The sequence below is a fragment of the Trachemys scripta genome, chromosome 11, assembly GCF_013100865.1.
Source record: "Trachemys scripta elegans isolate TJP31775 chromosome 11, CAS_Tse_1.0, whole genome shotgun sequence".
NCBI lineage: Eukaryota > Metazoa > Chordata > Testudines > Emydidae > Trachemys > Trachemys scripta.
The window spans coordinates 68,479,294-68,551,382 of record NC_048308.1 but is presented as its reverse complement, the minus strand read 5'-3'; the positions used below and the strand labels follow the sequence as shown (position 1 = coordinate 68,551,382).

The 72,089-nt window shown below is 44.4% G+C and overlaps 1 protein-coding gene across 2 annotated transcripts; it reads left to right on the top strand.

The window, feature by feature from the left end:
- Positions 1-55,517: 55,517 nt before the first annotated feature.
- ACKR3 (atypical chemokine receptor 3) lies at positions 55,518-67,216 on the top strand. Of its 2 annotated transcripts, none has more exons than XM_034786228.1 (2): positions 55,518-55,632; positions 65,335-67,216. In XM_034786228.1, exon 2 carries the CDS (start codon positions 65,362-65,364, stop codon positions 66,454-66,456), a length of 1,095 nt encoding a protein of 364 aa, XP_034642119.1. In that variant the 5' UTR covers positions 55,518-55,632; positions 65,335-65,361; the 3' UTR covers positions 66,457-67,216. The 2 variants fall into 2 exon arrangements, with proteins under 2 accessions (XP_034642119.1, XP_034642120.1); XM_034786229.1 differs by having other exon boundaries at positions 55,570-55,628.
- The last annotated feature ends 4,873 nt before the right edge of the window (positions 67,217-72,089 follow it).

The window sequence follows — 72,089 nt, the reverse complement described above, 5'->3', positions numbered from 1 at the left end:
GGGACACAAAGCAAACCATTACTGTGGAATGCTCCTGCTGCAGAGGCAGGCATTTGTGCATATGTATGTATGTGTGTGTGAGAGAGAGAAAGAGAGAGAGAGAGAGAAGCAGGACGTGGGGGCTGATGTTGGGTTTTCCCCTTCCCCCTGCGGCTGTCTGAACTTACAAGATAGCATGCTGACACACTCTACCCCCCATGCTTTGCAAACCCTTTCCAAAGCACGCTGCAGCCACTTGCACACTGGGATAGCTACCACAATGCACTGCTCTCTGTGGCGTTGCAAGAGCTGCTAACGTGGACATGCTCCACAGTCACAAGGAGCACAGTGTGAACACACAGCAGCGCTTTCCCTGCTGCTGTCTCCGAGGGCTGGTTTAACTCCCGGCACTCTACATCTGCAAGTGTAGCCATGCCCTCAGGAGTGTGGATTTTCCACTACATAAGTTTGTAGTGTAGGCCAAGCCTAAAACAGCTATAAGCTATCTTTCCACACCCCTACTATTGTGCTATTCCAAGAGACGCTCTTGGCATAATTAATAGTCTTGGTGCGGGAGAAGGGGAGCTGTCTAACAGCAGGGCTGCTCAGAATTTCAGTAGTGATATCTGCTGTGGTCCCACCCCAACATGTCCCTTCCTCCCCAGCTCTGCTGCCTGGTCTGGGACTTCCAGGCAGGGCCGGCTCTGGCTTTTTTGCCGCCCCAAGCAAAAAAGCCGCCGGCCGCCCCCCCCCCCCCATGGGGGGGGGGGGGGGGGGCCGGGCGCTCTGGGGGGAGGGCGGCGAGCCCTGGCGGGGCCCCCGGCGGCCGGGGGGAGGGCGCGGGGGGGAGGGCGGCCGGAGCCCTGGGAGGAGGGCGGCGGCTTCCCCCGGCAGCCGGAGGGAGAGCGCCGGCGGGGAGGGCGGCCGAAGCCCTGGGAGGAGGGTGGCGAGCCCCGGCCGGGGCTCTGCTCTCCCCCCGGCGGCCGGGGGGAGGGCACCGGGGGGGAGGGCAGCCAGAGCGCCGGGGGGAGGGCGGTGAGCCTGGCCGTGGCCCCGCTCTCCCTGGGGGCCTGAGCGCCGCCCCCCTCCAGGTGCCGCCTCAAGCACAAGCTTGGTGGGCTGGTGCCTGGAGCCGGCCCTGCTTCCAAGGGTGTCCTCAGAGGGCATCCTCACAGCTATCACTGCAGTGCTTGCAGCAGAGGAATCCGTCCCCAGCTGGGTATGGGCTTTTTGGGCCCCTTTATGCCATTTCGGTTCTTTTACCTGCTGTAAAGGAGCTGGAAGGAAGGGAACGATCTCACCCGTTGACTCTGCCGAAGCCTGTAAGATACTGAGTGCCTTCAGGGGCCAGTGAAGCAAATGAAATGTGAGGATGCACAGCACCTTGCTGGATCTGGCTCTCGCTGTGTGCTCTCGAGAGAATCGCAACCACGGTGTGCCATAGTTTGCCCCTTTGTACAATGGCTCTTCCCAACCTAAGTTATGGGATTTAGAACCAGATTTGTCACTTAGAGTACGTAACCCCTAGTATGTACCCAAGCTAGCTAGATTACGGCTAGTTCAGGTATGTCTACCCGAGCTGCGATCACGCTCTGGGATTGCGATGTCGACATACCATTAGACTATATCTATACTACAGACTACTGCTGGCATAGCTATGTGTGTCAGGGGTATGAAGAGGGGTGATCCCTGAGTGCTTTTACTGGTATTGCTTGCTTCTTTTGTGGGGGGTGGTCATACTATCAACTGGTGCAAAGTGAATCTTTGCTAGTGTAGCCGAATCCACACTAGGAGCACTTGCCGTTACAGTATGCTGGTATTTCTATACTGGTAAAGCAGTCCTAGTGTAGACATAGCCACTACAGAAGCGCTCTTCTGTTGGCATAGTTGTGTTTACACTGGGGGTTTTGCTACATACCTTTGTCAGCTAGGAGGAGTGTATAGTAAACCAGGCCTCAGTAGTACCTTATTCCATGAATAGTCCCATGGATTTCAATGGGATAAACCACAGAGTAAGCAATTCTTCAAGGTAAGGAAAAGTGGCAGAATCTAGCCTTTAACAAATGTTTGTGAAGGGCTCTGAGGGCCTCACGTGAAAGACACTACAGCAAGCATTATTCGATTCTGTTTTCACTGTTTACATTTTTGTTTTTTCTCCTTTCTATTTCTATTACTCTTCTCCACCTTTTTTTTTTTTTTAGTGGCCAAAAGAGAAAAAAACAACAGGAGACGTGGGTTGGGAACACCCAAACCCCAAAACAAACAAAAATATTTTCCGTTTGGTTTTTGATTTAAAAAAATAGAACATTTTGGGATGGGGGGGTTCATTTTTTCATAGAAAAATTAGAAACCTTCAAATGTTTCATAGACAATTTGAAAAATTCTCATGCATGTTTTTTTTTAAAGAAAAAAATCACATTAAATATTTTTACTGTTTTTTTCAATCACCTCTAATTATTACTATTGGGAATTTTATTAAAGCTAAGAGTTGACTGTCATATGAACGGTGCATCACAAATGAATATCAGCTATTGCTGGGGACTTGGCAATACGCTTTTTTCCCATTTATTATTAGAATCAGAAATGGGCCTGAGTAAAGAAATCTGGATCAGGAATGGGGGAGCATTCAGAGCTTTCCCAAAGCTTTGTTTGGGATCAGAGGGAGGATGGATCCACAGTTCCAATTTGGGGTGCATCTTAAATTAGAACATATTATTTCAAAATAGTAATTTCTAAACTCTACATTGATAAATATTTTCTTGACGCTATTACAACAGAATAAGACATGCGAAAAAGGTAGAAAATCAACCAGGTCATTGCATCACAGAATAATTCATTTAAAAGCAGTGAATTACTATTGGAGGAGGGATAGCTCAGTGGTTTGAGCATTAGCCTGCAAACCCAGGGTTGTGAGCTCAATCCTCGAGGGGGCTATTTAGGGATCTGGGGCAAAAATCTGCCTGGGGCTTGGTCCTGCTCTGAGCAGCAGGTTGGACTAGATGACCTCCTGAGGTCCCTTCCAACCCTCATATTCTATGTTTCTACTGCCCCAGTGATACTGAAACTTGAATGGTGTGTCTTTGTTGTGCTTATCTATTAATAGAATGCCCAACCTCTAGGTTTCTAGGTGCAAGCAATGATAGATGCAGCAACTCCTTCTTGGTCTTGTTGAGAGTATTGTAATCTGAGTTACAGGCAGTGAGATTCATTTGGATAGTGGTGATGAAAAAAACCCCGTGCCTGACTTGTTAAACATTTAAAATAACAAGTGAAAGGGTTAACAACTTAACTAGAGTTGGAAGAACAATACAAACTAACCACACGATGAAGTGCCCCTCTTTACGTTGCACGTGCGTCACTTCCACGTGGAAGTGAGAATGAATTTCTTTCTTCCTTCTGGTTCAACTGTATGTTCTATAAATACACCTGTCCAGTGTGAGAAAAAAAGAATAATAACAAGGAACTGCAGCTTCTATGTGCCAGTGGCAGGATGTTTTTTGATTATCCTGTTTCTTGTAAACACTGAGACAGCTTTTGTAGCACAGATGCAAAGGAGGCTGCTGTTCATTGTTTTAACACCTGCTATCCTTTAAAATGGATCTGATTTCCATAAGCCATTGATAAAATTCAGACTCAAAAACCTGCAATGCAGACTGACCTATCATGGATAATTTGATAAAACCCCTGAGAATCTAACATCCGCCCAATTTTCTTTATATTTGATTTAGGGTGCTGGGAGGGGAAGGGAAACCTATTTTTTTTCTTCCCTTGTTCTCACAATAGTTATACAAACAATACTTTCAGGCTTCAAGGTGGTAAACTGTGAGAAATAAAAGCAATAGCTATATTTACTATGCAAGGCTTCAGCCAACTTTATGCATGAAGCCACCAGTTGCATTTTTTTCCAGGACTGCTGAGACAAAATGGAAAATTGTATTTCCAAATGGTGTGATAAATGAGTATGGACACAATTTACAACATTCTCCCCTCTAGTGACACCCTTGCAACCCCCACTGGTGTAAACGAGCGTAAACAAGGGCAAATATTTCACTTCATTGCAACCGCACCAGGGATGTTCTTGGCTTTGTATTCATTCATCTTGTCCATCCCCTTGCCAATACAGGATTGTTCCTTATAGTATAATTTACTGAGTCCAAACTAATTCTAAAAAACTCAAGCAATGGAACTTCCATTATATCCCTTATGGATCTATTTTGCAATATCAGGAAATAAATAACAGCAATAATTTACATTTATATAGGTGGTTTTGTATGGAAACATCCCAAATCACTTTGAGAACTACATACTCTCAGAGGTGCTGGATCAATTTTTATAGTTGGGGTGCTGAGAGCCATTGAACCAAACCGTAAGCCCTGCATATAATGGAATCCACTTCAAGCCCGGGGATGTGGCAACACCCCTAAGAATATAAAGAATGGCCATACTGGGTCAGACCAAAGGTCCATCTAGCCCAGTATCCTGTCTTCTGACAGTGGCTAGTGCCAGATGCTTCAGAGGGAATGAACAGCACAGGTAATTGTCAAGTGATCCATGCCTCTGTAGCCATCCCTACCCATCCTGGCTAATAGCCATTGATGGACCTATCCTCCATTAACTTATCTAGTTCCTTTTTGAACCCTGTTGGCCTTCACAACATCCTCTGGCAGAGTTCCACAGGTTGACCCCTAATTCCAGCACCTATGCACACTATACATAGAATGCCATAAAAATCAATTCACCTCTGCGATGTACCATGACAACCCAATGGCACATAAGTGTTGTGGGAAGGAGCCTCCTTCAAGGAGGTGAAAGTTACATCAAAGACACCAGTCAAATTTCCATTGTGATGTGGGATTTTTATAGTTATACATCTTAATCACACATTTGTGTTTAGTTAGGACCTTAAGAATAAAATCAGTGATACTGTCAGTATCTGTTTATTTTAGGATTGTGTTTCTTAAGGTTTGTCCACACGCAGATGTTGCACTGGTTTAATTTAAGTTGGTTTAGTTACGCTAGTGCTTTTTTAATGTGTAGACTCTCTTAAATCAGCTTCAAACTGGTTATATTGGTATAACTTGTGCCTATAAATTTACTGAGGCATGTTAAGCAGATATAAATCAGGTTTAAACTGATCACCGCCCACCCACAAAGTTACACCAGTTTAACTAAATTGGTTTTAAAATCACTTCTTTTAGGCTAGGTCTACACTACGGGGGGTTGGAGGGGGGTGTCGACCTAAGATATGCAACTAAGTTGCGTATTTTAGGTTGACTTACCTGACTGTGAGGACGGCGGTGAGTCGACCGCTGCCACTCCCCTGTCGACTCCGCTTCCGCCTCTCGCTGTGGTGGAGTTCCGGAGTAGACAGCAGAGCGATCGGGGATCGATTTTATCGTGTCTACACTAGACGCAATAAATCGATCCCTGATAGATCGATTGCTACCTGCCGATCTGGCGGGTAGTGAAGACATGCCCTTAGTAAAACCAGGATAACTATGTGTGCAAACCAGGCCTTAGTTCACACAGCTCCTGCATTCAAGTCTGGTGGAAGGTGGGAACTGGGCTGTGGGATCTGATGGGTAATAACAGGAGAGGACTCCATGATACTTCGTAAAGAGGCAGTTTATTTTTGGAGAACTACTTATAACGGTGCTGAAGTTCCCCCCACTGACTGGCATTTGGGAACCAAATCCCAGGGGGGTAAGACAGAGGTGAAATAGTAGAACAGGGCAGTGAGAGTCCTGCAATAGGGAACCCTTTCCACAGCTCCACTGAGAGCAGGAGAAGGCTGAGGTTTTCCCAATCTGTGACGGCTTCCAGGAACAAGCTCCTTCGCTCTAATGCACGCTGCTCCACCACCCACCAATGTCTCTGGCTGGAAGGAGATGGGCACACTAGGAAGCCTACACCTCTGCCAAAAGAAGAGGAAGTCAGATGGTTGCTGTGATTCCATCCCAGGGTCACTTCAAAGGTTTTCTTCCCTGGAAGTGAAGACTGGGGTTGTAATCAATTAAATCCAATCCTGTAATAATCACTTTGCTCTACATTTGTGATGAGGTAGAGACTTAGACCTCCATGCAAGGAGGGTTACATTCTCCCCCGTGCACAGCTCATGCAGTAGGCCACCTGGCAGTAGAACCTGTGTGCAAAGCGGGTAGTAGGACCTGAAGGAATGCACAGGGTAGTTCAGCTGTGCAGGAGTTACCTTCCTGACCTCAAAGCTCTAACCATTTCCCCTGCTTCCATAGCTCACTGAAAGTGCGGGAAAGGCTCCCATTGACTTCACTGAGCTTTGGCTGCTAAGCTTACATTTTATTTTACTCCCATTCATCCCATTCCTTCTAGATATACCCCCTGGGGTTGTGTTGAACAGTCCCTTTTTCTCACTGGTGTTGGTACCCTTCAGATGTTTGTAGGCATTTGTCACAGGCAAAATCTTGATCTATGCATGGAGAGGGGCAGATAGGTACCAGATGACATGATCATGTGACAAACAAATACTTACACAATTAAAATGAAAATAAAAATAAAATTACAGCTAGGATTATGAGTCTCAGGAAGTTAAGCCCCTAAGTCCCATTGGGTTTGGGTAGGGTGACCAGATGTCCCGATTTTATAGGGACAGTCCTGATATTTGGGGCTTTGTCTTATATAGGCTCCTATTACTCCCCACCTCCTGTCCCGATTTTTTACACTTGATACCTGGTCACCCTAGATTTGGGGACCCTGATACCTTTAGACCCCTCTAAAACTATTGTCTTACATTGTCATTGGGAAGTCTTAGACCTGCTTATATTTTTTTAGTGAGTGTCTTGCAGTTTCTTTAAACTTTCTTTCCCTGGCCTCATTTACAAACAAGACCGAGAAATTGGATAGAATATCATCCTTAATTTTCCGTATTACATGTAGTTCAAGAAAAATGTCCTTTGCCCATATCCTCTTTTATGGTAAAATGTCAGTGCTTTGCTATGATATTTACCAAGAAACCTTCTAAGGAAAGCTAACCACATGAAATGGTTGGTGCATTAATTTGTCTTGCCTCGTTAGATGTCCCTGATGACCTTTCATGGTAATTACACTATGTCTGAGATATTTGTCTCAGACAGGAAGCAAATGCCCTCTGCAGATCTTTTTAGCCAGGTGCAATTTATACTGTTTTCTACATGGATCATCGGGTGAGCGCTCTGGCTGTATGCTGTCTGTTTATTCCTTAAAATCTACAGATTAATTCTGGGTGGTGGATTAGGTGGCTGAGTATTTTCACAGAGAATCTGATATGATATTGAGGAATCATCAGCAGTGCCTTTTATACTGTCCATCCAGGCCCTGATTCCAGAAATTTTCTATTTTCCAGGAAAACAACTAAGTGCATGTTAAAATCCCATTGAAGTTGGACTGTTGTATTTCAAGAATTGTTTAAAAAAAAAAAATAAACACCAGAAAAAGGAAAGTTTCCTTTCAGGGGATTCTTAGCAGAACTGACATCTTGTTCAAGCAGCTTGCTATAAATTACAACCTGTTTTACTTCCTGTTCCTGCTCTCTGCAGCTCACTTCTTGGGCACACCTAATTTTCTGTGTGGTTACATGCAGGGAAATCAGCAGGCAAACAAGACATGAAAAGTTTTTAAAATAGTCTTTATTTAGCACACCGCTAATTAAGTTAATTTCTGCTTAAATGTATGCAATTGTAGTTCAAATACAAATTGCTTTTTTTTATTTACTGTAAGAAATTAAAATAACCAAAAATAAACACTGAAAATGACTACAAATAGAAATTGAAATTGACCATCCCTATTTAATTATGGTCCACTTTATGTGCAAGCATATAAGGGTTTGTCTGTTCTTGGGCGTCAGCAATTGGCAGTGAATAACTAGTGTAACTGTCCCAATGCAAACCCCAAATACTCACATGGGAGTTGCTGTGATTTCTTCTGCAGGAGTCAGTTCAACCAGGGTAAATCACAGTTTTCCTTGTCTATGCTTGGCGTTTGCACCTGTGCATCTGCAATAGAAACGAGGCCTAAGTGAGGAAAGGTTCTAAGCAGCCTTTTGCTCTTGTGCAGGGGAGCCAGGCACAATTGCAGTTGTTGCACTCCTGTAAGGACTCCGCGGCACTGTGCTAACTCTCCACACAAACTGGGAGGAGATGTGTGCTGAAATCAGCAGAGCTATGCCAGTTTATATCCGCTGAGGATCTGAACCTATTTCACTTGATTTATGGACAGTTAGGGCAATCTGAACCCTTTTTGCATAACTGTAATGTGATTTGCCTGGGGAGGATTCTGAGTCTGAATACATCAAATGAAAGAACGACATTACACGGCCTTCTTTTTTTAAAATATGTGAAATTCAGTATTTTGCTGCACTCACCTGGAGACTGAAAGAGCACTGGTCTTAAAATGTATTATTGGGCTGAAATTGTTCCGGCCTTAAAATTTTTATTCCATTTTTGGCTGTCCGTGAAAGAGAGCAAAAGCAGAGGATGCTAGCTAGGAATTAAATTAATTTTCAAAACAGCTAGCAGACAAACAAGGTTGTTTACATTTGCAGAAGATAATGCTGACTGCTACTTGTTTACAATGTTACCTGAAAGTGAGAACAGGTGTTCGCATGGCACAGTTGTAGCCGGTGTCGCAAGATATTTACGTGCCAGATGCGCTAAAGATTCATATGTCCCTTGATGCTTCAACCACCATTCCAGAGGACAGGCGTCCATGATGATGACGGGTTCTGCTCGATAACAATCTAAAGCAGTGCAGACTAACGCATGTTCATTTTCATCATCTGAGTCCGATGCTACCAGCAGAAGGTTGATTTTCTTTTTTGGTGGTGTGGGTTCTGTAGTTTCTGCATCAGAGTGATGCCCTTTTAAGACTTCTGAAAGCATACTCCACACCTCATCCCTCTCAGATTTTGGAAGGCACTTCAGATTCTTAAATCTTGGGTCGAGTGCTGTAGCTATCTTTAGAAATCTCACATTGGTACCTTCTTTGCATTTTGTCAAATTTGCAGTGAAAGTGTTCTCAAAACGAACAACATGTGCTGGGTCACCATCAGAGACTGCTATAACATGAAATATATGGCAGAATGCAGGTAAAACAGAGCAGGAGACATATAATTCTCATCCCAAGGAGTTCAGTCACAAATTTAATTAACACATTTTTTTTAAACGCGCGTCATCAGTATGGAAGCATGTCCTCTGGAACGATGGCTGAAGCATGAAGAGGCATATGAATCTTTGGTGCATCTGACACATAACTATCTTGTGACACCAGCTACAACAGTGCCGTGCGAATGTCTGTTCTCACTTTCAAGTGACATTGTAATTAAGAAGTGGGCAGCATTATCTCCCGTAAATATAAACAAACTTGTTTCTCTTAGAGATTGGCTGAACAAGAAATAGGACTGAGTGGACTTGTAGGCTCTAAAGTTTTACATTGTTTTGTTTTGAGTGCAGTTATGTAACAAAAAAACAGCATTTGTAAGTTGCACTTTCATGATCAAGAGATTGCACTACAATACTTGTATGAGGTGAATTGAAAAATACTATTTCTTTTGTTTATCATTTTTACAGTGCAAATATTTGTCATCACAAATAATATAAAGTAAGCACTGTACACTTTGTATTCTATGTTGTAATTGAAATCGATATATTTGAAAATGTAGAAAACCTCCAAAAATATTTAATAAATTTCAAGTGGTATTCTATTGTTTAACCGTGCAATTAATCACGATTAATTTTTTAAATTGCGATTAATTTTTTTGAGTTAATCATGTTAGTTAACTGCAATTAATCAACAGCCCTATAAAATACCTGTGGCATGGACTCTGCTGGCCCATGGTGGTTGAATTGGGGTTGCAGGGCTCAGGCTGTAGGGTAAAAATTAGTTACATTCAGATTTGGGCTAGAACCCGGGCTCTGAAACTCTGCGAGGGTGGAAGGTCTGAGAGCCTAGGCTCCAGATGAACCCTGAACTGCTGCAATTTTTAGCCCCACAGCCAGAGCCCTGCAAGTCCAAGTGAGTTCACCTGGACTCTGAGACTTAGTGAGACTTTATTGCAGTGTAATAATACATATGTACAACTGCTCTGGTTGTTTCTGGTGGCTTCTAAAAACTGGAACACAGTAAGTGCCACTAGAGGGCTCACAAACTATTTAAAGAGATAGTTTATATAGTATGCTGAGTTCTTTTAAAAATCTAGACATAGGTGTCACAGTGAGAGAGTCTGGGTGCTAAATTCGTTTCAAAATTTGACCGGGGTCTAAATAAGATTTGAGATCTTTTGAAAATCTGGTCCCCAGGTGCGTAAAAATCTGACACTGCACCCTTTTGAAAATGTATCTCAATGGAAACTGGCTGCAACCTAAACTATACAGAGACACCCTTGCCTCTCTGCAATACAGTACAATGCATACAATAAAATGTATGTACTGGTAATTAGAGAGACAAGCTGGGTGAGGTAATATTTTTTTTGGACCGACTTCTGTTGGTGAAAGAGACAAACTTGTGAGCTACGCAGAGGTCTTCTTCAGGTCTGGTACTGGTAACAGTGTTCATACATTGAGTGATTCACAGCACTTCAAGATAAAATAGAACAGAGTAGCTGTTTTGGATTATAAATTAGAAGAGAGATTAATTTGGATCTCATAATTTTCTGATTGTAGCATTTTAAGATGTTACTGCCTTGCTGAAATATTTGTCTTGTGAACAAAGGGCTGTTTTCAATTAAAGCGCAGCTCTTCGTGTGTCTGTCAACATGGCAAAAAGAAAATCCACAAATCTAATGCTGAGGGTTCAATATGGAAAGGAACCAACAAAAAACAGGGCTATTAAAAAAAAAACATTTTGGTGTTTATTAACCTCAAAACATCCTCGTTTTTCCGAGCCAAATTTTGCAAGTAATTAACCTTTCCCCCAAAAGGGTGATGCTGCTGCAATGGACTCCTGTCTTTCATGAAGCTGCGAAGAGAGGAACTGAGAACAGGTCCCTTTATAACAACGGAGGATTCATTTTTCTATACAAATGATTCAGAAATAGGCCTGGGACTTCAATGAAAACATTTGGAGCGTGGTTCTTGGTTAGGCATGACTCATCCCGGAGCTACGGTAGTACAGGGGGAGTAATTACTTAATATACAACAGTGCTAAGAGGGAGACCTCTCACACCTGCTTCTATGCAAGCTGCTGTCTGGGAACTGGCTACATACTTTCAGGGGAAATAGTAGAGTGTTGCTGAGGGACTTCCTTGGAGCTGTACAGAGACAGCCCGATGCTGCACCAGTGTTTTTTGGGATGCTTATTAGGGTCTTCTAGCTGTATAGTCTCCTGGCACCTTCACTAGAATAATTAGAGCTGGGATTTATTTAACATTCAGTTGTTTAAAATGAACTGATTGTGAAAAAATAATCTCCCTATCCCACTGCCCACTTTTTTGTTGAATTCAAAAAGTAAAAAGAGTTGAGTTGCTCTCTGGTTGGTTGAAAAATGGGAGGGTGAATTGCAAATATTTTGTCAATTCCTGGACTCTCCAGCCCTTGTCTTTTCATGGTCATATTTCAAAATTTCAGCTCTCCTTTTCATGAACCTTTTTAAGTGGGAGAAGTGTCACCAGCTCTACACAATGCTCTTTGTGGGCCAGAATGTAACCCCCCCAATTCCACTGGTGAGCACTGACTCATGTCACTTCAGTGGGGCTACTCACATGAGAAAATGCTCACCTGTGTGTATAAGGGCACCACAATTGAATTGCATATAATTAAATTCCCAGCTGTGTCACTGTACTATATATTAAGGCCTGGTCTATACTTAAAACTTACACCTAGGTAGCTATGTTGGTCGGGGAGTGAAAAAAACATACCCACTAGTGTGTGGACAAAACTCCCAGTGCTGAGTGCTTCTGTCGGCTTAGGTAATGTCGTTTGGGGAGGTGGTGTTCCTACACTGGCAGAAAAACTTCTTTTACACTAGGGGGCTACGCCGGTATGAACTCTGTAGTTTAGACATAGCCTTAGACACGCTGGTGGGTGGTTGGGGAGAGGAATGCAACCTTAACTGCACTAGCAACATTTTATTTATTAGGGTCTTGATTCAGGAAAGCATGGGACTTAAGCACATGCTGAAGTGCTTTCCTGAATCGGTGCCAAACCGATTTTACGTTATTTCTCTTCTCCTTTCTCTCTGCTGCTGCCAGGCCCCAAAGGTCTTGAAAACGGGTACATGGGGGTCCTGCAAATCATCACATTCCAATCCTTCACCCAGCAACTCACAGGGAGCAACTGGGACTGGGGTCCATGAAGCCCAGCTCAGGCACAAGCCCTGCCCCTACGCTCTGATTGGGAGAGCTCCAAGGCCCCTGATTGGGCTGCAGCCCCTATTTAAGCCACAGTAGGAAACAGAATGTTGTCTGTACAACTGGGCTTCACCTTGCCATGGATGGCTGATCTGTTGTTTACCTGGTCCTGCCTTCTGATCTTGACCTGGTAGTATCCTGACTTGGACTGGCTCTTGGTAATTCCATCCTGGTTCCTGCCCTCTGGTTTGTCTCTTGATTCTGATCTCCTGGCATTCCAATGCAGCCTGGTTCCTGGTAATTGGCTCCTGAACACTGGACCATCTGCGCGCCCTCAATGCAATCCCCTAGACCAGGCCACTCATGCCCTGGTCCTAACAGCTGCATATTTATTCACTGTAGCGTCTCGACTATTTATTGCAAGAAAGAATCACTTTATTTAGTTATATGTTGCTGAGGAATTAAGAGTAGAATGCGCAGAACGATCCTGTATGGGCAAACGGGGAGACACATGACCTAGTCTTTTCTGTCTCTTGCTTCTACAGTCCTAATTATATTCTAAATGGATTCTTTTTGTTTAGCATCCCTCCTCTCCCCCGCTCTTCCTGAGCTCTTGTCTGTACTTTTAGATCTGTCAGAATGGAATGTTACCAATGGTTGTTGATTGATATTATTGAACGTTAACGTGCTTGGCTGCATTGCACTAATGAGGGGGCCTTGGGGATATGTAAATCAATTAATTGAGTGCAACTGATGTAGTAGCTGTTTGGAGGAGGCTATTGAGGTGCACCTGCGAGGGCAGACAAAGAGGCAGACATTTGGAAGCAGTCAGGGAAGGGGATATTGGAGAGCTGATGGAAATCATGGGGTAGAGTTGTTCATTTGTAAAGGATTTGTATTCTACTCTCATAGGAATGTTGGGCCTGATTCATTACATGGAGATATACCTATCCCATAGAACTGGAAGGGACCTTGAAGGTCATCGAGTCCAGTCCCCTGCCTTCACTAGCAGGACCAAGTACCATCCCTGACAGATTTTTGCCCCAGATCCCTAAATGGCCCCCTCAAGGATTGAACTCACAACCCTGGGTTTAGCAGGCCAATCCTCAAGCCACTGAGCTCAGCATTGGTCTGCTAAACCCAGGGTTGTGAGTTCAATCCTTGAGGGGACCATTTAGGGAACTGGGGTAAAAATCTGTCTGGGGATTGGTCCTGCTTTGAGCAGGGGGTTGGACTAGATGACCTCCTGAGGTCCCTTCTAACCCTGATATTCTATGATTTGTCACTTTGAGAATCAGTCCCATTGTGTCCAGTGGTTTTGTCCTTAAAAAAAAAAAAAGAAAAATCACAGGCCTGATTCTTATTTACATGATGGCCCCTTTACATTACGCTGGCAGTGTAATGGAGCCTTAAAATGGGCAGAAATGTAATTTAAAGCTTCTCTACAGCTCATTGTATGAGAATCAGGCCCTACAAGGCAGATGCTACAGGTTGCATAGGAAGAAGCATTTTCTGATTCCTCTTTCTGTCTGTCTTGCTTTCTGTCTGTCTGCAGTATTATTTTATATTCTTTTTTTCTCTGCTATGCACACATTGTCTGTAGAAGCCTGGGCACTATGGGGTGAATTTTCAATGTGCTGCACAGATGGTGCTCAGAGAAATTCTGTTTAATGGAATTTGTGCAAAGAACCTTCTATGCATTACTTTAAAATGTCTGTGTAAAGGCTGTCTAGACTATTCATTCAACACACTCACCCTGTGAACTATTCTCGCCATTGCATCTGAGAGTCTAGCATTTCTTTCCTTGGGACTACTCTTAGACTTGTTCTGTAGTAGAGTTGCCAGTTTTGGTTGGACGTATTCCTGGAGGTTTCATCAAATGACATAATCTTTAATTAAAGATTAATCTTTAATTCCTGGAGACTCCAAGACAATCCTGGAGGGTTGGCAACACTCTCTGTTAGGGGGGAAAGCAGTTACAGCGGCTAGGCTGCACTAAGAGGTAGAGATCTCTTCCTGTGTGGGACAGGGTGTACTGCCACTTTAAGGGACAGTTTCTGGCTTACAAAAGCCTGGGCATAATCAAGGAGTCCTGCCCTACACTGGGGTGGGCTGTATAAATAGGAAATGAATGTTGGGATGTGTAAGAGACTAGGAGCTATGCTGGTTGCTACTGGTTGCAGGCTCCAGGCCAGTAGCCTGACCTAGGCCCTACAGACTTTGTTTTCTAAGTTTAGTAGCTCTGAAGTAGGAAGGGCCTTATAAACTGGGTTAAAGGGCCTTATAAACCCCTCCCCCCCCAGCCAACCTCCTAGAATATTAAGGAAGCTAGGAACTTGGTTTGGAGGCCTTTTTAAAGGGACATGTTTGTTTAGTTTGGTGTTGGCCTCCTCTGAGCTCCTGTGTGAAGAGGAATTGCAATTCTAACTACCAAATTCCATATTAATGGACAGATGGTCTCTTCCGGCTCATTAAAATGATTCATCTGTGGAAAGGTCATGTCCCCATCATATGTCACAGCCAGACCTGCTGGGGCACAGCACTTCCTAGCAGAGAGGGACCATGCCCCCCCTCCATAGGTTTTGTATCATTCTATAGCAGGGAGTGGCCTTTTAGCCTCCCACTGGTGATAAACTAAGCAAGGCCTGAGAAGAGCCAATCTTCTGCTAAGTTGGGCGGTTATGTGCGAGGCGTGCCACTCCCACACACCCCATCTTTTACGAACTGCTTGGCATTGCTGATGCATTGGCTGCTAATTTAGTATATGTTAAATTTCAGGCAGTGGCATGGTCACTTGAGAAAAGATGGAGGCTTCAGCAGCTGCAGTGACTAACAGACCATTATGAAACAGTAGAGACGTGTTTCAGGAAATTCAGTGTCCCTGTGTTTACTAACTAACCCAACACTCATCCGACAGATGCCGTTCCCTGAACTCCTTTTCAAGCATGTACGCAATGGGAAGGTGAGTCATGCAGCGTAGGCAGGCCACTGCATCATCCTCTCTTACTGTGAAGAGGTGGCTTCCTCTGTGCGGCTTACCTTCACCGCTAACATCAGAGGCTCCTCACCCCCGCCCCCAGTTTGGAACGTATGCCTAGCGATACATCAGGAACAGAGCATAGAATGTCGAGTTTCCTTTGAGAGAATGAAACATGACCTGAAACCGACTAATCTTAGATTTGGGGCCTAACAAAAAACCGCTCAATAGCCACATCAAGCTAGGAAAAGAACATACGATTCTGTGCCCACTCAGCCCCGGCTAATGGCTGCCTGCCTCTTCTGATCAGTCTTGGAAGATTAGAAACAGAGTTCCTCTCCAGATTGGACACGGTTTCCATTGACTGTTCACAGCTGCCACCAATTCTCCCATCCGAAGCACACTGAAGAAGGCTTCCGTTAACTGGCACAGAAACAGCAGTTGCTCAAAGCTGAAGATGCACATGCTCCCCAGTGGTCAGAGCAGGGACTGAAGCAGCAGCTTGATTGTTACCAGGCTTTTACTGCCACGTGTGCATCTCTGAACCGCCTTCCCACCATGCATTGTGTTACAAAGCTCTGGCAATGGTGACCACGCCCTCTCACCTTCCTCTGTAACAAAATAAGAATCTGCTCTCCGAGCAGGTGAGATGTGCTAATAAACAAAGTGGAACCTTTGCTGGCCATATCCATCACCACCTTCTGGATTTGATCCTCCGAGACTGGCTTGAGGCCACCGTGCCCATGTTTTCCTCGGGAGGCTATGACCCTGCTGGGGAGTTCTTGGGTAGCCAGCTAAGGTGGCTTTGCGGCTGCTTTGCACTTCCAGCCCAGCCTAGAGCAGAGTGGAGGCCACAATCTGGCTTTTTCTGAATTATCTAATTTTCATCCCGTGGTAAAATATGGGCAATGATGACATACAGACAAGCCTGTGGAAGAAGGAAAATAATCTGTATAAACACTGATCCATGATAACATCTTAATGTTTTCTACAGGCTGGAATCCATCTAGAAAAGCAGTTCTTCTGAAGCAGCAGCCCTCTCTCCCCCTTGCCAAATATCCATTTGTGCAGTTTCAGAGCCGGCTCAGTTCTGCAGATTCTATCACACTTCTAATAAGGCCGATTAGCTCTGATTTGTTTAAGTTATAGTCTGGCTGCTTTCAGCTCACACAGACACAACACTATCGCTCTGCACAAGAGAACGTGCTGTGGTCACATCAGCCTGCTCAGCAGAGGGGGAGCCATGTTTTATTGCTATTGATGTATAGCAGATGGGATGGAATTACCAGGCCCAAGTCTGAAAAAGCAAGCAGATCCAAGGTAAAAGGGCTGTGCTCATGTGAAACTGCCAGTGCAATGGAGCTTGGGACTGGTGCTCTAGCCCCAACGTGGTGGTCAGAACTAGGGCAGAGCTGCCTCGTTGCTGGTTACTGATAAGTCAGACATTAGTGGATGTAGCCCACTGCTAGCATCCTGTCCTGATCTGGGGCCACGCGGATTTGCGCCATCCTCCATCTCATGTCTGCCTTCCCAATGTTTGTGAGCGACACCTCCACATTTCCATCAAATTCTCCTGTGGATTACTCTCTTGCAATTCACATCCACATTCCACATGGAGGTGCAGAGACCTCTGCTTTGCTCATTGGAGCAGCGGAAAAGCATCACTACTTTGTCCTAATAGCACCTGTTTAAGCAACCTCAGGATTTAGGCTTTTCAAATCAGCAAGCCGTTCAAAGCCCAAATCTATACTCTTCAGTTCCTCACTGTAACCTTCTGCAGTAAAGAGTTGTCTTTCTATAGTATGAGAGATGTAATTTTACTATCACAGGGTTGCCCCCATAAAACTGCAAGGCCCACTGAACCCAGAAACTGTGTTGGCTTCTGTATTTTATTCCTCTAAAACTTTCAATACTATTGTTTTTCAGTCTGAAGTCTTTTCTCTACTCCGAAGAGAGGCCAAGGCAAGTAAGCCAAAGTATACAAACCGTCCATTGGTCTGATTCTCCTCATTCTGGAATCATAATAGGTGAGTATGGTGGGGTGGAAGTAGGCCTAGATTTCATTGAAAGCCCATGGAATTTTTTTGTTCTTTTTCTTTTCGTTTTTAATTTTTTTTAAAGAGATGGTTATTTATTAAAAAAAATGTAGGAAATCAAACCTCAAAAAACTACATTAAAGTAATATTAAAGGTCTCACGAAAGCCCACCAAGCCAGAAAATTTCAAGTTAAGTTTGAAACCCTGTTCTCTACTCCACCTTAGTGAGGTTAATTGTTGCGGGGTTCAAACAACGGGTGATCTTACATACAATATGGACTGCAATACCTAACCATAAATGAGTCAAATTGATCCCTGGAACAAGCCACTGTTTACAATGGGCTCATATCAGGGTTGAATTTGATCCAATATGTTGAGTTAGGATGGAGTTTCAACCTTAATTCTGAATTTCCTGACTCTTGTGGATTTAAGTCAGACCTTTGAGGCTAGATGAATGTTATTTTTTCTTGTGGTTGAATATAATAATTTAGCTCTGTGGAACAATTTGGGATACAGTTTTTATGAAAGATACTTGGCACAATAAGACAAAATATGTCAGTGGGCTCAGAACAGCAGCAGGATCAGGCCTGAAAAACAAATCCTAAGATCAGAGGGGTAGCCGTGTTAGTCTGAATCTGTAAAAAGCAACAGAGGGTCCTGTGGCACCTTTAAGACTAACAGAAGTATTGGGAGCATAAGTCTTAAAGGTGCCACAGGACCCTCTGTTGCTTTTTACAAATCCTAAGATAAATGTTAAGAACTCGGCACAAATTTATAGAAATTTCCTTCAAAGAGCCCTCTTCTGCTCTATTTGGGGAGGACAAAAAATGTTGTATTGGGAAGAGAAATTCCCTCCCTTGTTGCTTAATTATCTGTTTATATTGGTACTTCAGCAGAACCAGGGAGATTGGCTTTCAGGTACTGGATTAGCCGTTGTCATGCATGAAACTGCACTGCTGCGGTTTAGGATCCCTTTTTGACTGGTCTCTGTGTTTCAATCATGTAGTTCAGTGTATTCTATGGTAATTGCACACAAGTGCACTATCCAAGTGGTTGTTGCTGTATGTATTGTAGTGACAAACTGTTAATAACAATATTAATTACAAAATTTAATAATAAGAATAATTAATAATGAAAAATAATTAAATGATCATGATGACTATTAAATATTGCAGTACCACCTGTACAGCTAGGTGCTGTATATACATATGGTAAATGATATTCTCTGTCACAGAAAGCTTCCATGTCAATGAGCCATAATTTCCACTGGCTAGATTAACTTGGGATCCAGTAACTCATAGAAAATATGACTGGTATCCCTGCCCTGCCAGGGCAAGTTGGATGAACTGCTCAGTGGCTCAGTTTACCGAGCTGTAAAATGGGCATATCAGCATTCCATCCATCTTTGGAAAGCACTCTGAGACCACTGGGTAAAAGAGGCCATTTTTTAAGAGAAAATAAAAATGACTTGTTTTCTCATTTGCTGCTGTTTTTCTGAGACTGGTAAAACTGTCCCACATAATAGTACAGCACTCATTATTATTATTTATTTGTATCCGTGCGGGCAATGAAAAACAGCCTTGGTTTAGGAAAAAACATTTTTCGCAAAAATCTTAGTGTCAAAATGTTTTCCTTTTTTCATGAGGAATCAAACCTAACAGTTTTCAGTTCTTTTTACTGAAAAAAAGAAAAGAAAATGCCCACGAAAAATTAAAACATGAATCAATTTTTAAAAAATTTGCTTTTGAAATCTTTGTGACAATATTTACCATTTTCTGACCCGCTGTAATGTGTTGCATTGTATTAAAATCTCAAATGATAAACCCAAATATCACTCTTTTTGAAGTGGGGAGAGAGACACTGGACCAAATTCAACCATGGGGTAGACCAGTGCAACCTGCATTGAAATTGCACCAGTTTACACCAGGACTAACTCTCACCCATTTTCTGGCCTCACTTCTTCAATTTATCCTAAGAATCCACCTTCAAAATGGGCATGAACAATCCTGTATTGGACAGATTTTGTCATGCAGGTCTGTTCTGATCATACGTATGTTCCTCATACCAGGATCGGTATCATCCTTGGACTTGTGATACAAGGCCCAGTTCAGCTCCCGTTGAGTGGGACTGGGCCCTCAGGGGTCGATAGAAAGTTTGCGGAACCTTTTACTATCAAAGCTCATCATTTTTCTAGGGGGCGCTAACAGAACTGACTGACACCAACTAGAACTTCAGTCCTGCAAACTTATGCACATGAGTGACTTTATATATGTGAGGTCAATGAACATACTTACATGCATAAAGTTACTCGCATGCTGAAGTGTTTGCAGAATCGGGACATACAACATGCTTTCCTTAGATATAGAGATCCTACTTCGAGTTAAACAAAACACCAAGCACCGGACCTGCATCTGTTAAAATTACCTTATATTTTTAACCAGCTGTTGCTGGCTGTTGACTGGAATCATGAATCTCCGTTCCCTCTGGCCCCTTCTCTTGTTATAGGAAGTGTTCATTTCCTTCCTAACTCAAGCATACCTAATGTGCCTAGTTGGTATGAGAAAGCTTCATAGGGTGCAATTGGAATTTAGCTGAGTGAAATCTGACCAAGATTGATTTTTCACAAATTGGATCACTAAATTCTGGCAAGGAAATGATCGGTTTTCAGCAAGGAAAGGAGCAAATTAAAAAGTAGTGAAATAAGGCCTGCACTAAGCCATGTCAGTGAGCGGGCCAGTAGATGTGGCAGCATGCTCCTCCTTCAAAGTGATGAGAACAACTTCTGTTGTAGTAGGTTCTAAAATTAGTAGTAGGCTAAAATTATTTGAAATGGATGCAATTAATTTTCACAGTGGATGGTTTTTGAAAGCCAGTTTGGTTTGCAATGATTCCCATTGTTGGATTTGTTACTATGTATTCTTAAGAAACATGAATTCCCATTCCTTGCTGCATTCTGTCTTGGCACCAAACCTTTGTGTAAGTATCAGATCTTTGGCAGCTACTCGCTGACATTGTGCAATGCTCTCCTCAGGTTCTTATCTTCAGTATTTCAGAACTTGATGGTGCTAAGCATCTTATATATAAGATAGCCATCTTAAGTTAGAACGACTTCTTTAGAGATGTTCTCATACATTAACTATGCTTAAAGTATTCGGCTTATTTGCAGCCCAGGTGTGAAGTGTACAAGACAAGCATTTTTTCAGATCAGGTTAAAACTACCTCGGTTGAAAGCAGCCATAATATAGAGCCAGAGCCTCAGCTGTTCGAAACTGGCGTAGCTCTTTTGACTTCAGTGTTGTTACACCAGTTTACATCAGCTGAGGATCTGGGCAAAGCCACTCTCTACTATTTGATCACTCGGAGGCCTGGTCTACATGGTATTGCAGTGGCTGAATTAAAGTTCTGATTTTTATACTGGTTTTGTTAAACTAATGCAACTGTGTGTCTGGATGCTCTAAAATCACTTTAAGCCTGGCTTTTAGCAGTTTAGCTTGTGCTGGTAAAACTTACAGGCACAAGTTGTACCAAATATTCATTGATTCATAGATGTTAATGCCAGAAGGCACCATTCTGATTAGCTAGTCTGACCTCCTGCATAACCCAGGTCATAGAATCTCACCCAGTGATTTTTTCCATCAAGCCCATAACTTCTGTTTAGCATATCTTTTTGAAAGACAGCCAGTCTCGATTTAAAGGATTCACAAGACAGAGAATCCACCTCATCTCTAGGCAAATTGTTCCAATGGTTAATTACCCTCACTGTTAAAAATGTGCGCCTTATTTCTTGTCTGAATTCGTGTAGCTTTAGCTTTCAGCAACTGGTTCTTGTTACGCTTTTATCTGCTAGATTAAAGAGCCGTGTTCTATCCGAGATCTCTTCCTTATGTAGGTACTTATAGACCATGATCTAGTCTGCAGTCGAGAATATAACCAGTTTTAAATCAATATCTGAGTGTCCACACAGGGGTTTGCTGTACCAGTTTAACTAAATCACTTTTTAAACCAGATTAAACTGCTGTGTGCAACTTCTTCATAAAGATAAGCCCTAAATGTAGGAAGGTTGGTAGAATGTCTTAACTGTTTATGATACGCTAAAGAGGACTTCATGGCAAAACTAGTGTGGCAAACCTTGCAACTGCTTATTAAGATACTGAACAAACACTGCTTTCTGAAGGATGCCATTAGTGTGTCGACAGTACATTTAAATCTGGCATTCACATGGGTAAGGGGATTTCAGTGACCTGTCTTGCTTCAATGCTTCATGAAGACTGAGTACAGCATGATTTTAATGTATCTGAAGGAAGTTATGAATAACATAGGAGCAGTTTTTGCAATCTGGTGCCTTTTCATGTATTAAAATTAAGAGATGCATGTAATTTATTAGACTTATAAAGCTAAGAGCCACGGCTCTTAATTGTTTGTTTTGCTTTAAACATTCCCATGTCCTTCTCATTAATTTACATCCCTGATGCCTTTGGCTACTTCAAAAAAGTCATACATTAAAGTTAAAATGGAGCAAATCTCCATCACTGGCAGAAACCGTGGTTTTGTGCTTCCAAATCTCTTAATTAATGAGTGCAGTTTTTTAATAACTAGCTATGGGCCTAGGCTATAAAATTAGGGTCCAAATCCAGCTTTCAGACCCACAACGTTCAAGAGTGTGAGATTCAGCAGTGAAATCATCACTCCCACTGGCCCTTTATGCCAGTTCAAAGGGCCAGGGAGGTGTAAAGGGGTCCTAAAAACTTTGAATATGGCCGGGGAGGATTTCCTAGGGTCAGGCAGTGTGGAAACAGCCACTAGGCTGCCTTCTGAGGACCCCCTTAAAGGCCCTGATTTAGGAGATGTTCCAGGAGTGGGGTTAGGAGCAGGAGGGGGGTGCTTCGGCAGGGGTTTGCTTCAAGCCCACATTTGGATCTGGTGGAGATCACAATCTTCCCATTTTCCACAAATATTAGCAGTCTCCCACACTACAGTTTCTAGCCTTGCACTTATTATCAGCTGATTTAACCAATGCTAGGATTTATCTATCCATCTATATACAAAAGAGTTATACATGTTCTAACTTCTCCTGGTTTCTTTCTTGCTTTCTTATTGCTTTACTGAGCAGTGCTGGGGGTGGGGTACACATATCACTTACATCTCAATAAACTATTACCAAGGAATTTTTCTGGAGTCCTGAGTATTATCTTCAGTCAGTTCCGTTATAGATTTTTGTATGTTCTTCTTCAGTTTCATGACGAATAATCACTGAGAGCTTGATCCAGCCACATGCTGGCCCTGAGCCAGCAAAGCATTTAAACCCATTTGACTTTAACGGGACTAGGCCGGGGCTTAATGCTAAGCATGTGTTTATGAGCTTTGCTAGATCAGGGCCAGAGTGCTCAGCACCTTGCAGAATGAAGCCCAGACTGGGATTTGGTGGATACCACAGTCTTCCCGTTGTCCAGGAATATTAGCAACTTCCAACACTACAGTTTCTAGCTCTGCGATTCTTATCAGTTGATGTAACCAATGCTCCAGTGCTAGAGTCAATTTCCAGTACAATGCAGTTGTATGCCTTGCAGCATGAAGCATTGGGAGAATATGGACCTAGTGAGAGCAATGGAATCTCATCTGATCCCCTTCACCTGCAAATAACTGAGACCACCTCCTTCCAAAAAAACCTCAAAATGCTCTCCCTCCTCACCAGGTGTGAACATCTGCCAGTCCTGCTCTCCAGCACTTGTCAAGCAGCGGGGAACAGAACATCCTGGAGAAAAGGGGAAACCAGAAGATTTGATGGAGCAAATTTAATACAGTCACATTGTTTTCCTGTAAACAGATTTTTATGGGCATTTAGTAATATTCTTTCCCAATCTTTTAGCTCTAGTTGCACCCCTAATTGATGTTGATCAGCGCAGGTAGGAAAAAAAAAAGGGAGGGGGAATTAGGAAAATTTTGACCTTTTTTTGGTCCACCAATGTTCAAAATTTCAATGAGAAATTTCATCAGATGTGTGAACTTTGAATTTTTTTCACTAGCCATATTGGCAGCCAAGTGCCAGTAGAATTTTGAGATTATTTTAGGATTTAGCCGCTGATCCTGCACCATTAAAGTCAATTAGGAGTTTTGTCATTGACTTCATTGAGAGCAAAATCCCTTAATGATTTTTTGACCTAAGTGATGGCACTTTATCAAAGTGGCCTGAAGAATCAGCTTTTTATTTTATTTTCATAGATGCATAGACTTTACGGCCAAAAGGCGTCTGCATCTCACAGGCCATGGATTTATTAAATACTCCCTATTAGCAAAACTCAAGGCACACGCAATAAATTAAAAATCAAATCCCAAATCTACACTTTTAAATCACATTTGGGCCAGATTTGGCTACCTTTGCTTATGCTGAGTAGTCCCTTACTTCCCTACATAATCCCATTTGTCACTGAACTTCTCAAGGAATAAGGGACCAATCCGTCTGAGTAAGTGTAGCAGAATCTGGCCCAGTAAAAATGGGTACATCTTCTCTCCAAGCAAAGTAAACCCCAACCTATCCTCCCGTCTCTCCTCTGCCAGGCAAAAACTTTGTACAAGTGATGGGCATAAAAGCCAAATAAATCCATTAACGTATCTTCTGTGCACCATGTAATTTATTGCATCCAATGAATCCATGTAATAAAATCCATGAAGACAGTTGATTTAAGTCTAGCCCTTTCCCTAACAGTTGCTAGACAAAACAACTAACTTCATACGTGAACCAGTTTCTCATTTTCCTACTTGTATTCTGATTATTCTTGCTCTAGAATGACACCAAAACGGTAGAGACTGGAGCTGGCCAAACAATTTATAAACTTGAAAATTTGTCAATCAAAATTTGAAATATTGGAAAAAATGAATCTAAAATGACTACATAACTAAAACTAGTAAAGAGCAGGCAATGAGGTCTCTAGGGACAGGATTTTATGCAGGTTGGGTTAAATAAACATTCTCCAACCATCCAACACCTTTGCCCCCAAGTAAAATCAAACTTGCTTGGCAGTTTATAAAAGTTGTTAACTTTATAAAAAAATCTCTCTTTGCACTTTTTGCCACTAGATCCAGAAGTGGAAACACTGAAGCCCAAGGACAAGCATTTTCCATGGTATTTCTGGGATACTCAGAAACAAAAGAACCAGAAGTGTTTTAAAAAAACCTACTGGAAAATTTTCAGGCCAGTTTTGCCAAGTGAAGATGTTTGGATATTTCAGCTAAGCTTTGGATAAAATACCTGAAGTGAAATCCTGGCCTCACTGAAGTCAATGGGAATTTTGCCATTGATTTCAGTGGATCTGTGAATTCAATGATGGAAACTGATTCTTTTAATTTACAACAGTGTAAATCAGGAGTGACTCCACTGAAGTCAATTGGTTTGTACTGCTGTAAAAATGATGTGAGAAATCAGACCCTGGACGCTTAACCTAACTAAGGGTCTAGACTTGCAGTCCTTGCTCAGGCACAATTTCCATTCCCCTTGACTTCAGTGGCAGTTTTCCTGAACAAGGTATATAGGATCAATCTTTAAACTTCTTGAACTTTGTCCTCTACTGGAAACATTCTGAGTCTTAATAAGTGTTGATACCTTTTAGATGAATGTCCAAACCAAATCCAGCAGTCCTTATTCAGGCAAAACTCCCATTGGATCCAGTGTAGTACTGGCTTGCATAGTGCAGTTCCATTATGTTGCTTAGTGGTGCTGTGCACCTGCGTGGATAGAGGAGTTCATGTGTGATCCCTAAGGCCCCTATTCTAGAAGAAACCCAGTGCCCTTTACTTCTGTTGACTTCAATGGGAGTTGAGGGTGCTCAGCGCCACTAAGGTTTGGACCCCGTGTTAGCAACTGCAATTGATCTCATAAAATGAACTAGAACCCCGTGGTTTAAGTGGGAGTTCCACATGCAGAAGGCTTGCAGGTCAGATGCAATATTTCTCTCCAACAGCAAAGTGATTTATTAAGGCTTTATATTTGCACTGTCATGTACCTGTTCATTTACTCCACCACTACATTCTCCACTGTGTGACATATGAATTATATGCTGCAACAGGAAAATAATAGAAAGAGTTACCATAAAAAGAAATAAAATGTATGCAGCTGTCCCATCTGATTATTAATTATTATTATTTATTACTATTATTTTACTATAATTTATTTGTTTGTGGTAGCACCCATAATGTGTAAGCCATTTTCTGGGCATACAAGAAGAAATGGCCCTTCCCCTGAACAGCCTAGATGCGTAGAAAGTTGTCAGGGAAAGGAACTAACAAAAGGAATTTTCCATACAAATCAACAGGAGTAACTTACAAGCAACAGGGAAGAGGTGGATTTTTAAGAAATACTTAGTGCAGAAGGTAGGAGGCTTATGGATGCACTCGGGGACATCCAATCACATATAAGTAGCTGCACTTGTTTGCCTTTGTCTTGAACACGCAGGCAATGGGGGTAGTGGCGGAGTGCACAGGATGGAGGCAACGCAAAACTTAACAAAGAAAGAGAAGTAGAGAGGAGAACAGATTTATACAGAACCTTGAGGGAGGTGAATATGGATGACCCTGTTGAAGTCTTGGGGAGTTTTGCCATTGATTTGAAAAATGCCAGCATTTCACTCCAGTAGGTTAACAAGGATGGGGAGCCAGTGGAGGGAGTCAAAGAGGAGAGAGACATCTTCAAATCTACGAAAAAGGAATCTATTCACTTGTCTACATGACTACCATTTATAAACCACACAGAGAAATGTAATAACCCCTTCCCCCCAAAGCCAACACTGGCTCATCACAATTTCCCCCTAGACTAAAATATGAAATGTTTCCTTTCCGGTTGCAGATCAGATCTATACACCAAACTGTACAAGACCGTGAAGTCCCATTGCATTGCTTTGGCAATGTGGCAAGCCTCAGGCCCTGTGGGAGAAGATGGGGGTAAGTATTTTCATTTGCTGAAGTGTGATCTGCTATCTCTTTCTGCTAATTTAACATTACTGTGATTTAAATGCTAGCTAAGGAAGAGACACCAACCATTAAATGAAAGCATCTGGATTCAGACAGCAGACCTCGCCAGGGCACTAACTTATGTCTATGTAGAGTGGCTGCACCAGTTGAAGCACAGCTCTTTCTTTTTATGATTGCCTTCTTGGGTCTGCCAGAGATAGTTCTGAGTTCAGCTGGGTACCGTAACCTGGGTCACAGAATTCAGACTTGGAAAAAGAGATGCATCCACAGCCTTATTAAAATGCATTCTTCTGGCATCCCACCTCACTTCTCAAGCTGATATCCAGCCCACATGTGGCAGAGTTGTGCTTCACTGAAGTTCCTTCTCCTCCTCCAGTTGCTTACACAGCTGGTCTAAGTGCACCCAGGAAAAACATACATTTCATACAAATACTATCCTGATCCATTTTGCCCACGTTATTTAAGATCAGCAATTACAAACTGTACTTTAAATACCGGAAGAGCACAAGAGCTACCCATAGTTTGCAGTTAACGTTTAAAAAATCTCTTTCACTGTTCCAGGTATCATAGAAAGCTTTAGTTCAATTCAGGAATTAATTCAGGGAAGTCCTATGGACTGTGTTAAGCCTTGTCTACACTATGGGAGGTAAATTGATCTAAGCTACATGTAAGCAGAGTCAGGATGAGCTCTACCCTGACATCTGGTGGTAAGTTGTGCAAAAGAATTTCAGGGGCTGGTCTTGTTTACATAGGCACACCCACCCTGCCTAGCATGAGCCCACAGCAGCTCAAATGGTCATTTTGGCTGCTGTGGGATCCCCAGTTTCTCTGTTATTGGGGCAGGAAGAATAAAGTGTTGTTATCCTGATTATGTGAATCAAGGCTAGTGGAACTGTTTTATGACATAGGGACTCACCATCAACTAAGTAGCACTCGCTAGGCAAGGGACATGGATTCCAAAACCTAGTGAATAGAGAGAGGCTGGGGACAGATATTTGTACCTGGTGGTGGTGTGGGGGCTCGAGCTGGTTTTGCATTACATTGTTGGGAGGGGACCCCATGTACTGAACCCGGCCCTTGCTGCTATCAACTCGGCCTGGCAGAAGGGTTACATACACAATTTAAGTTACGTTAGTAGTGTAACTCAAGTTGACATAGCTTAGATCTACTTACCGCGGGGCCCACACTACACTATGTTGATGGGAGATGCTCTCCTATCGACTCCCCTTACTCTTCTCATTCCGGTGGAGTACAGAAGTCGATGGGAGAGTGCTCTGCGGTTGACTTAGCGGGTCTTCACTAGACCCACTAAATCAACCATCAATGCATCGATCTCTGCACGGCGATCCCCCGGTAAGTGTAGAGAAGCCCTTATATAGAAAATCAGACTGCATGATCACAGTGATGCCTTCTAGTGCAAACAAAGATTGTTTTTTATGTATATATATATAATGTTTCAATGCAGGGGGCAGGGAATGGAGTGTGCTGGGTTTGAGAAGGCTGTTACATTTCCCTGTGTTGATTATAAATGGCAGCACTATAGCTAAGTGATATTGGCTTCATCTTCACTGTGAAAGGAGGTGTGTTTTTTACACTGAATCATTAACGTGAGAGAGCTGACTTGCTGTAAAATTCTAAGGCAGACAAGGCCAGGTAGTTCTTGACTAGCTACATCAATGTTAATCCCTATATCGCCCACCAGGGTTTACCTTGACTACTGCCATTGAGGTTAACCCCTCCCCTCCCCCAAAGCTATATTGCCTTGTTCTCACTAGGGTTTTACATTGAAATAGCTATCTTGAGTTAGCTGTCTCAATGTAAAACCGCACTATTTCTCAGCGAAGACAAAAGCTTAGCTATCCTTGCTGAAGCCGACTACATTTTCATGGAACATTATGCCTGTCATTTTTGACAGACATGAGCCTATTGACAGGTGTCCTGGGATAGTAATATAGGCTGCAAGAAAAAGAGCACTTGAAACAGGTCCAGGTCATCCAGTCTCCCATACCCAGTGGTGCAGCTCAGTAGATCCCTGTATTGTTTTGCCTAGAATCATCATAGAGCAATAAAGAGAGACTTGTTTCCAGAGGTCATTAATAGTAGAGGAATGTTGCCATGTGTAGTTAAAGTTCTGAATGGCTTTGCATCCCTGACCAGGGCAGATTAATCAATATTAAAACAGTTTACTTAGGGGTACATTTCTCTAGTAGCTTCACTGTCACTTACTTGGCTTTGTTTTTAAACACCATCACTACAAGGTACATTTCTTAATTACTATATTTTTAAAGTGAGTTTAGGGCTTGCAAAAGGTATTGGACTGACATGCTATTGGACCAGGTATTGGACCAGACATGTAACTGATCCCAACTGTTTATGCACAGAACTGGCACAAAAATCCATCAGAGGGATAGCTGTCTAAACTGCTCCATCAATCTGTCCCACTGCTACATTGCGGGGGGTGGGGGGAGGGGGAGAACCATAATTCAGTCTCCATGAGCATTCTTGGCCTCTCTGATGGGGTCCAGGTTTGAACTGTAAAAAGCTCAGTATTGCATTACCAGTTCCCTTCAGCCCCCTTCCTTATCTTCTTGTGGTTAGGAATGACCCTATCACCATGTTTCCTACCTATACCTCTTCCCACACATAAAGGATGGACACAACACCCGTGCCTGCTAACATTTCCCTACATTCTTCACTTATTTAGTGACAATAATGCAGAGAGTCCCCTGGCTGGACTTTGTGTGGTGAGTATTGAGTTCCACTTCGGAAACATTTAGCTTTGAAAGGGTAAGTACTTTGGCTGCTGCCAAGAACTCACTGTCATCAGAAGTTGGAAGGGTATATTTTCAAAGCTCCCTTTTCCTTCCATAGCAGTTGAGGAGTGTGTGTGGGAGCTTGTACATGTTCTCAGGCTCTGGTTTATGTGTACATCTCTCTCTATCCCTTTGTAGGCTATTTTCTGTATTTGATATGACAACATAAAGCCAGCAGAACTGAAGAATGCATTCAAGTTGATAGGTGTGCACCCCACAGATTTAACTGAAGATCATAACCCACTCATAAACCCAGAGTGCCAGCAGCTCTGAACCAGCTCTCTTGCATTGATTTACATGTGCTTTTATTTCTCTGCAGAGGTAGTAATTCTTTAAAGGTACAAGGGATTTGTTAATACAGTCGTAAATTATTGTCGTAAATACCTTAAGTGCATCGTGGGAATGCACCATCACTTAGGACAGTTCATAATTTACTACTTCTCATGTTTTAACAGTGCAATAAAACATTTGTAAATGTCCAGGTGTGCGGGTCCCTAAAGATGTCATCAACACCCGCACAGCTCATCTGAAACTCCTGCAGGAAAGTGTAGAACAGCCTAGAAGTGATGAGGCTGATACTCCCGGCCACCTATTCCGGCAATGTGGTGTTAACACAGGTGAAGATGGAGTGAGGGGCAATGATTTTGCTGCATGGGACATTAGTAGCCTCTTCTCCCCACTCTGTGGAGCTGTGGCTCTGATGCTGTGTGGTAAGATCCCCTTGTGACCCAATGGCTAGCCAAGCAGATAGCCATGTGGGAGTTAATATTCCTGAGACAGATTAGTATCTTCTGGGTGTCTCCATCCCCTCCAATGAGGGGGAGGCTGCACGGATACGGGCAGAGAAGCCAATGACAACACAGCTCCTTCAGGAGGAAAAGAGAGGCCAGATTGCATTGTGGAAAGGACCCCTTTTATCTTGGATTCCTTTTATCTTGGATTCTCATAATTGGCCAAGTAAGAAGACCTTCCCCTCTGTGGGTACATTAGTAGTTAACTCCTCTTTTCATTACCAAGGAAGGTAGCTAATGGCTTAAAGTAGTTATGATGTTTTGGCCCCACCACCATGTAAATGTGGTGTTTAGTTGCCTGCGTATAACCCATGGGCAGCAGAAGGGTGGTTCTGAGAGAGAAAGAAAGACCAGGGCAGAATAAGTTCAGCCAGGAGACCATACTTCACTGAGGTGATACGCTCAGTGTCATGATTTGCCTTATGATTGGCAATAAGCATTTTGCCAACATCTAACTCCTATGCATTCAGATAAACAGACCTTGTGTCACTCGCTGTAACAGCACCAGCTGGTGACTCCCAACAATGTTACACTCACTACTTATCAACCACCATTTGGTGGCATGTTTGACGTGAGCACGTGGTCTCCGTTCAGTTCCTAGTGAACAGGTTTATACACCACAGAAATGATTACCCCGACTAATACATTTTTCAGGCAGGCTCAACAAAGAGGTCAAGGACCAAATGTACATGGCGACTGCATTGCCTTTGTGTCCCCATAGTTACTCCCTCCGCAACATGGCTGAAGCACATTTGTGAGTGTGGGAAGCTCGCACCAGTGCTGCCCATACGATACCAGTTCTATGACTAAATAAAAGACTTCATTCTCCACAGCTGTCAAGGTGGGATCTATCATCAGCATTCAGTTCATGCTAGGAGCTTTACTGCTTCTTGGTGCCGTTTCCTCTCTTAGAATGCCTTGCTGAGCTCTCCAGCATGTACCAACTGTGTGCCCTGACTAATTTACCAGTGATGTGAAAATTATTTAAAAAAAATGGTACCTTATGTGACCCTATTGTGCAAGCTTCATGAAGGTCACGGTTCCTGTGTAGAGACTCCATACATTATTGATGACTGGGACGCTAAGTTGGCCTGTACCACACTGCTTCATTTTCACATCCGTTCTAGTGAGACTCCACTCTTCCTTCCCGGTTCTGTTCAAGATCCCTATTATACAGTTTGAACCAGGGTGGTCTGTAAAGTCCTTGTAACTGCTTCATCTGGCTGCATTCCCTAGTTGAAATTATGGAACAGTCTATGCTGATTTCACACAAACACCCATAGAAGCACACCTTTTTCCGGAATGAGAAGGCTCCGGAATTGTTGCACAGTCAGTAAACATACAGAAGTGGTATTTTTCTCTTACTTGGTATTGGGGTTTCTAGTTAATTCCCCTTTCAGGTGCACATGCTTAATGCCAACAATTTTTTTTGTAGCAACGCATGGCATGGCGGTCTTTTGACAAAACAGATCTCGAGGGGTTGAGATATCATCAGCATACCCCAGTCTGCTTATATTAGCTTATGCAGAACTGGCAGAGGTTATATTGCTCATGGCATAAAGTAAATACCAGCCACAGAGAAACATTAATCTTCTTCATGTACGAATTGTTCATGGCACATTGACCTGTCCTGAACTTGCAGTAAATCAAAATGCATTATTGATAGTTTAGCTGATTTTCAAGATACAGCATAAACACAGTAAGTGTTACCTTGACTCTGTGTAAACACACGGCTCACACTTTCAATAACAATTAGAAGCCTTGTCCCTTTTACTGCCCTAAATTCCCTCTGGTTTAGTTTTTGACATCCCAGCATGGGCTTTACTGGTATAACAAGCTGTAATGAAACTGACTGGTCATTGGCTCCAGATGCTTATCCAACCGTGGCTAGTTCTTGTCTGTGGAAGAATGTCACTGTAAACCAAACACAGATCAGTGCCAGCAAATAGTTTTGTTCACAGACCTTGAAGAATAAAAAAGATACCTCCCTAGAAAATGTAAAAAAACTCATTAAAAAAAAAAAGCATTTCCCATGTTTATTTAACAAGAGTAATAATAGTTGTGGGGCAGGCAGGCCTCTTCAATGATCACTTACCTACTCGATAGATCTCTTTCAGTCCACTTGGATTTGACTTTTGACCTTGAACTCATCCATCTGGCCCTTAATTGTTTGATAAAGGAGCCAAATGGGGAGCAACGGTGGTTTAGGATAAACAGCATAAGTGACAGTCGGCCTTGTTGTATATCTCACTGCTAGTGCTCGCTGCTTTGATGTCCCTTGATTGTATGTAGAAATGAATAAAGAACCCCAGATGGTTTTGCGAACTATCCGTGGGGGCACACCAGTTACACCACTACAGCATTGTAATGTTATACACCCGTATCGCTAGGGCTTTCTAGCCTACGCAGAAAAACTCTGCCAGAGAACTCAGTGCTCCCTCTGCTTCTATGAGCCAAGAGCATCGGATCCAGGCAGAACCATGGGGAGAAGATACCAGCCATGCAATACATTTGGAGCAAGGACCATGTCTGCCAAGGACCATGAGAAGAGCCAGCCACTCTCTGCAACACCATTCCCACCCTTCAGTCCCACAGGGAATACCCAAGTAATTTCATGCTATGCTGAGTCAGCTTGATTCTCTTGCTGAAGCAGGAAACCACACCCCAGATGGTGGGTTTGGAGAGCTGGTGGCTGGTGGGGATACCCAGGGATTATGGCTTTACAGGTGCAATGTAGCTGTGGGGGTGAGAGTTGACTTGTAACCAGTATGGAGGTACAGGGGCTCTACACTGATGGCTCTGGAGTTTGGAGCTTTCCTGAGAGCTGCACTGAACTTGAGAGGGCAGTAGATGCCTATGCCAACCTTCTCCTAAGTAAGGTTGTTTTTATATAGCATCTATCCCTGTGATAACTAAACGAGGGAACACAAAAAGTGTGTGTTTTTCTCGTCATTCCACCTGGGCAGAGGAGTGACCCTGTGTGTTAGGGATGGGGTCTGTTCTGGGACCAGTCCTATTCAACATATTCATAAGTGATCTGGAAAAAGGGATAAGCAGTGATGTGGCAAAATTTGCAGATGATTACAAAATTACTCAAGATAGTTAAGTCCCAGGCAGACTGCGAAGAGCTACAAAAGGATCTCTCAAAACTGCGTGACTGGACAACAAAATGGCAGATGAAATTTAATGTTGATAAATACAAAGTAATGCACATTGGAAAGCATAATACCAACTCTACATATAAAATGATAGGGTCTAAATTAGCTTTTACCACTCAAGTCACCCAGTTTTGAGAGATCCTTTTGTAGCTCTTCGCAGTCTGCCTGGGTCTTAACTATCTTTAGTAATTTTGCCATGCGTCTGACAAAGTGGGTACTCACCCATGAAAGTTTATGCTCCAATACATCTGTTAGTCTATAAGGTGCCACAGGATTCTTTGTTGCTTTTCACTCAAGAAAGAGATCTTGGAGTCATTGTGGATAGTTCCCTGAAAACATCCATTCAATGTGCAGCGGCAGTCAAAAAAAGCAAACAGAATGCTGGGAATAAATAAGAAAGGGATAGGTAATAGGACATAAAATATCATGTTGCCTCTATATAAATCCATGGTACGCCCACTTCTTGAATACTGTGTGCAGATGTGGTTGCCCCATCTCAAAAAAGATATATTGGAATTGGAAAAGGTTCAGAAGAGGGCAACAAAAATGATTAGGGGTATGGAATGGCTTCCGTACGAGGAGAAATTAATAAGACTGAGACTTTTCAGCTTGGAAAAGAGATGGCCAAGGGGAGATATGATTGAGGTCTATAAAATCATGACTGGTGTAGAGAAGGTAGAGAAGGAAGTGTTGTTTACTACTGCTCACAATACAAGAACTAGGGATCACTAAATGAAAGTAATAGGCAGGAGGTTTAAAACGAATAAAAGGAAGTATTTCTTCACACAACACACAGTCAATGTGTGGAACTCCTTGCCAGAGGATGTTGTGAAGGCCAAGACCATAACAGGGATTCAAAAAAGAACTAGACAAGTTCATAGAGGATAGGTCCATCAATGGCTATTAGCAAGGATGGGCAGGAATGGTGTCCCTAGCTTCTCTTTGCCAGAAGCTGGGAATGAGTGACAGGGGATGGATCACTTGATGATTACCTGTTCTGTTCATTCCCTCTGGGGCACCCTCTTCATCACTGGCCACTGTCTGAAGACAGGATACTGGGCTAGATGGACCTTTGGTCTGACCCAGTAGGGCCATTCTTATGTTCTTATGGCTTTATTCAGAGATTATAAAGCCAAAACAAAAAACAACAACAAAAAAAACAACCCTCCTGTGAGCCTCTAGCCTGACCTCCTGAATAATACAGGCCAGAAAAATTCCCTGAATTCATTAATGAATTCCCGTTTGAACGACAGCAGATCTTTTAGAAAAATCTGCAATCCTGATTTAAAAATTGCCTGTGATGGAGATCCACCACAAACCACAGTAAATTGTTCCAATGGTTAATTACCTTCACTGCTAAAAATATGCTCCTTATGTTTAGTGTGTGTTTGTCTAGCTTCAGCTTCCAGCCATTGGATGTTATAACTTTGTATGCTAGACTGAAGAGCCCTCTATTATCATATTTCTGTTCCCCATGCAGTTACTTAAAGACTGTGATCAAGTCACCCCTTAACCTTTTCTTTGTTAAGCTAAACGGATAGACTCAAGGAGCTCAGTCACTATAAGGCATGTTTTCCAGTCCTTTAATCCTGAACCCTCTCCAGTTTATCAACGTCCTTCCTGAACTGTGGACACCAGCATAGGACACAATACTCCAGGAGTGGTCACATCAGTGCCAAATACAAAGATAATACAACCTTTCTACTCTCCTATTCAATATTCCCAGGTTTACGCATCCCAGGATCTCATTAGCCCTTTTGGCCACAATGTTGCACTGGGAGCTCATGTTCGGCTGATTATCCTCCATAACCCACAAGTCCTTCCCAGAGTCATAGCTTCCCAGGGTAGAGTCCCCCATTCTGTAAATATGGCCTACATCCTTTGTTCCTAGATGTATGACTTTACAGTAGACTGTATTAAAATTCATATTGATTGCTCGAGCCCAGTTTACCAAGCAATCCAGATCACTGGGTATCAGTTGAAGGAGTGTGTTTCATTCAGTGACCTGAACTCTCTCAGGGTTTGGCTCAGTCTGATCTTTTGTGGCAAGGAGTTCCATAGCCATGTACCATCACTAAGAATGTTCTGGTTCCCAGTTTGTTTGATCTGTGTTTTGAAGTGAATGTCTTGCTTAACTTGAAGCATGTGCTTAGGTCCCACTGAGCTCCAACTTCTGCAAAATTTCAATTTGGAAATGTTGAAATGTTTCATTTCGAGTCAGTTTGGCATCTACCTGAGCTGCTGCCGTGCCTTGTGGGAGTTGTAGTTCTGGTGCCTCCTGCCACCACTCTCCTCAAACAGATAGGCTCCCCGGCTGCACTACATTGCCCATAATGCACTATGGCAGCTCAGCCAGAGGGCAGACTGTGATTTTCTTGAAGCAAAATAAAAACATTTCAGCAAATTCAACGTTTTCTCATGTTTCAGAAACAACATTTTCTGCTGAAGAAATGTTTTGCTGGAAAATTCCTGAGCAGTTCTACTCTTTAGGCCAGGGAGTTTTCCCAGATTAGGCCTGTAGTTTGCATTTAGCTACGTAAGGTTATTTTGTTAGCCAGCCAAGCAAAAAACTGCTGGCTAGAACTTTAGAGAATGATTCTTGCCTGTAAAATTCTCTGCAAAATGAGGCAGCATTTCCAGAGCTATTAGTAGCTAGCTTGTACAAATATGTTTGCTTGGCTCACCAGAATAGGAGCTAGTAAACTGCTTTGTGGTTTCATTTTGGACACCTAATCAGCGATGAATTTATTTCGGAAATGCCTTCTTAAATTCATCCTGCAACTCTGTAAATCTAACCTTTCCTTCCATTCCTTAAAATGCTGCTGTCTCCTTTCTAACAGTATCCAAAGTACAAGTATCTGGCTTTAACTTTGAAGCAAATATCTTAAATGGATCTGATTCTGACTCTCACAATTGTAACTTCACTGACTTGGCTAGAATTACTGCAAATTTTCATTTTGAAAGATTATCCCTGCAAACTAAACACAGATCAATGCCTCTCCCCCCAAAAGTTTTGTTTCCCCCGCCCCAAAAAAGATGCCTCTGGTGTACCTGAGATCAGGATTCTGGTCTTTTAGTTTAGTACCTTCTAGTGGTGGAAAATGATCTGGCTCCTACAAGACAGAAATGGAGCCCTTTGGTTGAACCTCTCCTGTTTGATATGCCTTAGTAATATTGCACTTGCAAACAATTACATTTATTTTTATTTTTTTCTTCCCAAGTGAAGTTAGTGCTGTTGAGAAGTGCTGGTTTGGCAGCCCTGGAAGCTGAAGTGTTCTATTTGTTTACAGAGCCCTGGTAGGAGCAGCTATTTCCTAGCAGGACAAGGTGGAGCCCATTTGCTGACATAAAAGGGGGTGGGTGTTTCGTGATCTCTTTTTAGTCCTCTTGTGCATTCTGGTGCGTTGTACAGGTACGAGACACAACCCCACCGCCCGTAGGTTACATACCCATCCTTCTCCTTGCCACAGCAACCTGGGGTGGCGTGTGTATCCCCACACAGGCTTTGAAGGGGTTAATGTGGGCCTCAGAGGCCAATTAACACATACTTGGCTGCACCTGTGTGAAGAGAAAGCCAGGCCTACTTGATAATGTAGCCTAGCTTGAGAGGGACTGGATGGTGATTATAAAGCCAGGGAATCTGAAGCAGAAAGGGAGCTGCAGGGAGAGTCTATAGTCACTTTTTGGGGGAGAGAAAAGGTAGGAAGTGGTCCAGAGAGGCAGTGAGAAGTCTGAGGGAGTAGACCTTAGTTGCCAGATACAGGGTCTCTGGGCTGGAATCAGAGTAGAGGAAGGGCCTGGGTTCCCTGACAAGCCACCAAGGAAGGTGGAGTGAAACCCCCTTGAGGAAGGGGTATAAGGACACTGCTTTTGTAAATGGAAATCATGCCTCACCAATCTATTAGAATTCTTTGAGGGGGGGTGTGTGTCAACAAACGTGGGCAAGGATGATCCAGTGGATAGAGTGTATTTGGACTTTCAGAAAGCCTTTGACAAGTTCCCAGACTAAAGGCTCTTAAGCAAAGTAAGCAGTCATGGAATCAGAGAGAAGGTCCTCTCATGGATTAGTAGCTGGTTAAGACAGGAAACAAAGGGTAGGAATAAATGGTCAGTTTTCACAATGGAGAGAAGTAAATAGCAGGGTCTCCCAGGGATCTGTACTGGAACCAGTGCTGTTCAACATATTCAAAAATGATCAGGAAAAAGGTTAAACAGTGAGGTGACAAAGTTTGCAGATGATACAAAACTACCGGTATTCAAGATAGTTAAGTACAAAGCAGACTGTGAAGAGTTAGCGAGATCTCACAAACGTGGGTGACTGGGCAGCAAAATGGCAGATGCAATTTAATGTTGATAAATTCAAAGTAATGCACATTGGAAAACATAATCCCAACTAAACCTACAAAATGATGAGGTCTAAATTAGTTGTTACCACTCAAGAAAGATCTTGGACGTATGATGGCTAGTTCTCTGAAAACATCTGCTCAATGTACAGAGGCAGCCAAAAATGCTAACTGGATGTTAGGAACCATAAGGAAAGGGATAGTTAATAAGAAAATATCATAATGCCAGTATATAAAGCCATGAATACTGCATGCAGTTGTGGTCATGCCATCTCCAAAAAAGATATATTACAAATGGGAAAATGACAGAGAAAGGAAACAAAAATGATTACCGGTATGGAACAACTTCCATATCAGGAGAGATTAAAAAGTCTGGGACTGCTTAGAAAAGCTTAGAAAAGAGACAACTAAAGGGTGATGTGATAGAGATATATAAAATCATGAATGGTGTGGATAGGAAGTGTTATTTACCCCTTCGCATAACACAAGAACCAGGGATCACCCAGTGAAATTAATAGGCAGTAGTTTAAAACACGACGAAGTACTTCACACAATGCACACTCAACGTCTGGAATTCATTGGCAGGAGATGTTGTGAAGGCCAGAATTATAACTGGGCTAAAAAAAAAATTAGATAAGTTGATGGCAGATAGGTCCATCAGTGGCTATTAGCCAAGATGGTCAGGGACGCAACCCCATGCTCCAGGTCTCCCTACAACTGATAAGAGGAAATGTTTTTAACATAGGCCCTAATTAGCCCGTGGAATTCTTTGCTACAGGAGATCAATGATGCCAAGATCTCAGCAGGATTAAAAAATGGTATTTGCACAGGGAATAAGACTATCAAATTATGATGATGAATCAAAGAGTTTTGCAAGGAATGTAAACCCTCATACTTCAAGGGATAAGTCACCCTCTAGCTCATGGGAGTTGGGAAGAAACATTCCCTGGGGGCAGGTTGTCCCACAATTGCCTGCTGCAGGGTTTCTTGCACCTTCCTACAAAGCAGCTGGAACTGGATACTTCCGGAGACCAGATACTAATCAGATAGGACTGATCTGGACTGGCAATTCCTGTGATCCAAGTGCAGAGATAACTAACCAGTGTTCTATGTATAATGGGTTCTAAAGTAACTCTTTGCACCAAACGTTGAGGTCGCACTGCTTCCCTCAGAGTAAAAAATGCCCCGCTGAGCTGCTGATGAGCTTGTAGGGAGGATGCTAGTAGTCTCCATTCCCTCCATCCCTGGAGGAGAGATTTGTTCTGTGAATTTCTTTACTGAAAAGCTTTTGTTAAATTGCACTGATTGGCTGTGAATATTCACAGCCAATGTACCTAATGTACATCTGGAGGGAAGCATGAACCGCGTAGCGCTGTTAATTGCAATTTAATGTGTTAATTCTCACACTGTTTTCTCATTGGTAGTAAAAGACTCCCAATTAGTTACGATTTCGCTTGATTCAGGAGTGAAGTTATCAACAGTTAAAAAGATGCAGACCTGTGAAATGCTGAGTTTGAATACTGCATCCCTTATAAATATTTTATCTCATCTGCAAGATTCCAAGAGTCTCTGAGGCGTTACTTTGGCAATTCCACCTTTTTTCGTTTAACAAGTTAAAATCCTGACTTAATGTTCAACTCTACTGTTTAGCTTAATTTATACGTTTCAGGATTAAGCATTGTACTATATAACTAGAAATCATGCAGTGGAACACAGTGGGGAAAAACAGTGGAATAATTCACTCTTTAAGCAAAGATCTCATCTGCACTGGTGCGCAATGGGGTCACCAGAAATATCGTTTAATAGAAAATGCTGATACAGATTCCCTGCTCAGAATTTAAAAAGTCTGAGTTATAAACTAGAGCTGTGCAAATAGCCATTTTTTCGCTTCAGTGGCCAAACTGGCAAATCATGTTAAAAAGTTGATTTGGGGAGATTCAGAACAATTTTTTTTTGAAATTTTCAGTGACCCAAAACAGTTTTTTTTAAAACAGATTTAGGTCAAATGTTTGAGTTGAAAAGAAAGTTTTTGTTTTTTACTTTTTAAAAGAAGTGTAATAAAATCAAAATAAAATTGGAAACAATGTCATTTTGCACCAGTCTTTTCAAATATATACATGTAAAATCAACTGAAACAATTCCATTAATTCAACACAAATTTGCAAAATATTTTGGTCAACCTGAATCTGCATTTTTTTTTAGCAAAAAAAAGTTTATCTGAAAAGTTTCACCCAGCCCTATAACAACCAGTTTTACAGACCAGGTTATTAGGTACTAGCACAGTTTGTAAAATGGCCACATGCTCAGGCCTTGTTTATGCTATCATTTTCAGGGTAATCTTCTCACCATTGCATCGTGCAGCTCCACAGATTGTAGGTAGATGGGGCATGACCATGTTATTTAGATCTACCCTGCGGAGAGTTAGATGAGATGTTGGTGAAAATGTTTGTGCCCTATTTGCACTAGGATGGATGGAGCTGCACCACTAGTAGTGCAATGGTGGCAGATCTCCCAGAAAAGACTACTGTAGACACAGTCTTTTTTGCTACCAGGGTCTAGAAGTATACATGGCACCATTCACCATTGTCCTGCCCCTTGTGTAGACATTGTCACTGTTGCAAAGTGGATATAAAACACCACTATTCTGATTTGATAGTGTTTAATATCCATTTTGCACTGGTGACAATGACTACACGAGGGGCAGGGCAATCGTTAATTGTGCCCATGTGATCTTCACTGCAGAGTTAACTCAGGTGATCAGCATTTGGGTGTGAACTATCACACTGCAAAACCCTACTTGAGTTACTGAGTCTTCACTGGTGCTGCACTCGCCTGTGTGTGTTGCTAGGAATTCTGGGAGCATATCCAATGGTTCTTTGTGTTACAGTAATCTGAGATGCTCTATGATTCCCAGTGAATTATGGGAGAACTTTTCTGTCCTTCTTGGCAAACGGAGGGTGGGGGGAATTGTGGGAATGAATTGGAGGACGATCAGCACTTGAGTGATTTAGCCTGCCCCCTCACTTCAAAGTGGCTGAGTTAATAGCCCAAGTGAAAGCCTCAATCAGGCCTTAGCCTACAGGCCCAGATGAGCCAGCTAACCCAGGTTAAAAGTGCCACTAAACTCCAGTGACAAGGTTTTGTGTGTGGACAAAATGGGAGCGAGGTTAGGGGCTACACCCTGGTAAGAGCCCAAGTTAACGCTGCAGTGAAGACATACCCATAGTGGTCTCTGCAATTCTTTCCTTGCATTTCTGGGGCTTGAGTCTTCTCCAATTTATGACAGTTTTACACCAATGTAACTTTACTGACCTCACCAGTATGACTCCTGACTTACACCTGTGTAAGCAAAAGATTTTATATTATGCTGCTTTTGATCATGAGCTAAATGATCCCTTAGAATTCTGTCAGATTTATAGAAGGTGAAACTTTGAGATGAAGATCAACATCATTCTGAGCAAACAGAAGGCAAAAATGGTGGTTTGAGACCCCCGTGTTTCCTGAGATCTTGCAAATGGAGGGGAAAAAAATCCTCTTTCTTAATTTTATGTTATGTTTCCCGCATACATCCTCTTCCTCCTTTGCAATATGGGACCAGTCAGTGCGGGATGACTTACAAATAGCTTTATCCAACAAAAGGAAAAAGTACAATGAAGGAGGGGAAATCTTGGCCCCATTGATGATGGTACAACTCCCATTGACTTCAGCAGGGGCAGGATTTCACCCTAGAATTGCAAATAGTGCAGTCTGCACTTCCCTCAACCATAAACCACAAATAATGCTTGGAGAGTTATTACCTTCATGTGCAGAGTTGTGCTTAGAGCATGTCCTCTGAGATCTTTCCATGGGGATCCATATAAAATACCTCTCCTGAAAGCTACCCGGTATGCAAACAAAGGAACTCCATCCAGTGCCTGTAACAAAAAGCCTTCACATACGCATACAAGCCCAGACTTCTTATTGCCAGCCTGTGTAAGACATCAGTGCGATTAAACAGGATTGAGATGCTTTTACCACATGGGACGCTGAGAATGCTACTTGGTAAGCGTCTTTCTCAGAATTCTGCGCCAACAAAAAATGTCCTCTTTGTTATGGAGGGAATGAAAATTGTTGTTGTTCCCTTCTCCTTGGATTTATGTTAACACTGGGTTTAACTAGGCTGGATCCCTTACTTGATTGTAGCAAACGGTAGTCAGTGGCTTGTCGGTTGAGATCGCCTGGATTTGTTTTAAGGTTGAGTCAACTCTCCCTGACCCAAGGCTGAACTAAATCACGTTCCCCGAAGATTCTGCCACAGGAGGTCAGATTCGAAGACAGAATGACACATATAATGAGCTCCTGGGTTCAGTTTAGTTACAACGGAGTCCCTGTTGAATTGAGCAAGGCAGCAGAGCTGTTCCTTTGTTTTTGTAGCAGGGCCCTCACTTGGGGAAGCTCAAGGACAGGTTCCTATACAACCCTGTGACTTCTCCCCATACAATGGAATTATCAGTCGGATTCCTTGTATTTGCTGTCCAGATGCCTTCTTGCATGGATATTTATGTAGAACATATTAGGCTGAGGTCTAGTGTGACGGCTTTGTGGGATCTATGTAAGAGCTTAAAGAAACTAACAGACTTTTTATTTGTGTGCTCTTTTTAAAAGAGAAGGAAAAGCGAGGAACCCCTGTGAAGCTGCCCATCTCACACAATGTCATTATGGAATGACGTTGCATTGAAAGGTATCAATACTGCTTCAGAGATTCAGGACACAGACACCACAAAATTTTGGCTTCATGAATTTATCCTGGAGGACAAAGCTTCTAAAAAGAAGCCCGCCTTCTCCTTGGTGTAAAAAGACTGGGTGTGTTTTTTATTAAGTGCAAAAAAAAAAAAGTTACAAAACTATTAAAAGCTGCCCAGTTAACATGGCAAAGACAGGAAATTGGAATGCAAAGGTTTCTGCAGCAACAATTGACTTGGTCTTGTTGCACATAACCCAGATTCTTTGCTGGTGTAAACTGTCATTGCTTTGGAGTTCTGAGAATTTACATAGCTGAGAATCTGTCCCATGTAAGGTTTTTTTTCTATTGCTATTTTTCTTGTTAAATGTGCAGCTAAATATATGTAAGTTAAGCATATGCCATCAACACGCAGTGGGAATGACTTAATATTTCTCTGTTAACCTTAATGTTTGCATCTGTTGCTTTTGTTATGTTGGCTGTGCTTGATGAACAGATTTTTTTACAGTTAATCTCTTATTTAACAAAATATACCTGCACTTAATAAATGGTCCTGATTAGATGTTGAATTTCACCCCTGACTGGGCTAAAGGGGCGAGTATTTACTATGAGGACTGAACTGGCAACCGAGAAGATAAAAATGAAAGGTCCCAGTCTGACCTGCATGTGTGCGACTTTATTCGTGCAACTAATTTCATTAAAATTAACAGGACTATGAGTGCGCATACATTTGTGCATGCACATCCTGATTGTGGGATTGGGGCCTTCATTTAAAAAAACCCGTATACTTATGGTTTAGAAAGTATTGCAGAAACCCTAAAATTATCCACAGCTCTTTCATGCCCTCAGTTCTCTCTAGTTCGTTATATTAGCCTAGGCCTTCTGAGTAAGTTAAACTCCTAATTGACTGATCGGATTAACAGGACACCATCAACTTGAAATCTAGTCAGGATATGTCTTTCCTGCAGAGTTTAATTTGAGTGTAGAGAAGTTGAGTGAGTTAGCCTAGCTCAAGTCAGAGCAGCCACACCGCAGAATGATACTGGAAGAGTTGTCTTAGCAGTTGAGGAGTTGTGCTGACTGAAGCTGTAGCCTACACCCCCTGAGGGGCCAGCCAACTCGAGTGAAAAGCCAGCTCGAGTTAAGGGTTTTTGTGTGTGGATGGGACTCGAGTTGGGGCAACACCCATGTTATAACTTGAGCTGTGAAGACCAGCCCTCAGTTTCAAAGATAAAAGCACTTGTCTTTGAGGCCTCGCCACCAATTCTAATGGTTTTACAATTAAACGTACCTATCTTTGTAAATGTTTTTCTGTCCCCTTTTGCTTACATGAAAGACTCATGCAAACAAAATAAGTCCTGCAAGGAGTCCCCATGGGAGGGGATGATTTGAGTTTATATAATCCAATGTATTTTCTCCCCTCAAATGTAGTTGTGCTGAAGCACTGAAGTCAATGGGAGCTTGAGGAAACAGATCACAACAATGCTGGGTTTGAGTACTAGGTAGAAAAAGCATGATTTTTTTTTTACATTATGGGACATATTGTTAGGGTAGGAGGCACCAAGTGGTGCTGTTCCCTAGACATACAATTTCCATATTTTGTGCAGGGACTGTTCAGTCTCTGAAGAAATGCTGCATCATTGTCAGTTTGCTTTGTAATTCAGATTCCTTGTGTGTGGGGGGAGGGAGAGCTGTGGCAAACAACAAGAAAGCTGTTCTCTGCTTTAATTTCTCCAAATGGAGTCAATGCTTAGTGCAGAGTTGCTCCTTGAGAATTGGGCATTGGTTTTTGAGCTGAGATTTGAGAAGGGGTTTGCCTGTGAGCTATTTGTGACCACCTCTGTTCCAGGACTGGTATATATGGTATAAATAAACCAGATACACTAAAAAAAAAAAAAAACCCCGACTTTATGTCACTGATTTCTCCTCCACCAGGAAGCTGACCTGCAGGGCTGTAATATCTGCTACCACTTTGCAGCAGGGTGACAATATTTCCCCTCCCAAACCTCGTCCCTGGCTCTTTCAAAGAGCTTGATTCTTCAAGGTGCTGAGCACTCTCATGGGCCCAGCCAAGGATGTAGGCATGTGCCAAGTGTCTTGCTGGATTGGGAAGAGAGTGCCCAGCATCTTGCAGGATTGAGCCCAGAAACAAGAACATAGAACATAGATTTTCCTCGTTGTGCAAAATAACTCACATTGCAGCTGAAACAAAGCATGGCAAAGGAGAATTCTTCAGAGTATGATGATTAAGGCTATTTTGTCACGGATATTTTTAGTAAAAGTCACGGACAGGTCACTGGCAAAAAAGAAAAATTCACCGAAGCCGTGACCTGTCCGTGACTTTTACTAAAAATATCCCTGACAAAATGGGAATCTGCGGGTCCCCACTCTGCTTGAAGTGGGGCAGCTGTGCAGGGGCTAGGAGTTGCCCACAGTAGCTTGGAACTCCGGGTACCCCACAGTTCTCTGCCCCTGTGGTGGAGGGGGACCCTGCAGCTCCCGACCACCGCAGACTGAAGTCACAGAGGCTGCTGAAAGTCATGGATTCTGTGACTTCCGTGACTAAATCATAGCCTTAATTATGATCAAATAAAACTGGTGAGGAAATAACTGAAACAGTTTTGTAACCTTACCCATGTGCAGCATTTTTTATCAAACTAGAGCAAATAGCGTCATGATTAGCCATGAAAAATTAGTTTGTGTTAGAGTTTACTTAATGTTGTCAGTAAGTCACATACAGAACATTATGAACCTGATTCTCAGCTTCTGTAAATGGACTAGCTCCATTGACGTCAGCGGAGATGTGTGAGAATCAGGCCCTATTTCTAAAAGCACTTAATTATAATGTTGTCATTTTTCCCTGCCCAGGGTATATTTGCTTTCCTTCCTAGAGGACTGCTTAAATATCCTACTTTAAAACAACATCTTTTTTCTCCACGGAGAACAATCTGATATGCCACTGTTGAATTAATACCTCCATGAAAGAGGAGTATGTTCTCTCATGATGTCTCCCCTTTCTGCATGATTTATGATTTCATGCATTTTAATTTCATGCAGGCATCTCTTTTTTAGTTATTTACCACCTTACATCACTTTCCCCCCACTTTCTACTCAATTTAAACTTCCTTTTCCAAGTGCCCTTTTTTAACACTTGTTGCTAATGAAAAGTTACAACCCAGCTTTCTATAGGCAGGGTTCTGTCAATATCTACTATACTATTGATGCAAATGTACCAGATTGCTAATTCCATTGTTCCCACAGAGACAATTCTGCATGGGGTGGGGGGGATTTAAAATAGTGTTTATATCAAAATCAATATATCTGAAGATTTCATTGCTACTTGCAGTAATTGCTGAAGGCAGAATTTCTTGCTCAGAATCCAATTTTATCTTCCATGTGGTCACACACTTGTACCTTTTCAAACAAATTACAATAATTTCTATGACAGTAGGTTATGAAGCCACAAATAACATATACAGGTGCCACCTTTATTTAGTAGAGGAAGGGTAAAATGGAAATGGACTGTGAAGGAGAGAGCCATCTTCAATAATTATTAGCTACATGGGAAATATTCTTAATTACAGGGATATAGATTTTTCTTTAAAGCTCTCTTTGCACCGAAAGCAGTATGTCAATTTCTCTGCCTTCCCCCCTCTTTCTTGGCCTATTGCAGCAAGTTGAATGAATGCTTCACCTGGTTTGGGGCTTTCTGAAAACTTGCTAAAAATGACATAGTTGCAATTCTTTATGTGATTGATAGAAGGTGTCCTGTGAGGTCGCTGGATCCAGATATTAACCTCTCTAGTGTGTTTAAGCTGCAGCTGCTAATGTAATAATACCTAACTCTTATACATCTCTTTTTTTATCTGTAGATCTCAGAGCTTTCCAAAGGAGGTCGGTATCATTGTCCCCAAATTGCAGATGAGGAAACAGAGGCACAGAGCGGTGAAGTGACTTGCACAAGGACACCCATCAGGCCAGTAGCAGAACTGGGGATAGAATCCAAGTCTCTAGTCGTGGGGAGGAAGCATTGCCAAGTTATCAGGAAAGAACTGAAAAGTGCAGCCAAAAACTGGACTGCATCATTGATTTTGACAGACACATGTAATATACTCCATGGTATAATTAAATTCACATTGTTCCCTTTTCCCCATTAACCCTAAAAGGGCAAATGCTGAATACAGGGGGACGAGTTAATGCCTGTACAGGAGGTTCAAACCTCACTGTTGAGACACATTTTTTCACAAGTGTCACAGTATTTTTTTCCTGAAATCTCTAGCTCTTGTAGTCCTGGGATTACATGAGCATTTAGGCTTTCATTAAAAAAAAAAAAGTTTCTGTGTTTATTGCTGAGAACAGCTTGAAATGTGACCCCAAGGGCCCCAGATCTAGAATTCAAATGAAAGCCCCTCTCCAATTGAGCGTTTGGTGGAACCTGACTAATGACATGTAATGTTTGGGTTTGGCCATACTACCGTCCAGCGGTTCAAGCGCAGGTCTTGCCATTAGGGGGTATGGCTCCTGTTCCCAGTTCTGCTACAGAGAGGGAGTCAATGCCTGCATTTCCCACTTAAGTAACACTCACTTTCCCTGTTTCAAAGTAATCAGGCCCTTTTTTGGTGACCTTTGGCGTTTTACTTTAGCCGCTCTGTGCCTCAGTTTCTCCATCTATAAAACAGGACTAATACCTTCCGCACAGAGAGATGTGTGTCTTAAATGTTAATTTTCTGTCAAAGATCCTTTAGCACCTTTCTTGGGAGGGCTGCAGGGAAGCACACAGTATTACTACAAATAGCTACTTAGCTCTAGCACATTATAACAAACAAGTGTTCTTCTTTAAAGTTGCTCATGGGTAAAAAGAACCCACCACAACCGTAGAGAAACATTTTATTTAGGGTGTGAGCTCTCTGGGGCCAGGACCGGATGTTTGTTACATGTTAGGTCCTGTTGGGGCCTCCTAGCTGCTACTGACATTCAAATAATAATATTTAGAAATCATTTTGCTCATCTCTGAGGTAAATGTCAAGCATCGAGTTATGCCAGGAGGCGAGGTCCGTGTGTTGGGAGCAGGTGAACCCGTGGGGCCCATATGTCTGCGTGCTCAGTGCTCTCAGTTGGGGCCAGACTCTCAAAAAGAGCTCAGCTCCCACTGAAGAACCTAACTAAGAGGTAGGTTTGGAAACGACCTCAGCACTCAGTAGCTCCAGTTGTGACGCCTATGGGCAGATTTTCACTCGTGCATCCAGAGTGCTCAGCTCTTTTGAAAAATTGGCTCCGACTGCAGGGGAAAGAGTTCTGGTCCAAAACCCACTGGAGTGTTCTAGGGCCTGGTCCCATTGACTTCAGGGGGCTTCGTTCCCTAAAGGCCTGCTCCAAAGATCCAGTTTTCACACAAGGTGTCGTGAGTATCTATAATAAGGACAATACAGACTACACATACCCTATGATAAACATGATTGGACCCAGGCCTGCTCCAGTGGTGGTTTGGCAGTTGACAATTGCAGCAGGAGCAGGGAGAGATATGGCCTTATCTCCATTAGATTTGCTTCTCCCTTTTGTTATTCCACTGGTGACAGCAATGCGTTCAGTGTAGGCAAAGGGCAGGTGGCCACTAGCCTTTTAATTGTCTAATGAAGCATCTTGGTCTAGTGCACAGGGCACTGGGGTTGGCCTCAGGAGAGCTGGGGACAGTGCCTCACCTGGTGTCAAATGTCATAGCTCCACAGTCAATGGAGCAATGACACCTTACACCAGGATCTACCCCCTTGGGATCTAATCCTAGCTCTGCTATTGACCTGTGGCACAACCTCTGGCAAATCTCTGTGCCTCTCTTTCCCACCTCTTGTCTACTTCCATTGCCATCTCTTAAGGGCAGGGACTACATACAGTGCCTAGCACACTGGGGCCTCAGTCTCTAAGTGCTGCTGGCGTACAACCATGATAATAATAATAGATGTGCTCAGAGCAGGGTTAGACCATAAAGCAGGGGTGGGCAAACTTTTTGGCCCAAGGGCCACATTGGGGTTGCAAAACTGTATGGAGGGCTGGGTAGGGAAGGCTGTGCCCCCCCAAACAGCCTGGCCCCCACCCCATCCGCCCCCTCCCACTTCCTCTCCCCTGACTGCCCCCCTCAGAACCTCCGACCCATCCAACCCCCCCTGCTCCTTGTCTCCTGACCGCCCCCACCCGGGATCCCCGCCCCAACCGCCCCCTGGGACCCTACCCCCTATTCAACCCCCCCTTCTCTCTGTCCCCTGACCCCTATCCACACCCCTGCCCCGATAGGCCCCTTGGGACTCCCACGCCTATCCAACCACCTCCTGCTCCCTGTCCCCTGACTGCACCCCCCCAGAACCCCTGACCTATCCAACTGCTCCCTGTCCCCTGACTGACCCCCAGGGCCCCTCGCTCCCCGCCCCCTTACCATGCCGGAGCCAGCCACGCTGCTGCGCAGCCCAACAGGAGCGGCGGGCCAGAGCGCTGGCGGTGCAGTGAGCTGAGGCTGCGGGGGAGGGAGGACAGCAGGGGAGGGGCCGGGGGCTAGCCTTTCTGGCTGGGAGCTCAGGGGCCGGATAGGATGGTCCCGCAGGCTGGATGTGGCCCATGGGCCGTAGTTTGCCCACCTCTGCCATAAAGGCTGCTTCATGGCCTTTGCTAGAATTGCCACCATCTGGGAAGCTGCGCTGGTGATTGTAGCAGTAGGGAATTTGGGGGACAAAGCTTGGAATGAAACAGGAATGTGCCTAAAGTTTTCCAGGAGGCATCAAGCAAGTCCATAAAGTCTCTATATAAATGAACAAAAGCCAGGAAATTAACATTTACTGCAGACACCCTGCCTTTGCTTCATGCTTTTGTGCCTCTTTTTATCCAGAATGGTCTGAGTGAGAGAGAATAACAGCACTAACGTTGGATTTCCTGACTTTTGTTGGTTGCTGATTTAGCTATAGGCTTAGTATGAGTATTTTCTGTTGTAGAGAGTCAGGTGAAACCGAAAAGCACCACAGCCATTCTTAGCCCAGACAAAGTTTACTCCTTTTTTAATTTCTGTCTTCAAAGAACTTCACAGAAATGGCGCTGTAAGTAGTGATTTTCTTTTTTAATTAGTCTGATCATTTGTATGGTTCTTCCATCCATTATCACAATTACGTTATAATGCCCACGTCAGGGAGAGCACAGAAATCTAGCTGGCTTATAAGAGGGAGGAAATTAATATTGATTTTTTGGTACTGACTCTCATTATGAAGATCATACTAGGTTATATTAATTCTGCATACCTGCCCCAATCTGAGTTTGACTCGAGTACACAGAGTTTACAGCTTGACGTTGTGTTTTCATGCTCGCAAAGGCTGTTGTTTTGTTTTGTTGTCTGAGAGAGGCCTGGGTGTGTTGCTGGCTGTGTTTATGCGGTAGATGACATTAACAGGGCTGGCCAAGTTATTGTGTTGTGACACTGGATATATGACAATGTCTCTCTCCGAGACCCGCTCTCACAAATGTGTGACGCTGCTCAATCTTGCTCCTGCTTCATGCCAAGTCTCATGCTGTGCAAATTACAAATATTTCCATGTCTCTTTTAAATGGTTTTGTGCTCTTGAGACAACCCCTCCCCTCCAGTTATTTACTTTGTATCACACCAAAAATCTTTCCAGCACTTGTGGCTGCCAAGTTACATTTTTGTAGTTGATTAAGCAGGGGTGGGATTGAACGCCCATATACTGGAAGCTTAGAAAGAAAGCAGACCTTGTTTCTAATACAATCAGAAGGTGGGTGGGAAGGGGACAGAGCTTTCTGATTTGCTCCTTAGTGTAAACATTAGTGGCTTGTACTGACAAGAGGCAGTGTAGTGTAGGCATTGGACTAGCACTCAAAATACCTGAGTTCAATTCGCACCTCTGCTATGGTCTCTCTGTGTGACCTTGGTTGAGTGGCCCTAAAATAGGGGTAATGCTCCCTTCGCCCAATTTCTTTATATTGTTAGCAATTTGGGCCAGGGACTGTTTCTTAGTACGTTTTACGTACATTACCTAGCACAAGGGAGCCCTGAGCTCAGATCGGAGTTTCCAGAACAGTGATAATGATGGTTTGAGAATGGCGGGGTAAAAGAGCCCCTGTAAAAGGCCCATCAAGAGTCAACGCCTGAGCTGTGTGAACTCAAATGGGATTATCGGCTATTACCATTCACTAGTGGTTAGTGGTCACGCTCACAATGGGTTAGGCACTTTCCACATTAAAATAATGGCCTGGAGATTAGTGTTTTGGTAACTGAGGTCATATGGATCTCACAAGCTGAGAGGAAGGAGCAGGGGAGTTGGGGGGAGATGAGGGCTGCTGTCATCTTGCGGGCCCCACATGTAATCTAGAAGGCAACCTGCAGCTGCTTGCATCTTCCATGTGTAGATGGAGCCTGTGGATATACAACCACCCGCCCGTCTCAAGAGGCAGCATGGCATACAAGAGCCGCTAGTCTCTAAATAGTGGCAGATGGAATTTTTATGCAAATTAGATGTGGCCTCCAGTCTCGTGGCATGTTGCCAGCATGGCGCCTCTCCCCTCCCCCTCCCCCAAGCTGAGCAAAGTTTGGGCCCTGACATCTCGGTGACTCTGCCTGCCGCATCAGAGAGTGATTTAATGTTGTATCGTTTTAAAGTTTTTCCGCCAAGCATTTCATCTGTGAGTGCCAAGCGCAATCTGGCTTTCATAAGGGATATGTTCGCCCGCCCTGCATGAGGAGCGCGGTCCCTGAAAATGATAGCTCGAGGGAGGCGAGTGGAAAATTAGGCACAGCTAGGGCTGGCCAGAGTGTCTAAGGCTAGAACAATTCCAACAGCGTCTCTGTCTGGTTCCTGGCAATCCAGGGAAGGAGAGTCTGTGCTCCTTGCTGAGCGGCTATGGATTCCTTTCCTGCCAGGACAGTTTTTGTGTCAGGCTTTTGGGCCCCCATTCGGCAAGGCACTTAAGCATGTGCTTAGTTTTACACATGTGGCTAACCCCGTCCCTATTCCCCAAAGCACTTAATCACCTGCTGAAGTCAACAGTTAAGCGCTCAAAGTTAAGCAGGTGCTGAAATGCTTTGCTGCATAGGAGCCTTGGAGATTAGCGGGCTCCACCGTGCCCTCTCCAGCAACAACCCAGGGAGGGAAAGGGAAACTAAACACCTTTCATTTGAAGTGCCCCATCTGTGGAGCAGAGGTAGGGCTGCCCCCTCACCCAGTGGGTTAATTGCGTGTGCTGAGGGGCTCTGCAGAAATCATGGGACACCTGCAGGTCAAGGATATCCTCCTAGAGAACTGGTGCCTCCACACTACACTCCGGCTCCTCACAGCCTCATTACAGCCTGGCTCCCTCAGACTCTATGCAGCCACACAGTGCTCGACTGTGACTGTCCCCCAAACCTGCCACAGAGGGGTCCAATGCCCATGGGCTCTGCCATTTCCCCAGCATCACCTCCTTCTGATCTGCAGGGCCTTGCGGAGTGGCTTCCTCAGGATTGGACAATGGGGACAATGACTAGGGTTGCCAGGTGTCCGGTTTTGACTGGAATATCTGGTCAAAAAGGGACCCTGGCAGCTGTTAAAAGTCCAGCTGGCAGCGCAGTGGGGCAGGCAGGCTCCCTGCCTGGCTCCGTGCGGCTCCTCGGAAGTGGCGACATGTCCCTCCAGTTCCAGGAACCACAGCCAATGGGAGCTGCAGGAGTGGCACCTGTGGGCGGGGGCAGCATGCAGAGCCAACTGGCCGCCCCGCCACCTAGGAGCCGGAGAGACATGTCACCGCTTCCCGGGAGCCGCCTGAGGTCAGTGCTGCCTGGAGCTCGCACCCCGAAAACCCTCCTATGTCCCAACCCCCTGCCCCAGTTCAGAACCCCTTCCCACACCCAAACTCTCTCCCAGAGCCTGCACGCTGCCCCCCTTCAACACCCCAACCCCCATCCCAGCCTTGAGCCCCCTTTCTCACCCTGAACCCCTCATTTCTGGCCCCACCATGTCACCTGAACCCCCAGACCAGAGCCCATACCCCCTCCTGCACCCCTACCCCAGCCCTGAGCCCCCTCCCACACTCCAAACCCCTCAGCCTAGGGCCCCCTCCTACACCCTAAGCCCCTCATCCCCGGCCCCACCCCAGAGCCCGGGCCCAGAGCCCTCATCCCCTCCCACACACCAACATCTTGCCTCAGCCCAGAGCCCCCTTCCACACTCCAAACCGCTCATTCCCGGCCTCACCCCAGAGCCTGAACCTCGCCAGAGCCCTCACCCTCTCCGGCACCCCAACTCCATGCCCCAGCCCGGTGAAAATGAGTGAGTGAGCGAGGATGGGGGAGAGCGAATGACGGAGGGAGGGAGGATGGAGTGAGCAGGGGCAGGGCCTTAGGGCAGAGGGCGGGGCAATTAGTAAATTGGCAACCCTAATGATGATACTATGTGGCCAGTGTTTCTTCCCACTGCCCCACCCCAGCTCCACCCACACTGGCCACTCTAAACATGCAGAGGTGGAGGGGAGAATCGAATCAGAATTGGGGGTGTGGGGAACAGGGTAAATTTTGCTCTCCTGCGGGTATAAATTTGGAGTAACTCCACCTCTTGCTGAGAGTAGAATGTGGCCCTATGGAGTCCTGATTGCTGGGAGAGGAAGAGGCAGTAAAAAGTGGTTAATGGGGATGTTTTTAGCCAGAGGCCCTGTATATACAACAGTAAATAAGCTTTCCTTTCCCATGGACTTTTGTTTAGGGTACTCTTCTTAAAAGCTCCTTCTGGCATGACATAAAGTACCAGAGTCTCTTTCTCACTCTGTGTGTTTGGAAGGAGTAACTGCGGCCCCCGAGAATCTCTTAAAAGGCAGAGGGTTTCATTCAGGCTCTTTCTTGAGCAGCAAAATGGATTCTGGTTTAAGGACACGCTGGCCAACAGATTTTAGCGAATGTTCTTAATCGCTAATGTAGACAGGGTGAAACACCATAAAATATATTTGCTGGTGGTGGTCATCCCCAGGGTTTAAAGGTGCTAAAACCTGTCTACACTGGTGTTTTTAAAAATGCACCGGTGTCAATGTGAAAAAAAAAACCCAAACATTTTCTGAACAGGAAAAACAAATATCCAACAATAACACAAATATTTATCTTAGATCAGCCAGGGAAAGAACATTAGCACTAGAAATTAGAATTAGACATTAGAATTTGGGCTTTTTCACAGATGAAAGAATACAGAAGGTTTGGAACGTCACTTTCCTTTCCCGAGCTGTGTGTGGCGCATTAGGAAAAAAAAGAGAAGTGCCAATACATAATTGTGCTCTGCCTATTTTAGGAATACATAGGACTGCGTGAATACGTGAGTCAGATCACTTTTAGCTCTCAGTGCTATTTTCAAGCTGCAGTAGTTGTGTACTCACATCGCACAATTTATAGTTTCACTCAAGGGAATTACTGCTTTGTTGGCAGGTAGATTACTGTCTAGTCCTAGCATCTACCCCCAGGAAGGAAAAACATCAAGCTGTGTTGCAGTGTTTTCATCTGAGTTGTAGAACTGAATCCATACAAATGGCTTTTTATACTTTGCTTGGGCATTGCAAAATGCAGCCTTTGGTGCCTAATGGGACATTTTCATGATGTGCTTTCATTTCAGTAACAGGGACAGTGATGAGATGAGTTAGCAAGTCTTACACTTTGTTATCTTAGGGTACATCTACACTACAGCGGGGAGTCGATTTAAGATACGCAAATTCAGCTACGTGAATAGCGTAGCTGAATTCGACGTATTACAGCCGACTTACCCCGTTGTGAGGACGGCGGCAAAATCGACTTCTGCCGCTTTTTGTCGGCGGCGCTTACTACCACCTCCGCTGGTGGAGTTAGAGCGCCGATTCGGGGATCGATTGTCGCGTCCCGACGGGACGCGATAAATCGATCCCCGAGAGGTCGATTTCTACCCGCCGATTCAGGCGGGTAGTATAGACCAGGCCTCACTTTGGTCTGGTGTTATTTTTTCTTGCCCTGGGAGCAGGAGAATGGGTGTGAGTTTACTGCCTCCTATTGTATAATCAGTTCACAATTTTCTGGTGTCAGGAGAACACTTGGAACTTTTTTTTCCCCCTGGTAAAAACTTTTTCTCTCTCCATTGCTACTTTCTTATGTTGGAGGCATAGGTGCAGAAACTAGGGGTGTTGGGGGTGCTGCTGCACCCCCTGGCTTGAAGTGGTTTCCATTATATACAGGATTTACAGCTTGGTTCAATGGCTCTCAGCACCCCCACGATACAAATTGTTCCAGCACCTCTGGGTGGAGGCTTTCTAATCACATAATGCCTGAACCTTGCAATCTCTGCTGTCAATTTTAGTGGATGTATAAAAATAACTTTTTTTGGGGGGTGCTTTTTTTTAGGAGCCAAAATAGAATTGGATGGCAGTTTATTTCAGAACAGCCCTACAAAGTGTTATCTCAGTAAAGACTGCTTTGAATTTTATTTTTATCGTCATGTTAAAAAAAATCCCAATCATCTTGTCTGAAGAGCTTCCATGGCTTGATTTTTTTAAATGCCAAATTATAGATTCTCTGGTCTAAATTTTTAAGTGACTAATGATTTTGGTTGCCCATTTTGGGATACCGTAAAGGGACCTGAATTTCAGAGGAAGGGCACTGAATACTCTCTGAATATGAGGTGTCTCTAATTGGGCATCAAAAATTAAAGCACAAAAATATCACTTGTTGGAATATTTTGCACTTGAAATTATGGTTCCAGTCCCCAAATTTGTTGCTTCCTATGAATGGAAAGGTGATTTTTTTTAAGCTGAAGTATCTTGGAATAAAATGTGAAAAAAAAAAAAAAATTCTGAACAGGAAAAACAAATATCCAGCAATAACACAAATATTTATCTTAGATCAGCCAGGGAAAGAACATTAGCACTAAAAATAAATTAGAATTAGACATTAGAATTTGGGCTTCTTCACAGATGAAAGAATACAAATCTTTCAGATTTTTAAAGGCTGTTTCCTGAAGTGTGTTTCGGGCTGTACTGAAACTGTAAATGTGATTTGTACTCTACAAAAGTGGTGATCAGTCAAACAAATTTAAAAAAAAAATCTAGAAAAGCCACACCACACAGTGGGCTTTGAAGATTTCAAGAAATTGGCCTTAAGATCAAAGTCTTCAGCAGAGTTAGGAAATACACCTTTTCGTGTGTGCGTGTTTGTTAAAGGGATCAAAGATCTATAGACACCCAAGACAAGACAAATATTTGATAATTGAAGGAGACGGGCTAATGTTGGCTTTGGGGCTTTTAGCAGGATGCAGGTGACAGATCCCACTCAGAGGACCCTGCCTCAGCTGTACTCGGCTTTCCCAGGGAGGTGATTGTGCAGAACTGCCCAGGCAGGAAACAACAATCCAGCCTCAACTTTCCACCTCCCCGCCCCAAGGATTCTGGGCAGGAACCTGCTTACAAAGCTGCCACCTAGAGGCGCTTTTCTGCGGTGTATATAACAGCGAGGCAGCTGGAAAGAGTACTCAGTCTCTTGAAAACTGCTCTGCAACCCGGGTCTGAAGGCAGGAGGAGGGGAAAAGCCCAGCCAGTAGGTAAGGCACTGATCTCTGCTCTGCACTGTAGAGAAAGGGAGCGCGTGGGGCTCCTGGGGCAGAACGCGTGTCTGCCCTGGGGGGAAATTCACCAAGGCTGGGAAAGGTGGGGGGCATTAGAGAGCTTCCTTACCGTGAGTGTTAAGCTGCAAACGCGGGCAGCCGTCTCTCAATGGGGCTGGGGGGTTGCCTGCTCCCGGCGGAGGGCAAACCCACTGCCCAGGGGGAGAGATCCTCCCAAGTGTCTTTGTTTTCAATTCTCGATTATTGGAAAGAGTCCCATCTTGCTCCAGTGCCTGCTCCCCTCCTCTGGGTTCTGACCCCCAGACTTAACCCTAAGATCGGGACGCGGACAGACCCCCCCACCCCCCATCACTGACATGCCTGGGTCGTTTAGGGCGAGTAAAGCCGCGTGCGCTACTTTAGTCCAGCTTTCCCGAGACGCGCTGGGAAAACCTGCCACGCGTGGGAGCCGCGATTCTTTCCCCGGGACTGGCTCGGGGGCGATTGACTGTTTCTGCCGGGGTAGTTAGCAGTCGCGTCGGTGCCTAACTGATGCTAACCTCTGACCTTCCCCCCAATCCTCGGCTGCTGCAAATCGCCGGGTTACATCGAGTCCTGTTTCTTGATGACCTCAGGGCCCATCTGATTTTGTCTTTCACTCTTCCCTGACCTCCCCGTAGAGGCGAGAAAGCGAATGAACCGGAGCGCAGCCGCCTTGGCCGCAGCCGCCCCCGTTTTCACGAGCGCAGCCTTTGAGAGGGGCTCGGGGAGTTTGGGGGACAGGCTGCACGAGTCCTTTCAAGGCAGCCTGGGGTGGATGCGCAATGCACGGTCCCTTCTGGGGGGAAAGAGGAGTTGTAAAGTTATCCCAGCCCGCTGTTAAAAGCAGAATAATGAGCGGTCCAAACGGGAGAGTGCCTCATTAAGGGGTTTATGGAGGCGCTTGGTGACATGCCCTAAACCGTGCATTCGGCCACGATCGAGGGGCAGCAGTGGGCCCTTTTTGTCCTTTCTCTGACGCAGATGTTGCCTTTGTGTCTGTGCCTTTCTGAAAGCAAACCGTGGGGGTGAAGGAAGGGTGCGTTGCGTTGCATTTTCTTTGCATGCCTGGCAAAGAAAGCACCGCGTTGCTGGAGCCTCTTCGCAACTTTTCACCAGCAGGGGGCCCGATTCGCCTCCCATGGAAGTCCTGGTGGGCAAAACTTCCACTGGGAGCAGGATCGGGCCCGTAAGAGGGAGCATATCTTTTTTTTTTCTTGTTGCAATTCATCCTTCACTTTAGGAATGTTTCCAGGGAAAATCATTCCCCGGGGCTTCTAAAGCAGGGTTAGCGCTTCTCTTCCCATTTTGGGGGTGAAATGATGGAGTAATAAATACATCAGGTATTGGATGCAAAAATGTAAAATGATAATGTTGCAAACCCCAACTATTCCTCCCAACGTGGGGGTGTGTGGGAGCCGTCCCCCCATGCCCCTAAAAGGATCCTATGGCATGAAAAGCAATTCCACCCCCTCCCCACCACCAGCCTGATCATACCCAAAGATATATGATGTTGTTCTATGAAATAATTCACACGATACAGAGAGAAGGGCCCCATTAGCAGCAATCCTCAGAGGATCTATAAATATCTCCTAATGGGGGCCCATCGACTTTCTGGATTTGAAATGCCTTTAAATTCTGAACAGTAGCTTTTTGTGCGACTGTTTCAGGCATAAAGTCAAACTGTTTTCATCCATCGAGAGAATGCGGGAGCTGCTCGAGTTTAACACAAACGGAAGAGAACGCAGGCTATCAGGGTATGCAAAGTGAGCAGCATAACTGTATCTAAGATGCTTATATGTGCTCCAGCATCTCTCTCGAAAGGATTATGCATAGCCACTGTCCACACTTGTCTGAGAGGGACTTTAAAGGTCAGACGTATTGATGGTGCAATGCAAACATTTGGCAGAAGAAGAAATTCCCTCTCCCTGGCTTTGAAGAGGTGGTGATTGCAACAATATCTTCCTGCCCCTGTTAACTCGGAGGCCAGTTCTGCTTTCAGTTGTACACTGGTGTAAATCCAGAGTAGCTTCATGGAAGTTAATGGATCTCCTGTGGATTTCCACTGGTGTGACTGGGAACAGCTTAGCTGTTTGGTAAGTGTTGACAGCATGCTTGGCACTTCCCAAGAGAGGGTGCCTGCACTGAGAGTTCACAGGTGAAGGGGTTGATCCTGTGAACACCTACCACTGAGCATAGTGCTGGCGTCAGACTCCATAAGTGTTCCCAGGATCAGGCCCTAAACACCAAACCAGAAAAGACCCTGGGAAGACACCAGAAGGAGTAACACAATCATATTACACCTATACAGTAATGGCTGATGGTTTTCAATACCACTGTAACTCACTCACCAAATAACATCTCCCGATAGATTGCTCTATCAAGCAGGACAGCGAAAAGTACCTTGCCTCAATGCTTTTTCGTAGCAGATAGTTCTTATCAGCCCAAAGAAAGAGAGCGAGAGGAAAGAAGGGGTGGGGCTAGGGAGTGGAGTGTAAAACTGTCTGGAATTGGTTGGCTGAGACACAGATAGTGGGAATGATTGCAGAATTGCAGACCAGAGTTAGCTTGGAGAAATCTCAGAACAACTCTTTGTTAGAGGTCCAGTGTATATTGATGGGTCGGGTAGCTACTCTCTTCTCCTGTACTGATCTCTCTAATTTAAAACAGCTTGTTCCTTTAAATGCAAGGTTACATCCGTTCCCAGCTTTCCATGCTAAACCACCATCATGTCTAAAAAGCAAGCCGAACCCGGAAAGGCCCAAATGGTTTTAGTCAGCCTCACTGAGGGACTGATAGGCTTTTTTTCCAACCCCACCCCCGAAACTAATCTGGATGGGAATCTGAGCTCTGGGTACACAGCCAATCCCAGACTACAGACAGACTGGCCTTTGCATGCTCTAATCTCTGAATATAGCTGTCAGGATTTCAATTCCAGCAGCTCCTCCCCAGTTGGGGATTTGAGCACAATGACCATATCAGCTTTCTGGATGGAGCTCTTTTATCACTGAATGGGGCTGTGGGTTTATATAGATGCACACATGGAGGTACTCACACACACAGAGTAAAGGGCTAGTGGCCTGCTAAGATTCACCAGATGTACAGGACGGCCCTAATTTGCATGCAGTAAGATCACGAGAGTCATTATTTAATGAGTGGTCGAGATTGCATTGTTTTTGGTTTACATGCCTCACCAGACCAGGCTTGCTATTCTAGGCTCAGTGCTGGCAAGTGGCCATAGAGTCCTCAGATCAGTTTAAACTCTCTGCTTTCAAGGGATATTATGCTCCCATTTTTGCATACATTTCACCCGGGAATAGTCATGCTGTATGTTTTCTGTGACCCCGATGACCTAACACCGTGCATTGCCTTGAGTTGTCTTAGATTACATTTGCTTACAAGTAACCTTAGAGGCTTCCTAATGGTATGAGGATGATGTCTTCACCTTGATAGTTAACTTGGATCAGTGTCTTTGTTTGTGAAGTCAACAGTTCATTCAACTATTAATGTATCTCCCTAGGTCAGGTGATGCCCTTCCAGTCTGCATTTTAGGCATCCAAAGCAGTGTATGTGTGGGGGAAAGGGGGGCTAGTTTTACAAAAGGGGTAAATGTGACCCAAAGGTAAATACTTATGAATTGGGGCAGTATTGCCAATCCCCACTCTTCAAAAATCATGAGTCAGGCCCCCCCTTCAAATCACATGATTGGCTTAACAAGCATGAGATTTAAAAAAAAAAAAGTCGGGTGCTGTTTGCTTTCTGGGTTTTGCGGCACTAGGGCATACAGGGGTCACATTTTCAAACTTTTCTCCACAACCATGAGGCCTTGAAATGTTTAAAAAAAAAAAAAATGAAAGCAGAGGTTCTCCCATAATCCTGCTGGCAACTGCAACTTTAACATTTTGACTTGGAACGACGGATCGCTGAAAACAGACTGCTTTTTTATTTATAGCCCTCTCCCCGAGATGTCCCCTGGCTACGATATTGTTGGGGACTTTATTTCCTGTGCAAACTTAACGCCATTCACAGCCCTCGTGCTGATGATGAGATAGCCTCTCTATAGTAGGTTTTATACGCTGATTTTTCCACATGGGACTCACTGGGGCATGGGCCTTTAAGCCAGTGTTGTCTTAACTGAGTCTTCTAGTCTCCTCGGATCAAACGCATTGCTGTTGTAACTCCCCTGATCTCGATAGCGTAACACCAGAGAGGGATTTGGCCCATCTTCGGCAGCTGGCTCATAAACACACAGCACGCAGGTGGATAGTTTTGGCAGATGTGGCTGAGAAATCCTCAGCAAAATCTCCGAGGCAGATGGGCTCAGAATGATTGATTTATTCCAGCAGAGGCCGGCCTCTCCTGAGATGCCATAAGAGCAAAGTGCAGGGAAACCTCTGCCTTGTGCCCTCTGACTTTCATGTCAGAATAAATCAAGAGGTCAGCATGAGCTCTCTCCCTGTCCTTTGCGCCAATAACAGCGGTTATTACAAAACTCTGGTGGCCTGTTCTGAGAATTGCTGAGCAGCTGAAGTCAGCAGAAGCTCCGGTTGCTCAGCACTTGGGAAAACTCGAACCCAACGGCTCCTGTCTATGGTACTTATCTGGCCCCCATCACAGCACCTCACAGTCTTTAATGCGTTTATCCTCAGAACACCCCTAAGAGGCAGGCCAGGCCTATTCTCCCCATTGTACAGATGGGGGAACTGAGGCCCAGAGAGACTTGCCCAAGACACACCGGAAGTCTGGGGCATGGGAAGGGATTGAACCCAGGCTAGTGCCTAACCACTGGACTGTCCTTCCCTGTGATGGAGAAGGAAGAATCATTGAATGAATCGTCTTCAATCCATTCTTGCTCTGGGATGAGTTCTGCCTTTAGAGTGAGTGGGACTTGTTGGGCCAGATCCTCAGAGGGTGTAAATCGATGTAACGCTATTGACTTCTAGGGGTGGATCTGGCTCACTGTGTTTTGCAGGCTTCTTTGTTTGTTGTGGCTGTTACACTCCAGGGGCCAAGTAACACCTGTGGGAGCGAATGCCTTTTGCAGTGGGAAGTACACCTGAGAGCCCCCTCCTCCCCAGGCAGGTCTAACCACCTCTCTGAGGTGCACTAACTCTTGTCTTTGCATTCTATACAGTGCCCGTAGCAGTGCTACCAGGATACCCGAACACGCTGATTTCCACAGCGGACGGGTTTTTCCTTTTGCTATAGATCATTACGAGTCTGGAAGATGAAATCCTCATCGCTGCATAGGTCAGAGGAGATTTCTCTCTGAGCTTGTATTTAAACACTACAGCTTGGCACATGCCCAGAACTGAATGGAAACCAGCAAAGAATACAGCTCTTCGAACAAGATCCGGTCCTCTGATTAGCCACAAAGAGCAGTTCCTCCAGTACTGGGCTTGAGCTGAAGCACCTTCATTTTACTGAAGCAAGGCTGTCCTTAGTAAAACAACGGGTTCCTTTTTTATCTAACAATGCCCATTTCGCTCCCACAGCTCTGCCTTCAAAATGTCCATGGGCTAGAAGGATGATGGTCCATATGCACGTCAAGTGATGATCCAATGCACATCCCAGGACAATCTGTTCACTCTTTGCATAGGGGTGTGATCTCTCTCGTTAATATCGCCACTAAGTGTCCAGCCAAGGGACAGTGGACCCGTTAACCCTCTTCTGTTATTGTTTCCCCTTATCTCCCCTCTCTCTTCCTCAGCTTGTTTCAACAGCAGTACCCCTGTTGGGCTTGCCTAGCACTAATCATGTAAACTGGAGCATGCCACTTGAACCGCGCTTCGTACGCAAGCAACTACCTCCCTGCAGGGCCGGGCTCTCCTCATGCACTCCTTGCAATTTCAGTCCCCAACAGAGTAGTGCTTCGAGCAGCCTCATGTTATCTCACGTGTGGCTGATTTTCCTTGTTAGTTCTTGCAAAGTAGCAGGCCCCACAAACCCCGCTGAAGTGTCCCCTGTATCCAAAAGCTTCTTTAACGAGGCGAGAGGGAGATGGGGGCTGTTCACAAATGCAGACTGCCATGTAAATGCTTTCTTGGGCGTGGCGTCGTAACAGTTTCTTAAATCAAATTAATATTGCCCAAAAGGCAGCAGCAAAAAGCAGAAGGAGTGGGTCACAGCTGCACCCTTTTCCTTTATGGGAGAGGCTGCGTATGTGTAAAAAAAACCCAACCCTTGTGCCTGGCAACAATCCAAGATGTCTAAATGTCAGAAAACAGTTCTATCCTAAGGGGGAGAAGAGGAAAGGGAAACCTAAAATAAAACCATGAAGTGAGGCAAAGATGGAGGAAGTTCTTATCCTGCTGACCCCTTGTGTATCACCCCTCCGGGCCTGCCCAGGAGGCCTGCTTGTAAAGCCTGGCCCAGTGGGAGAATGAGTAAAGGGAAGAGCTATACGTTAAGGTGAAGGGACCAGCAGAACAACACAACTTTCCACACAGTCTGGGCCAGATTGTGGCAGTTAATTACTGCCCTACCCTGGAGGGGCAGCATTGCATGCCCTCCCTCAGTAACCCCGCCGAGGTATTTTTGCCCACCACTTACTCCAGTGCACTAGGAGGGTTGTACCATTTTCCTCTTGTCAGGCTGGTACGTAGCATTCCCATGGCTTGCAAAGGGTCTGTTCTCTTGTGACAGCGGAGCGCTGTGATTTCAGAGCACACTCAGCTGAATGAAGATGGAGGCCTTTGTCTTGTTCTCAGTTACACCGGTTTATAAAGCGGGGGTAACTCCACTGAAACCAGCGGGCCTGGTTCTCCACTGCCCTGCTCCTTGTGTTGTCATTTACCCCAGTGCTAAGTGCGTATAGGATGCTCCCGAACTGGGTCTCAGAGCTCCCTCTCTCCAGTGCTAGAGTTTCAGCCTCATTTTGTACTACCATAAACAACTGCAGGCCATGGGGAGTCAGGCCCACGGGTGGTACACTGGGGTGAAACCACAATGAGTGAGAGGAGAATAGGGTCCCAATTGCCCTTAACCCCTCACTCCTTCTGGCTGATCCCAGGCACAGTTGGGTAGGGATCGGATACAGAGGGACCTAGACAAATTAGAGGATTGGGCCAAAAAAACCCTGATGAGGTTCAACAAGGACAAGTGCAGAGTCCTGCACTTAGGACGGAAGAATCCCATGCACTGCTACAGACTAGGGACCGAATGGCTAGGTAGCAGTTCTGCAGAAAAGGACCTAGGGGTCACAGTGGACGAGAAGATGGATATGAGTCAACAGTGTGCTCTTGTTGCCAAGAAGGCTAACGGCATTTTGGGCTGTATAAGTAGGGGCATTGCCAGCAGATCGAGGAACGTGATCGTTCCCCTTTATTCGACATTGGTGAGGTCTCATCTGGAATACTGTGTCCAGTTTTGGGCCCCACACTACAAGAAGGATGTGGAAAAATTGGAAAGAGTCCAACAGAGGGTAACAAAAATGATTAGGGGTCTGGAGCACATGACTTATGAGGAGAGGCTGAGGGAACTGGGATTGTTTAGTCTCCAGAAGAGAAGAATAAGGGGGGATTTGATAGCAGCCTTCAACTACCTGAAGGGGGGTTCCAAAGAGGATGGAGCTCGGCTGTTCTCAGTGGTGGCAGATGACAGAACAAGGAGCAATGGTCTCAAGTTGCAGTGGGGGAGGTCCAGGTTGGATATTAGGAAAAACTGTTTCACTAGGAGGGTGGTGAAGCACTGGAATGCGTTACCTAGGGAGGTGGTGGAGTCTCCTTCCTTGGAGGTTTTTAAGGCCCGGCTTGACAAAACCCTGGCTGGGATGATTTAGTTGGGAATTGGTCCTGCTTTGAGCAGGGGGTTGGACTAGATAACCTCTTGAGGTCCCTTCCAACCCTGATATTCTATGATTCTCTTGGTCTTGGCTTTGCACTCATGGCAACTAACCGTAATGGTTTCATGTTAAGCCCCAAATAAAACTTGGAGCTCAGAGCAAGAATCTATAATCACTTTGGAGAGCTGTGGATTATACCCACATAAGCCTTTGCTTCCAAGGAACTTGTCCTCAAGCCTTCTGCTGCCGCTACTGCATATGCACAAAGATGGATGAGGGCTAGTGTATCCAGTAGGGCTAGTGAAGACGTGGGGCATCTCATTAAATCCCTATTCACTTCTCCTTGTGGCGACCCTTCCCTACTCATTTCCTGGCTGCACACTGGTGTAGTTCCTGGCTGGTGATATATGGCTTCAGCAGCCTCCCAAAGGTCTTGTCTATACTTGGAATTAGCCCCGATTTCCGCCATTGGTATTGCTGCACCCGTGCAAACCCCTAGTGGAGAACAGGGAAACTACAGGAGGATTTACTCCTTGAAACAGAATTAAATGTACTGGTTCAAATCATGGCTTTGCCTGTCTACACTAAGGGTTTGTTTTTATTGGTGCAACAAAACTGGTGCCTGGCTGAAACTGGGGCTAAATCTAAGTGTAGTGTAGATGTAACACACTGATCAGGGCATTTTAAATGTCTCTGTCTGCCTGATCCACAATGGATGTGAGTCTGTTACAGTCCCCACCTACTGTGCCTGGTCTTTTAGCGCATGCTATAGCTACTCATACTTTTATCTCCTGAGATTCCTGGTTCAGTCCCTGATATTGGCAGCCACGTTGGCAGCCATCCCATAGACAAGGTCTTAGGAAGGCTGACTGGCTGCTGTGGGTGGTATTGTACCGTCCACAGGGCTGTTCTCCACTCCCGACGCGTGGCAGTAACTGCCACAATGTGTCCTGGATTTTGTGGGAAGCTGTAACATTCTGTGGGTCCCATCCTTCTGCTGGCAATACACGTAACAAGTAGCTCACCTCTTTATCCACTCTGCAGATGGAGGAACTGTTGACGCAACAATAATAATAAAGCACATAAATAGAAAGCGTGCGGTGCTGAGAGAGAGGCTGAGTTTTAGCAGCTGGGGTGAGGGCGTATTCTTAAATCCAAGATCTCGTCTAAAAAAGAAAAAGCAGTCCTGCCGCTCTACGTTACACAACAGTAAGGCTCCAATTCTCTCAATGCTGCATCCTGATGGTTAAACACAGAGGAATGCTTCATTATATGTAATTGAGGGGGGCCTGGATTGAAATTTGAAATTGGGAGGGGAGTACAAAGGTCTTAGGTGAACACTTCTGTTTAATGCACCTGGAGCTGTACTTGATGTGATGCTTAACAGAACCTGTGGTAACTGTTTTACAGTACTCTCTCAGCCAGAGCAATTCTACTAGGCTTGAGGGAGTGCAGATAAAATGGCTTAAAGATTTCCCTGCTAAAAGCGATAGCATCATCTTTTATGTTGCAGAAGACAGATTCAGTCGCGTGACATTTATTTGGCCATGGTGTACTTTGTGGATTTCACACCCAGGGACTACAGCCAACCTGATGATGTCACACACAGACGAATAAAAAAGCACACAAAAAGCCAATGTTGTTTCTCTTTTGCAGACCAGATGAGTTTTGTTTTGTGTTCCTCAGTCCCAGTTTGCTCTCCTTTTCTCTTTAACTGAAAGTAGTTTATGAGGATACGACACAATTTAAACAAAGCATCCAATGGACAAAATGTTCGCAGAGTGATAGCACAAGTGTTTTGATACAAGGATGGTAGCAGAGAACTCTTAACCCTTGCTAACCAAGATATTTTCTTTTTATTCTTATATTGGTTTTAGGTTATTTGGATTCCAGATTGACTGGCCATGAGTGCAATTGACTTGACTTCCATCCTCGATCTTCTGGATGTGGGAAATTTCTCTGATAGCAACTGGACGTGCAACAATGGAGACTGCATCATTGTGGACACACTCTCATGCCCTAGCACACTTAATAAAAGTGTCTTACTGTACAGCCTCTCTATCTTCTACATCTTTATCTTTGTGATAGGGCTGGTGGCCAACTCGGTGGTTGTCTGGGTCAATCTCCAGGCCAAAGCGACTGGTTATGAAACCCACCTCTACATCTTCAATCTAGCCATCGCTGACCTGTGCGTTGTCATCACCCTTCCAGTCTGGGTGGTCTCCCTTGTCCAGCATAACCAATGGCACATGGGAGAAATCACATGCAAGATCACTCACCTTATATTTTCCATCAACTTGTTTGGGAGCATCTTCTTCCTGGCATGTATGAGTGTGGACCGCTACCTCTCAGTTGCCTACTTCACCAATTCCAGTAACTGCAAGAAGAAGATCATCCGACGCTTCATCTGCATCTTTGTGTGGCTTCTTGCCTTCTGTGTATCTCTCCCAGACACCTATTACCTGAAGACCGTCTCTTCAAACAATGAAACTTACTGCCGCCCTCTCTATCCAGAGGAGAGCTTCAAAGAGTGGCTAGTTGGCATGGAGCTCATCTCTGTTGTGTTGGGCTTTGCCATTCCTTTTCCCATCATTGCCCTTTTTTATTTTCTCCTTGCAAGGACCATCTCTTCCTCCAGTGACCAAGAAAGGAAGAGCAATGGGAAAATCATTTTCTCTTATGTTGTTGTGTTTCTTGTCTGCTGGCTGCCCTACCACGTGGTCGTCCTGCTCGACATCTTCTCGGTCCTTCATTTTATACCCTTCAGTTGTCAAATGGAGAACTTTCTGTATGCGGCTCTTCACGTCACCCAGTGTTTCTCCCTCATCCATTGCTGCGTCAACCCCATACTCTACAGCTTCATCAACCGAAATTACAGATACGAGCTCATGAAAGCCTTTATTTTCAAGTACTCGGCCAAAACAGGCCTCACCAAACTTATTGATGCTTCCAGAGTATCCGAAGCTGAGTACTCTGCTCTGGAGCAAAATGCCAAATGATTATCACTCCCTAAGGACTTCTCTTGGACCATTTCATACTTGTCTCTGATGGGGCGTGAATTCACAGCTTGGAAGAGAAATAAAGAACCATAATTTAAATTTAGAGTTTGGAGCAAACCAAAATCATGCATTTCTTTTAATGTGTTTTGTTTTATCTACTGCTAGCTAATCCAGCTTTCTGGAACGAGACCAGGGTGCAAATTCTATGCAAATGGGGGAGAATTTGTAGTAAACAAAGCCATTGTGTACCACGGATATCACGTCTTCAGGATAGACTTTTTTTCCCATGTGTAAAGGAGACCCTCTCTTGGTTTCATTGTATATGTGTTCTATAGATATAGATATATATAGCGTGTTGTATTTAAAAACCCAAGACTTTATTTTCTGGCTGTTGGTGTACCTTATACAAATGTCTTTGAAAGTTTAAATATATTTTTATCATGTATTTGAAGTATATTGCTGATAATTGTATCCAGAGTGCTGTAGTCTGAATGTTAGATAGTCCAGTTGTAGTCAAAATGAATGACAAAGGATGACATTAATAGCTGTCTGGAGATGATGTATATTATGTGTGTGTCTACTTTGGCTGGCACATTTTATTTACAATAGCTTTATGTTATGGTGTATACCCATATATATGGAAATAAGCTGTATGTACAGTACTGTGATATAGTTTCAAGTATCAGAGGGGTAGCCATGTTAGTCTGGATCTGTAAAAAGCGACAGAGTCCTGTGGCACCTTATAGACTAACAGATGTATTGGAGCATAAGCTTTCGTGGGTGAATACCCACTTTGTATGTCTGACGAAGTGGGTATTCACCCACGAAAGCTTATGCTCCAATACGTCTATTAGTCTATAAGGTGCCACAGGACTTTGTGATATAGTTTGACATCATATTAAAATTAACAGTAATGTGAGAGTCAGGTTAACTCCTATTTCTGTGTTTCACCAGGCAGTATCCTTATGCACAAAATGAATGACCTTATTTCCAAGAGTCCTCTCTATTTGTAAGTTATTTTTTTAAAAATAAAGATCTGGAAAAATACACAACAGTGGTTTAACTTCTTTTCTTTTTCTTTCTTTTTTTTTTTTTCAACTAACCCTTTTATTTTCTTTGATGCAGACCTATCACCTTTATATACACCTCTATCCCGATATAACGTGACCCGATATAACACAANTGTTGTCATTTGTTAAGCTACACCTCTACCCTGATATAACGCGACCCGATATAACACGAATTCGGATATAATGCGGTAAAGCAGCACCCCTGGGGGGGGGGTCTGCGCACTCCTGCGGATCAAAGCAAGTTCGATATAATGCGGTTTCATCTATAATGCGGTAAGATTTTTTTGGCTCCCGAGGACAGCGTTATATCGAGGTAGAGGTATGTGTGTGTGTGTGTGTGTGTGTGTGTGTATATACACACACATATACATACACGCACACTAATATATATATATATATATATTTTGTATGCTAATGGCTGACAAACAATTTAAAGAGGAATGTCAAAATGTCAAATGGGATTTGCTAAGGGGGAAAAGCAATGGTGTGGATGGGAGTGGGCTTTTGAACAATCTATTTAGCAGATGAGTCAGCTTTTAAGGTAAAGACAGGATCCTGAGATTGAATACACATACAAAACAAAACTTGGAGAGTGTAATAAAGCAATAAGATTTGACATAAACTAGGCTTAGTCCCTTGCTATTTCATTGCTCTAGAATTCAGAGGTTTGCAAGCTTCCTTCTGACAGTCCAACTATTTTTAACTCACTTTATGGCTTCCTTTATTATTATTTGTATCACCATTGTACCTAAGAGGCCTAGTCATGTACCGGTACCCCAGTGTGCTAGGGGCTGTACAAACAGAACAAAAAGGCGCTTCTTACCCCAACCAGCTTCCAAGGTAAGTACTTGCAACATCAAATTTGCAAACCATTGGGCCAAAGTCAGCCAAGGAGAGCCACTGACGCTCATGGCATCACAACATTTCTTTACTCCTTTGCCAGGTAATATACGTTCATATGGGTAACCTCTTTCTGTGCTGACTGGCTTACTTTCATTGTTTTGCATACCTCTTTAATGATGGTGCTCTGGCAGTTATTTCCCAGTCAAGGTTGCTGTTGAGTTTCCATTACAAACTTAATTTTGGCTCCCCTTAAAAAAAAAAAAAAAATAAATAAATAAAATCAATTTTGAAATTGGTAGGTTGAGGTTTTCCTACAAAATTTGGATATAGCATTCCTGAATCAGATGCCCTAAAAACTGTCTATCAGGGTTCAAAAGTCTTCTGTCCCTTTCCCCACACTTTCCTTAGGCCTGTTTTGTGCTGCAAAACTTTACAGGTTAAACTTTACAGCACAGCCTTACATGCAGCCACACTCAAAAGCGAGACCTCAAACCCCTGATTTTTCTGTCAGTCAAACTAAACCGCCTCCCCAAAGGACAGACGTTCTCTACTGCCACTCGTTCACCAGTACAGTGCCAGAGTGGATGCTGCATTACCGTTACTGATTCCAACAGTCCTCCTGGAGCAATCCCACAATGCTCCTGTCCCTGCAGTGACAACTGCTCTGGTCACAATTTTGAATCTGGTCAAACTTTGTAGTGAAAAATATGGCCTTAGTTTCCCTTTGCAAGAAAAAACAAAACAGAAACCAGGAGATAATTAAGTCTTAGTTTACTAGATTCTCTTAGTAAGGACTTGTCTACTTGGGAAAGTTTGACCAGTTATATCAATATAGTGAAACCAATATAGTAACCAATGTATAACTCTCCATGGGGACACTCTCTTATGCCAGCATAAGAATGTCTTTGAACAGTGTAGATTAGACCGTTTCCAATAATACATAAACTAAACAGGAAAAAGGCACACCTACTGGAATAAGAGTGTTCACCTGGGGCGTTATGCCTGTGTCCGTTTTCACTCCCAGGCCCATGAGCAGTGCCAGTGAAATCAAACAGAGTCGTTCAGAACTTGAGGTGTTAACTATACTTGGATGACTTCATACAGGAAGAATGTGACCTGCATTACAAGTGCCATCGATGGGGTAGGAATACCTGTATAGATGAATTAAATCTAATTATAGTCCCATTTACCTTCCAAGCTTCACACACCATCTCCCCTAAATGCCGCATTTTGTATTGGGGTCTGAATTAACAGGAAGATACTGACAATCGCCTGCTGCGAGCGAGCTCCGGACCTCGCCCAAGATGGCTCCCAAACCTTGTCCGTCCCAGCATATGGATGGAAGAAGTGACGAATGGCCTGGTAGGCTTGAATGAAAGGGAGGCTAAGCCCTTCCACTTTTTGTCTGCTCTGTTGGGGGAGATTCCAGCACACGCGTGTTGCTCCCCTCATGCACCATTTTAAGGTTGTCTGTGACAGGGCGCCATCAGAAGCACCCTGACCGCCGACATGGCTGCCGCCTGGAGAAAGCTACAGGCCCAGCCCCGGGTGGGGGATTGTGAGCAGCTGGGTGACCGTCACTGGGCTAACAAGGTAATTGGGGGAGAATATAAGGAGAGGAAAGAAGCAGGGGCAGCTAACGAGGGTGCTCAAGAGGAGTGTAGAGGGTGGGCCTGCGCTGGGGAGTAAGAGCTACAGGGAAGCCGGTCCTTGCTACAAGCCTGTGTTGCATATTAGTGTGAGGTAATAAATGCACCCCTTGGTGGCGGATAGATGGCCTGATGTGTTTGTGACTGTGAGACCCTCTGAACTGGCCCAGCCAGCGAGGCTCACCGGGTAGCAATGGGGCCGCCTTGGGACACTGCTGTAATTCGGTGTCACTGCAGTATAGCCTGTAGGTTTCTTTGCATGTCCTCCAGAGGCACATGTGAGTCTACTATTTGGCGTCTCAGCTCAGGGACAGGCGGTGGCCGGTATTAATAGAAGTGCTGACAGTGCTGTACAGACTGCTCCCTGCCCTAAGCAGCCTACGGTATAAGGACTATATGTTGCCTGTTGCAGCCAGAAGCATGACAGAAGGATGGTGGCGGGGCTGCCCTTAAGTAGAGGGTCCCCCCTCCATCAAGAGAAATTCAGCTGTGATTCCTTGTGGGGGGCTTCCCCGGGATGGACTCCAGAATGGCAGCTCCACCTTTCTTGGAGAAGGTGCCCTGTATATTCCCCTGCACGCCTGGCCAGCTTTGGTGCCCAGGGTCAGGGGGCAGGTGGGTCACGTCTCTAACCCTTTTACGCACCATAGAGGCACTAGCAGGGAGCAAAGCTTGTGCTTTCCAGCCACATGTTGACTGGTCTGCATGCAGAGGTGCAAGGCAGAGAGGTTTGTGCCTCGCACAGCGGATGATGCCAATCTGGGCTTCAGTTGGACATCCCGCAGAATGGGATGACAGCAAACGAAAAGGCTGGAGGGGTGGTCATGGGACCGGGGGAGCGTGGAATGTCACAAAGGGGAAAGATCGTAAGATACAGCTGTTCTTATATAGGCTGCATTCGGAACTTTTTAAATGGAGAAGTCAAACAATTTCAGGGAAATATTTTGATATTGATGAAAAAAGAAAACGGGGCAAACAATGCCAACCTGCCGTACTCACTGGTGTCCATGTAGAGTAATTCCACCACCTGGATTGACTCTGCTATTGCAAAGCAGGACTGGAGTGCTTTGAATGCTGGGAAAAGGTGAGTTTATCAGGACCACACAAGCAACTGAAAGTAGGGGTATAGCTGGGAACAGGAATGTCTCCTAGGGAGACCGACCCCTTTAAGGGAAAAAGGGGACAGTCCTGCCTGTGTCATAATTAGCTGCCTCCCAGCCTGGACTCATGGAGTTGAGTGTTAGTCTGATGAACAGATGGACCTGTCAGAAAGGGTTGAGAGCAGGTTAGGCGCCTGTGTGCGAGCAGGATAGGCTCTACAAGAAGCAGCCAGTTTCTGGGAGGGGAAGCAATGGGAACCTGCTAGGAAAAGGGGCCTTCAGGGAGAAACCCCTAGGAGGCAGAGCTCCGCTAGGAGAGCAAGGAAGAGCTCCACAGGGCCAGGGAGGAGGGATGACGAGCCGGGGACTTCCAGGAGTGGCAGACTGTGAGAGTGACTCCAGGGGCAGCAGTGTGGAAGTCAGTGCTCTGTAACAGGGCAGGGAAAGACTTTGAGGTAGCCCAGAAGGGGATGAGAACTGAGCCCAGAAAACAGGCTGAAGAGGGGCAGAAGAACCTCTTGTTTGGACTTCTAGCTGGACTCTTGTTATCCCGGAAGGGGTTAGGTTTGTTTAGTGGCCTGACCAGAGAGCCAAGCCACATCATCAACACTGACCCGGGGGGGAAGTCTGAGGGGACCTACCTCGGATGAGGAAACTGAGGCAGAGATGCTGCAGGGCCCCACCGTGTGGTGCTCTAGAGGCAGCAACCCTGTTACAGAATGGAGTAGTGACTAGAAGTTGTAACATTAACAGTAGCGCTGGTTACTACAAGCTGTCTAATAACGAAGGCTCCAGTCCTGCTTTGTGCAGGGGGAGCCCGGTGAGTGCACAGGGCTAGTTACGGGCATACAGCCTCAGTGACCCGCTTCCCAGATGTGCTGAGCACCCAGAAATCCTGTTGATGTCACTGGGAGCTGCACATGCTCAGTTACCAAGAGGCTGGGTTATGCACAAAAGCTCTGAAGGGCAAA

Coding starts and splice junctions, on each gene's coding strand:
- ACKR3 (XM_034786228.1), top strand. CDS start 65,362: ATGAGTGCAATTGACTTGACTTCCATCCTCGATCTTCTGGATGTGGGA.